General features: G+C 41.9%; 2 protein-coding genes across 10 annotated transcripts; both read left to right on the top strand.

Annotated features, from left to right (window-relative positions):
- Positions 1-8,558: 8,558 nt before the first annotated feature.
- Positions 8,559-12,034, top strand: LOC132840643 (tubulin beta-4B chain-like). Of its 8 annotated transcripts, none has more exons than XM_060862448.1 (5): positions 8,559-8,605; positions 9,568-9,625; positions 10,022-10,130; positions 10,233-10,343; positions 10,974-12,034. In XM_060862448.1, the coding sequence occupies exons 1-5, from the start codon at positions 8,586-8,588 to the stop codon at positions 12,032-12,034; spliced, it is 1,359 nt and encodes a 452-aa protein (XP_060718431.1). In that variant the 5' UTR covers positions 8,559-8,585. The 8 variants fall into 8 exon arrangements, with proteins under 8 accessions (XP_060718431.1, XP_060718433.1, XP_060718432.1 ...); XM_060862450.1 differs by lacking the exon at positions 8,559-8,605 and having other exon boundaries at positions 9,569-9,625; positions 10,974-11,053; positions 11,912-12,034; XM_060862449.1 differs by lacking the exon at positions 8,559-8,605 and having other exon boundaries at positions 9,569-9,625; positions 10,974-11,096; positions 11,823-12,034.
- A 20,870-nt stretch (positions 12,035-32,904) lies between these two features.
- LOC132840640 (tubulin beta-4B chain-like) lies at positions 32,905-35,364 on the top strand. Of its 2 annotated transcripts, XM_060862439.1 has the most exons (5): positions 32,905-32,961; positions 33,297-33,405; positions 33,507-33,617; positions 34,304-34,383; positions 35,242-35,364. In XM_060862439.1, exons 1-5 carry the CDS (start codon positions 32,905-32,907, stop codon positions 35,362-35,364), a joined length of 480 nt encoding a protein of 159 aa, XP_060718422.1. The 2 variants fall into 2 exon arrangements, with proteins under 2 accessions (XP_060718422.1, XP_060718421.1); XM_060862438.1 differs by having other exon boundaries at positions 34,304-35,364.
- Positions 35,365-72,089: the final 36,725 nt, after the last annotated feature.

The raw sequence follows: 72,089 nt of genomic DNA, 5'->3' as shown, positions 1-72,089 counted from the left end.
GAGATCCTCATCTGCTGTGGCCTATCCACTCTCAAGATGTCCGCCGCCCCAGAGCCCACTCACAAGATGGCCGCCGCCCCAGAGCCCGCTTACAAGATGGCCACCGATGCATATTCCGCTCACATAATCACTTTGGATTAAAGTGTGGTTTTCTCTACCTTTTTTACCTGCTTCTGATTTCCACTTATTAAAGGCTGTACAGTTTACCATTACCATGTTTACTTTTCTTCCTGTCATTACCTATGTAGCGATTTTGGCTCAATAAAATCGTAAAACTGGGGTGCTCATTGGTTGATTGAAGAGTAGATGCCGAAGTTTAGGGTGCCTAGGATATGAAATCTAAATGACTTGTACCAGACGCTACATATCCCCCCTTTTGGGTGCCGAAGTTTCTGATAAAGGGAAACTTCGTCATCCAACAGTTATGAAGGTCGGCTGGTAGGTAGATTATGATGGTCAAAGGCAGGTGAAACGTGGTGGTCTGGTAATGTTGACTCTTAGCTTCCCTCAGCCCTGGCCAGTTTTTCCTTGTCTATGGCCTTGTGTCTCTTGATCTGATTGCGATGGACCCATTTGAGGACGGGTTCTTTCTGTCCCCGGCTTATTCTAATTCGGTAAGCGAGAGTTTGACTACAATCTCGTGCGGTCCTGCCCAATGTGGCAGGAATTTCTTTGATCGCCGATTAGAGGCCGTTTGAGGTGGCTGGGTGAAGCAGTAGTACCAGACCTTATCCCCCATGTTCAGTTCCTCGTGCGACGCTTTACGGTCATAATATGCTTTCTGACCTTCGGCACTCTTTTGGAGGTGTTGTTGAGCAAATGAAAAGGTGGATCTCAGGTGCTTGTGCAGTTCCTCGAGGTATTGACAGGTGGTATAAGCTGTGACACGGTTAGAGTCTCCAGGTTGGTATAGCAGGTGCAGTGGTAATGTCATCTGCCTTCCAGTCATTAGTTCGAAAGGGGAGATGCCGGTTGACTCCTGTGGTGTTGCCCTGATGGCCATGAGTACCAGAGGAAGTTTCACATCAGAGTCCTTTTGATTGGCAGACACATATTTCCTTAACATGCTGACCACCGTCCGGTTGGTTCGTTCCACTTGACCTGAGGAGATGGTGAGGGTGGAGGAGAGGGTGGTGACTGATGTGAAGTTTTGCTTGCACCCCCAGTAGCTTCCAAATCTGCTGCATGACCTCTGCCGTGAAGTGGGTGCCTCTGTCAGAATTGACTCTCAGTGGTGGACCAAATCTGGAGAAAATATGATTCATCAGAAGATAGGCGGTGGTGTGGGCAGTGTCGTTGGGTGCTGGGAGGCACTCCACCCACTTGGTGAACTGACACACGACTGTGATGAAGTATTTGTTGCCCCTTGTTGATCTGGGAAGGGGTCCCACCCAGTCAATTTGGAGGTCTGACCACGGAAATGTGACTCCTCTGCGTTGCAATGGGGCTCGGTAGTTTGGGTTTGCTGGTTGAAATTGACAGCACATAAGGCATCCTTTGACATACTCTGTCACATCTTGCTGCATGCCAGGCCAGTATACCACTTGTTTCAGTGTCTCATACGTGGCTTTTGTGCCATGGTGTCTGGCACATGGTGCATCGTGGGCATACATTAACATGTCCCCCCTTTGGCACTGTGGCACCACAAGCTTCGGCGCAGTGTGGTCATCAGGGGCATACCATAAAATGCCGTCTATCACGCGCAGCATGGTCTTGACATCATGTAGCCGTTTTAGGGCTGTGGAAGCAGCCAGATTAACAGCTGTGACAGGGTGATCGGAGGGGCTAGAGAGGTGGTGAAGGATGGTCTGTATAGTGGTATCGGACGCCTGCATGTCAGCGATGTCATTTGTGGAGATTTGTGGAGAAAGCGCGAGTGGCTGTGAGGTGGGAAGTGTGGTTGATTTAGTTCGGTAGTTGTGGGTTATGGCTGTGACAGTGGGTTTGTGTGGTCGGGTTGGTGGCGACCACAAATTGCTGTGTAATGCGCCTGCCTTGGCGAGGGCGTCTGTCTGGTCGTTTAGATCTTTATCTGTGCCTGGTTGCTTCGAGTGGCCTTTCACCTTCTTCCAGTAGATGGTCATATCGTGTTCATTTGTGATGTCCTCACATGCCTGGAACAAGTGTTGGTGTTTAACTTGTTTGTTGTTTGCCGTCTTGAAGCCGTTTTTCTTCCAGCTTGGGAGGTGGCATGTGAAACTGAGTCTGGCATAGTTGGAGTCTGTGCAAATGCGCAGGTCTCTGATGTTGTGGGCCGATGCTATCTGTAGGGCTATGAGTACAGCTGCTATCTCTGCATATTGTGAGGACTAGGGCCCCAGCTTGAAGTGTTGTGGTTGGCATGGTTTGTTGTTCATCCAGAGGACACCTGCACCCGCTTTAAGGTTACCCTCGTGGTTGTAGGAGCATCCATTGACATAGGCTGTGGGCATGCCTTGGCATATGTTGACTTCCAAGTACTTGTGACAGGTGGGTGGCTGCGGTTGGGGCCTTTCCGTATCTGTAGTCACAGTCGGTGTGTCATCCGAGCAGCATTGGCATGCTGCCAGGCCATTGCCCAATGCTAGTATAATGTCTGTCATTGCAGTATCAGCAAGCTGTAGGCCTCCCATGGCCCGCGGACAGTATGAGTCAGAGTCCTTAGTTAGCTGGAAAGCACAGAGCAGTGACCTTGAACTTTGTTCTCGGGTCAAGTTGCCTTCCCGGCTGGTGGTGTGATTGTCCATGACCCCTGTGACCTGGCAGTCTGTCTTGGGTGCTCTCGGTGGCCGAGGTGGTAGAGGTTCTCGCACTTGAGCCCAGAGTTTCAGCTGTTTAAAATCCAACAGTGGTTCGAACCGGTCTAGCAGGTCCTTTCCGAGGAGCAGGGGGTAGGTGTCCATTGGAGAGATGTACACGGGGTGCACTACACTCATAGGGCCGATGGTCAGGTGAATGGGAGCTATCTGTTCAAGATTGACTTCATTTTGGCTGTAAGATTGTATGTTCAATGAGCACTTTTGCGTTTTAAGGGTTCGATTCCGTCGCTTAGCTTCCACCTGCAGTTTGTGGAAGAGTTGGGTCGACATTAAAGTCAGATCTGCACCAGTGTCCATAAGAGCTTCTAGTCTCAGCTCATTCTCTATTGTGATGGCTAGGTACAGCTTTTTGGCCATTTCTCTTTCAAACAGGTTCCCTAGGAGTCTTGGGCTTGGGGCAGGTGTAGTGACTGGCAGGCAATTGGAACTGGATTCCTGTGGCTCATTAGGAAGGCAGACCATCGGGAATCTTGGGGTTCTGGTTGGAGGTTTGGTGTTGGAAGTTGGCAGGCTCTGGTGGTTCGGTTTGTGAGGACATATCGTGGGTGTTCAGATCAGGTTTCCGGCTTAGTCATAATTTATCTGATTTGTCCTCCTCATCCTTTCTGTGGCGTTTGTCTTGGATGATTTCCTTTAAAATCCTCGAGATCTCTGCCGTTTCTGATGTGTTTTATGGGTCCTGTGTTATTGGTGGTCCATGTTTTGGTTTATTTGGTGCATGTTGCGAGGGTTTTTGCTGTTTCCAGTCTAAACCTGATGTTTGTGTTGGCGAGTGCCAGTTTCCTTTGGGCCAGTTAGGTCCTTCCCAGGTGGCTCCGTCTTTTGGGTTGCGTGATGGTCGTGGTCTGTCCCAGGATCTCCCGGGGCGTCCAGCTTGGTATTTGGGACGGGCTCTGCCGTGACCCTGGGGTTCTCTGTTGATTGGAAAGTGTCGTGGCACTTGCTGGACAGGTTTGTCGTGATAGCGTTGCTGGGTGTCCTCTAGTGCCAGTTCTGAACATTGCTCAGAGACAGAATAGATTGCTGCCCCTTTTACGGGTTTTTCGGGCACGTTCCTTTGCTTGGTATAGGCTCTTTGGGCTAAGTCTCGAAGCTGCTGGATGGACATTTCCCGTGGGCAGGCCAGGACCCCCAGGTGGTGACTTACAGCAGGGTGAAGGTTTCTAAGGAACAAAGTTTTGAAGTTGAAATCCTCCTCCATTCCTGGCTCATTTCGTGCTCCAAAGTAGGCCTGTCGGAGCCTGGTGTAATAAGCTCGTGTGGTTTCATGTCTGCTCTGTTTTAGGTCCAGAGCAGTGAACAGTCCTTGCTCTGACTCTGGGTCAGAGAACTCCTTAATCAGGGCCTCTTGAAGCTGCTGGTAATCCTCTTTGACCTTGTCTGGTTGCCGATCCAGGAAGCTCCGTACCTCCCGGCTGGAGGTGATCCTGAGGAGGTAGAGTTGGTCTCGTGTAGTAACGTTAGCTACAGTCTGTAAATGAAAGTCAATGTCTCGCAGGTAGGCATGTATGTCATAGCCTCCTGCAGGGTCTGGCGTGAAAGTAGGAATGTTTCTAGCCAGTTTGTCCAATTCCTTAGGGGTGACACTGTGACTGGAATGCAGGGTTTCTTGAAAAGTCTCCCACCCTGGGGAGGTCTTGAGTCAGGATGTCTCACCCCCCTTTTGAAATGTTGATTCTTGTTTTGGGGGTATGAGTCCACTGGTTAAGGGAAATTCCACATTGGGCATTTCCTTTTCAGGGTCCCTTTGTAATCTATATGTGTGTTTTAATTCCCTGTGAGTTGTGTCAAGTTCTTCTTTTAAGTAAGTTCTTTCTTGACACAGGGCATCGATTTCCTCCCAGGCAATTTGCAGATGCCTTTCGTATGCCTTAGCTTTGGCAACTCTGTCCTTAAGTTCAGTCTCTGCTCTTAACAAAAGGGCCTTGGCTTGTTGGAGTTCCTCCTGAGTGTCCTTTTCCTGCTGTTCTCTGCGTGCTGTGTCCGCGCGGAGATCGGTCAGGGCCTTTTGTAGTCCTTTTACTTTCTCCTGCAGTTCTGTGTCCTCTTCATCTGCCGTTTCTCGTTGGCTCTGAGTCTCTGCCTGGATTCGGTCTAGCTGGTCGTGAGCCTGTGCCAGATTCCTCCAAGCCTCCTCAGCTTGGATCTGGAATGATAACGATTCCTGTTGCAGGCGAGAATTTTTTTCTTTATAATCCGAGGATCTTGGCCAGCTCCTTGTGGCTACAGTCCTGTGCTGGGTTATGAGACATCACCGCACTCAGGTTGTCATCAAGCTGTTCCCGGCTCAGGTGTTGCAGATCAACAGCAGTTTCGGGTAGGAGGGTACCCGTCATGGCGTTCAACCAGGTCTCTAGCTGATCCCAGTGTGCCTCAGGGCTGTATGATCTGAACATGCTGGCTCACTGGCGAAGAGAGACACAGACAAGGGCCAATGCAAGTTCTTACAATATTGGTGGCCTACGCTAATAGGCGAGAACGTGCTGTCCACTCAATTTGCCTAATGGGTAATCTAAAGATTTGGCTACTTTAATTTGCTAAGTTTTTTGTGATGATTTCCCAGTTAGGTCTTTACCTTATGCCTCAACTAAATAGAATGAAAATGGACAGATCAAATTCACAACACAAATGTGATAGAGCAGGACGAGGCCTGGAAGAGGGAGAGTTACAAAGTTGAACCTAAATAGCTGAGATTGAATTTTAAAATTTGCTTCACCCTCTGTTTAAAGTTTAATTTAAAATCAGTGAGGGGAAGTGGGAAGAAAATAAATGAGCAGGGAGAAAAGAGAGAGATGCAAATAATGATAATAATAATAATAATACAAATAAAAGCAGGTAACAAAATGGAAAAATAAAAAAAATTCAGTAAAAAGAAAGGTTACTACTAATAGTAATAAAACAAAACATGACCAAACAAAAATCCGAATTAGTTCACACACACTGAAGTTAGGGGGTTAGAAGTGGGAGCGCTTGTAAAGATACTAGTTACTTAACAACCAGGTGTTTATCTGGCAGTGTGGTGCCCTAAATCACTTCGCTAGTGGGTGTGATTGATAACGTTTGGGGTAGTTTTTCTTGCCCCTACGTGTCATGCGACCTTATTTTGACCGGTTCAAATTAAGGAAGCAGGCTTTATTCGTTACCTCTATAAAATTGTAATACTGAGAGGACGAAACTTAATAATAAAGATACAATAGCAGTAGTATATAGTCAACAGGGTTCCTTCGCTTTTGATATGTAAGATTAGGTCTTAAGAGTTAGCTGATAAGAGTTACACAACTCCAATCACAGTTTAACAACTGAGGGAAGGTTTCTCCTATCCACAAATTCAACAGTTTGTACCACTCAACGGCACACAGTGGGTGGGTCAGGTTTTCTTCGCTGTCCCCCAAATAAATAAATAAACAAAAGAACAGGGTTTCTTCGCTGTTCTTATTCGTTACTTGATCAAGGCTTGGGACTCCTTTTACATACCAATCAACCACTGGTCAGTAGTATGATTGGATCTGCATTAGGCACGCATCAGTTAACTACTCTGATGGTTAAACCTAACGGAGTGCTATCGTCTAGTTGAACGAAATTGGAACACGAAATGACTTCAAACAGCGATACAATTACAAGGCCTTAAAAGATGATAAGAGGAACACGCTCAAATCAATCTTTAATCTAACTATGGGGAGATGTCTTCGTCCCCAGAGCTGATTTTGATAATATTAAAATGTGCAGTAAAGAGATTTCTTCGTCTTTACGAGGGATTTTTAATATTATGACTGCAGTTTAAATTCTTCTCTTTTCTTTTCTTTTTTTTTTGATTAATCGAGACTCAAATAACAAAATGAAACAAAATAAAATCAAATAGTGCTCACTGAAGCGGAGTCTACGTTGCGACCTATCTCACCACAAGCGCACAGTAAATCACCACAAGTAAATTGACGCTGAATTAGCTCACAAAGCAAAGTTTGAACAACATGCTCGCATTCTCCACCATTATATGTAGCGATTTTGGCTCGCAAAGCAAGGTAAATATTTGTAAGTAATTATAACGTGTTATAGTGACTCCTAAATATTTTAACCTAAGCTGAAATTGACGGTAATGGAATTAACGTTACACTTATTTGGTCTGTTCGTCCGGTGAACAGGCCGTGTAACCTTTATTAATTCTATGAGGGCGCTATCTTCCCTTTTACTTTATGCCATAATTTCAATTAAATTAACTTAATAGAGCATGTAGTTCAGACCAGATGTTGCAGGTACCTTACGCTTATGAGCGATACTCAGAGACCATCACTTGTGGAACAAAAATATGGCGTTTAATGAAAGAGACAAACACAACATAAAGCTAACTACACGAACAACAAAAGAAATAGAGAAAACAAAGATGAAAATAAAACACACAAAAGGAATTGAAAGTGGGGAAAGGGAGGAAGAGACTGGAAAGGAAGAAATTAGAAAGGAAGGAAAGGAATGGCAAGCTTAGACTACAAAATTAATCACACCCTGACTGGGAAATAGTCACAGAAAATTAAATTTACCTTACGATTCAATGCGATATTCCTACTTGAAATACGCATCTAAATTGATCGGTAAAGGGAACGGTTACTTGCATTGGCTTGCTGCACAAGAGTCCGGATGCAACAGAGAAATCTCTGAAGAGTCAGTTAGGGTGGGGTCAGATGTTCTTCCAAGTTCTCCAAGATCAGAGCAGTTGTTGTTATTGGAAGTGAAGCTTGCTGGAAGTTCCTTGAAGGAAGATGGAGTCGTCTCCAAGCTGTTCCGAAAGTCTGACCACGGATTGGTGGTGTTTGTGACAATTTAAAGGTCCCGAACTCCACCCATCTTTGGGGAGATGGCCAATACTACGGCCCGGGTTTCGGAGGGAAAAAGATCTCTTTGTTTCAGGTGATACCTAAATAAAATACACCCTTTTCAGGAAAGTAAGGAGCAAGTAATTTTAAGTCAGGCAAGCCTTAACAGAAGAAGCACATTACAACAGGGTTATAAGAATAAGAATCTTAGAGTATCTTATCTACTTGTTTTATTAGTAAAAAGGAATGTCCCATTGTGTTGTGTGTGTGTGTGTGTGTGTATGCATTTGCAGGGGAGTGTGTGTGTATGTGTGTGCGCGTGTGTGTGTGTGTGCGTGTTTGGTTGAGGTCCCTATGAGTTCAATCAGAGAAACAGTGTGGTCTTATCTGGTCTTTGTGTAGGATCCCAGACCTCCTGGAGCCAGGTGTGTGTGACACTGTGGAATGTGGCCCAGAATAAAATCGTAAAACTGGGTTGCTCATTGGTTGATTGAAGAGTAGATGCCGAAGTTTAGGGTGCCTAGGATATGAAATCTAAATTACTTGTACCAGACGCTACACCTATTTCCGTTGTACGTTTTCTGGTGAACTAATTTCAACAATTTTGCAACAATTTACACTCTATCACCACTTATGTCACAGACTCAGGAGCCAATCGTGCGATCAAGCTGAAGTTATCAGCCTCCACGCCACCTGCAGTACGCCTCCTCGGGAGTACCCGTAGCCAAAGCTCAAGTGCGGAATCCTGCCGATAATGACAGCTTGTTGTGGAAGTTTTGAGAAAACAGCACACTGGTAGGCATGGGCAAGAGTAAAAAGGTTCACAATTTATTGTGTGCTACTTCGCAGCAGGACCCAATGCTCCTTGTGTACCATGAAAGAGAAATGGCCCTGACCATTTGTTACATTGAGATTTTATTATTTTATTCAAACACAGCAAACCGAAGAAAGAAATAATCTTCAATCATTAGCTATATGCACAATGTCCAATAGTGTCCTAATCAGGATAATCTTACTCTTAGCAAGGTCTGCCTATAGTTGTTTATAGCCCAACTAGTCTTCAGCTCATTCTGACCATTTAATATTTTATGCAAACAATCTGGGGGTTGGGGGGGGTGGGGGGGAGTATTGGGGCACGGTGGCTTAGTGGTTAGCACGTCTGCCTCACACCTCCAGGGTTGGGGGTTCGATTCCGGCCTCCGTCTTGTGTGTGTGGAGTTTGCATGTTCTCCCCTTGCCTCGGGGGTTTCCTCTGGGTACTCCGGTTTCCTCCCCCAGTCCAAAGACATGCATGGTAGGTTGATTGGCATCTCTGGAAAATTGTCCGTAGTGTGTGATTGCGTGAGTAAATGAGAGTGTGTGTGTGCCCTGCGATGGGTTGGCACGCCGTCCAGGGTGTATCCTGCCTTGATGCCCGATGACGCCTGAGATAGGCACAGGCTCCCCGTGACCCGAGGTAGTTCGGATAAGCGGTAGAAAATGAGTGAGTGAGTGAGAGTGCAAACAATCTCTGGTAATAACAATTCATAGGCAAAATCAACTTCTAGTCATGCACACAGCAGGTCAAAACTTCACAAACAGCTTCTTAGTAAAAACTACATAGTTCAGCTCAGACTGCTGAAAGCATTATTGGTTTTCCCCTGCACACCCAAGAACTGTTTGTATCCAGAATGAGGAAAAGTGCACAGAAAATCACTCTGGATTCAATTTATTTGTCTGCTTGTATTTACATATGTGTATTTTTTTATATTCTCATTTTATTTTTATTGTCTGTGTGTTGTTGTTGTGTCTGTGTACAGGAAGCGTATCACACTAAATTCTGATTCTTTCTGATTCTGATTCTGATTCTGATTTTGACTATTAATGTGTAGTTCGTGAACGAGTCGTGAATTTTATTGTCAATGAGAGACGGTGTGTTTTAGAGAGTTTGCCTTCACGATTTCTTTTGATCAAACGCTTTTCAAAATGAGAGAGATTGTTCATCTTCAGGCTGGTCAGTGTGGGAATCAAATTGGTGCAAAAGTAAGTTTAAAAGATGAACATTACACAATTATTAAAGTCTTGTGTTATTAGTTGTCGGTTAGGTTACCTAGCAACAACTCAATACTCAAAAAAAAAAAAATATATATATATATATATATATATATATATATATATATATATATATATATATATATATATATATATCTGTAAATATATTATTTATCTAAGCTACTTTTCTCAACAATTATTTATTTGTTTGTTTGTTTGTTTATTTAATCGTAGCTCAACAATGCCAATTGTATTAATCATTTGTAGTTGCCTGCTTGCTTTGGGCTATGCATGATTACCAGGAACATTTCTGCTCAGACTAGCTTGAAAATGTCACAAATTTTAGAAATATGTAAGTAAGACTGATATAATTTCATGTTATTTTAGTTTTGGGAGGTGATCAGTGATGAGCATGGAATCGACCCAACTGGCACCTACCACGGTGACAGTGATATACAGCTCGAGCGGATTAACGTGTATTTTAACGAAGCCACTGGTAAATCCAGCTATTCATAACGTCATCATTTGTTATATAAGGTTATGGTTTAATTTTTACCTTAAATGATTGTTGTGTCAAATATATACTGTGGTGCCATAGGTGGAAAGTATGTTCCTCGGGCTGTACTCGTGGACTTAGAGCCAGGGACCATGGACTCTGTAAGATCTGGTCCTTTTGGACAAGTTTTCAGACCAGACAACTTTGTCTTTGGTGGGTGAAATTTTTTAATATTTTATAGATGTATATGAAAGTCTTCTTAAAGATTTAGTTAAAAAGACAAAAATGAAAAGCTAAACCTTTTTTCTTTGTCTAACCCTTTGTCACATTTTGCAAAATTGAACTAATCATGAAATTTCTACTAAAATGGGGTGGTGTTGTCTTCCCCTACCCCTGCAATTTCATTGTTCTGACGTGTAGGTGTGTGTAAGCCTGTTTAATTCTGATAAATAATTTCCATACCAACACTGTATGTTGTATGCTGTTTCACTTGAATTGAGTTCATTCTATTATATATTGAATTTAAATCCTTCATCACAGTAATTTAATATTGTGTCAGCATACATAATGCCCCTTTTGGCAACCTGGGGTCATATGCAGCAATGCAAATATTTGCTTCCAAAAAGAATTAAGAGATTTGGTATTACCCACTGGGTTTTTGAGCAACCAAGATGTAGGACCTCAAGTGAGTAAATCCATAAATGGGCAAAGTTTTTGTTACATTCCAATCCAGAAATTGTCTAAGAATGTTAATCTCTCCTGTTCAACTGTAAAAAAAAAAAATAAATAATAATTGGGGGATATTTAAGCCATATTTTAGAATTATTGTCCTGCTTTTCACAGGTCAGAGTGGGGCTGGTAACAATTGGGCCAAGGGCCATTATACTGAAGGTGCTGAGCTGGTAGACTCTGTGCTGGATGTTGTTCGTAAGGAGGCTGAAAGCTGTGACTGCCTACAGGGCTTTCAGCTCACTCACTCCCTGGGTGGTGGCACCGGATCAGGCATGGGCACGCTGCTCATCAGTAAGATCCGTGAGGAGTATCCTGACCGCATCATGAACACTTTCAGTGTTGTGCCATCTCCTAAAGTCTCTGACACTGTGGTGGAGCCCTACAATGCCACTCTGTCTGTACACCAACTGGTGGAGAACACTGATGAGACATATTGCATTGACAACGAAGCACTTTATGACATTTGTTTCCGTACTTTAAAGCTCACAACTCCTACTTATGGTGATCTCAACCATCTTGTGTCTGCCACCATGAGTGGTGTGACCACCTGCCTCCGTTTCCCTGGACAGCTCAATGCTGACCTGCGAAAACTGGCTGTCAATATGGTGCCCTTCCCTCGTCTGCACTTCTTCATGCCTGGTTTTGCACCACTCACCAGCAGAGGGAGCCAGCAGTACCGTGCACTCACTGTGCCCGAATTAACACAGCAGATGTTTGATGCCAAGAATATGATGGCAGCATGTGACCCACGCCATGGCCGCTATCTGACTGTGGCTGTTCTCTTCCGGGGCCGCATGTCCATGAAAGAGGTCGATGAGCAGTTGCTCAATGTGCAGAACAAAAACAGCAGCTATTTTGTAGAGTGGATTCCAAACAATGTCAAAACTGCTGTATGCGACATCCCACCAAGAGGGCTTAAAATGGCTGCCACTTTCATTGGCAACAGCACGGCCATCCAGGAGCTGTTCAAACGCATGTCTGAGCAGTTCACAGCCATGTTCAGAAGAAAGGCCTTCCTGCATTGGTACACAGGAGAAGGAATGGATGAGATGGAGTTTACAGAGGCAGAAAGCAACATGAATGACCTGGTGTCTGAGTACCAGCAGTACCAGGATGCCACAGCTGAAGAAGAAGGTGAGCTTGAGGAAGAGGCAGAAGAGGAGTTGGCATAAAGATCTGTTAATCTTTTACATGTTCTTCTTTTCACAATTTCCATGTAAAAAGTTAACCATTAACAACTGAGCCTGTGTACTTTCAAAATTTCTAAGAAATGTTTAACTTTGGCATCAGTGCTTTCCCTATGCTCATTTCAATTTTTTAACTAAATCATTCAGCAGTCTAGTTGTCTTTTAAGTTCTCACTATACAATGATTCTCAATTAAAATTTTATAAATAATACATTCTGTTTAATAATTATTCCTAATATATTAATGACTCAGTAATACAGTAATAATATCTTTTTTATGAATTCAATTATAAATGTTCAAACTGTAAAAATAAAAATAAAAACCTATGAATATCTGATCAAACAATGCTGTGCAGCCTTTCTTGGCCTCCCTTTTTACAAGACTGTTTGCATATGAAAGTAAATATTTGAGGACCAACTAGTGTTTAAAAACATGTAACTTGTAGCATGATTAAATTATTATTTCGGAAGCACATTAGGTATTTTTAAGCAGCAGATGGGGATGTTGTTTAAATATAGTTCCTATCCCTCAGTGTTTTCTAAATTATCTAAAATGTTGAATACATTACTTAGAATTTAGTTCAATCACAAATGAATACGGTATACAGTTTAAATAAAAAATATAAGCCAAGAAACAATTCGTTAATTAATAGTGTTCTATTGGTGCCTAAAAAAATAGAAATGCTAGTAATGTGTAACACGATCATTATTTTTTTTTTGTAATTGCCATTCTGTGTTCTCACAAATAAATCATATATTTCTTTGTGAATATTTTTATATTTCATGCAAGAATTAATTAAAGAAAATACCATGATAATGTGAGTGACAAATATTGACATTGTTTTTGTGATGGCCAATGCTGATATTAGGGATAAGAAATCCTTAGAGGCGAACGAAAACCACAAAAATGTGGGATGTCAATGCAGGACTGAGGGTAGAGATTCACTTAACAAGAGCTTTGACCTGGTTTTGTGTGTTCAAAATAAAATTAAATGATAATTAAAATGATGTATTAGCATGTGATAAAGTGAAAACTATCACTGATCTTCTGTTTATCATGCAATTCATTTGACAGACTCTACTGTATTAATGCTTAAATACTCAACAATCAATCTTATCTCCATGGAGGCCAAGCACATTTTTCCAAGTGATGAGACTCTAACCAGAAAAGGAAGAAACTCCCAAAAGGGAGAGACAGAAGCTTACACAGAGACAAGGGCTTCCTGGCACATAAAGCTGTGTTGCTGAAGCTTTGATAAAATAGCACACTGATAGGCATGAGCAAGAGTAAAAAGGTTAACAATTTATTTGTCCTGTGGTACAAAGATAGAAACTGAAGAAAGGAAAACATCCTAAATTACTGGCTTGATGGAAAACGCCTGATCATCTCCTGATCAGGATAATCTTACCCTTATGAAGGTCTGCCTTGAGTTGTTTATGAGCCAACTCATCTCCAGCTCATTCTGACCCTCCAATAATTTATTACCAATAATCTCTGGTAATAACAATTTCTAGTCACAACAGACATCAGCATATCATTCTCCCTTGCAAGGTTTCAATCCCTTGCAGGGTTTTCAAATGCAGCTACACAACTTGTTTTCAACCTGCCTAAGTTCTCGCATACCACCCCGCTGCTCCCTCCACTGGCTTCCGGTAGAAACACTGAAAATCATTACATTTACATTTACATTTACATTTACAGCATTTGGCAGACGCCCTTATCCAGAGCGACGTACATAAGTGCTTAAATCTCTAACATTGAATACATTAATTCTGGCTCACTAAGTTACATACTTAAGATACCATGAGTTTAAAACATTTGTTCAAAGTTACAATGAAAGTGTCAAAGGTGTGTTTTTTTTTTTTTTTAAATGCAAAAGATAATGAAAGAAGTGCTAGTTGAAGTGTTTCCTGAATAAGTAGGTCTTCAACCGCCGCTTGAAAATAGCCAGTGACTCAGCTGTCCGGACCTCTAGGGGAAGTTCGTTCCACCACCTTGGTGCCAGTACAGAGAAGAGTCTTGTAGTATACTTGCCTCTTACCCTGAGAGATGGTGGAACCAGTCGAGCAGTGCTGGTAGATCGGAGGGTGCGGGGTGCAGTGCGAGGAGTTATGAGGGCTTTGAGGTAAGAGGGAGCTGGTCCATTTTTGGCTTTGTAGGCCAGCATCAGTGTTTTGAATCTGATGCGTGCAGCTACCGGAAGCCAGTGGAGGGATCGCAGCAGCGGGGTGGTATGCGAGAACTTTGGCAGGTTGAAAACAAGCCGGGCAGCTGCATTTTGGATCATTTGCAAAGGACGGATTGCGTTCATAGGTAGACCTGCCAGCAGTGCATTGCAGTAATCCAGTCTAGAAATGACAAGAGACTGAACAAGTACCTGAGCAGCCTGTGTGGACAGAAATGGTCGAATCCTTCTAATGTTGTAGAGAAGAAACCGACATGAGCGAGTCACATTAGCAACATGAGAGGAAAAGGACAGTTGATTGTCCATGGTTACCCCAAGGTTGCGAGCTGTGGCTGAAGGGGAGATCAGATCGTTGTGCAAGGATATAGCAAGATCATGAAATCATATTCAAAACACTGATGCTTGACTACAAACCCAAAAATAGACCAGCTCCCTCTTACCTCAAAGCCCTCATCACTCCTCGCACTGCACTTTGCCCCCTCAGAGATACCAGCACTGTTCGACTGGCCCCACCAATTCTCTAGATAAGAGGTAAGTATACTACAAGACTCTTTTCTGTTCTGGCACCAAGGGAGTGGAATGAACTTTCCCTATGGGTCTGGACAGCTGAGTCACGGGCTATTTTCAAACGAAGGTCGAAGACCTACTTATTCATGAAACACTTCAATAAGCACTTTCTTCCCTGTTTGTCGTATATCTTTTAACAAAGATTTAGGCACATGGTATATTAAGTCTTTAGCCTAGTGAACCAGAGTTCATGCATTCAATGACAAAGACTTAAGCACTTTTTATGTCACTCTGGATAAGGGCATCTGCCAAATGCTGTAAATGTAAATGTGATGAACAAAACATAAAAGACATCTTTGGTGGCTAATGCTGTATTGTGGGGATAGGACCCAAACACAAAAATTCCAAATAAAAGCAGAGTCAATTTTATTATGACTTCTTTACAAGTCATATGTGGTCTCTACTGTGTGAGCATACATGTGTTACTCTCCCATGCAGCAATGTGTGAAATGTGTGTGTCTTTGCCCTGCGGGTTCAGATGAAGCTGCTTCTTCTCTCAGTGTCAACAAGCTGTGCTATGGCAGGTGTTTCTTCCAACACGTACACTTTACGTGTCATATAGAATCAGCTGGAGCTCACAAGAGAGTTTACTAGCACCGTGTGCGCTAAGATTCTTTCTTGCTCCTCCTATCAATTTTGGTTTGTTGGTTTATCCCCAGCCTCTTGGACTCGCATATAATGGCTAATGTGAATCCATGTCTCTCTCTTTGCAAACTTCACAGCAGTCTACATGTTCAGAAGTACCTGGAACCGTCCCAGCCCTTCCTCCTGAAATCCTTCACCATCACCCAATTGCATTGATTGAGATTGTGCAGATCTGTTTACATTGCCTTTGGCAATGCCTCCTTTACCTGTTTAAGGATTTGCGAAAGAATAGAGGACAAGGTTGCACAATAACAAACGATCTTTCACGAAATTTTTGGGAGCCCTATGTGTACCAATATGTAGAGATACTGTTGTACATCCTATCTTTTGATGCATGGTCTTGTATAATTTGGTCATGTAACAAATTATAGTAAGGAAACAATTTATTTGACATGCATGGTTTGTCATTAGGGCTGTACCAAATCCCATTTCTTAAGACACATCCTACATTTCTCCATGCTGCTGTTTCTTCTGCTGTGAAAATGTGATGTGTTGTTCTGCGGCTGCCTTTGCTGCTGCATCCGCTTTTGCATTACCCTGTGAAATGGAGTCAGTTGTCCCTGTATGTGCTTCACATTTACATATGGCACTAGATTTTGTTTATAGGACTGCATCCAGGAGATCAGATATCAGGCCATTGTACATGATTTATTTACATAATTAGAAAGAAAACCTTAATTTCCACAATGCGGCAAATATCATGTACTACCCTCAAAGCATATATGTTATCAGTATTAATGGGGAAACCTTTGCTCCATGGTAATTTGCATGTGTGGCACGTGGAAACAAATGAATAACCCAACAGCACGGACCCCTCACTCATATACTTTCCAAAGCATTGGGAATATACTATCTCCTCGCTGCAAGTCCAAGTACACCACCCTGGGGGCCTAGTACCAGGGACTCACCATTGCATTAAGCTCCAAAGACACACTGGTTCAGTTACGGCTGAGTCAGGTATCAGACTTTGTAATTACAAAATTCTTTATTTAAAATTGCACATGAATTCATTCATATGCAAAAACAAACAATCACACTCGGTACCTATCCAGAATTAGATACAGGCCTCGCTATGCCAGAGGACAAACAACAGATATGCACCCCAACACCACAGCACATACAACACCCCTCTTTTAAGCACTGCAACTGCCAGAAGCACCGATCCACAGGAAGGCACACTCTTGCTATAGACAAAAAAAAGGAAAGAGGCAAAACGAATTTTAAAGACAAGACTGACAGTTTGGTGGCTAAACACACTGATATGTGCTGCTCTTGGTTGAACTTTCACATTTACCATTCAACTATTCAAATTGGAGGAACATTAAGCATCAGGTTTGGTCAGTCCATTCTCGCAAATCGCACAGACTCAAAATTTTAAAAGAAAAAAAAAACACTTCGCTGTGCACAACAGCGGATACACTGCTATTAATAATACTAGCCGGACAACCCCACAAGCCGGTGACGCTTGATGCTGGTGATCAGCTAATTACGCACGAAACACTGTCGTGTTCACACAGTCTGATGTCCTATAAAATCTTCTTCACAAGGGGACATAAGTTGTAAACTTCTGAGATGGTCGTACAAAACACAAGACCAGAAAACCTGCTGCAACATTGCTTAGCCACACTCTGTAAGTACAGAAGATAATCAGATAAAAAATTGCTACCATGATAGTTAAAACATGTACATTTTAAGGATGACATACCTGATGGCGAGCAATTTTTACGCTAGTCAAAAAGAGTTCAACGGCAAGCAACATACAGAAATGGCTGTCGCTACAAAGTATCCCACTGGTCTCCTAAGTCCACACTAGAAATAAAGCAGACTTAAAACCTGTGTCACCAAACAGTCAGTCATATAAACCAGCAGACAACTCTAACATCGAGCGCCTGCACACAGAGCACCAGTAATGAGACACTGCTCGAGAGGTGCGCTTCCCTATGATGTTTTTATAGCCTAAGCACAAGAGCCATTTAAATTCCTGCTCCATTATTTCTCTAGAGGGAAAATACTGCTACAGCACACACACACACATACACCCCACCCCATCATAGTCATCCCACCAATGAAACAATACCAAGAAGGGCTTACCAAAACATAATCTCAAACCCAAGGCCTAAACAAAGCCATAACAGCATTGGGATCTAATGTAGAAGAACCAGGAACTCTTGTAGCTCCTCTCACTACAGAATTCGGTAGATGATGCACATCCTGGCCCACCCCTACTCTTCCAGTTCAATGTGTGACCATACCAAGCAAATTAGGCCCTCAGAGGTTGGGCTCAACAACCGATAACCCAGGTAACCCAACTTCAGGTTCTAACTCATCCACCAACGTTTCGGACAATTCAACCTGGCTCTCAGGGATTTCCCCCAAGGCTGCCCTCTCATGGATTCAAGGCTTCAAAGCAGTACAATGTACCTGGAGGACATTAGTTGGGTCACTCACTGGAGCCACTGCATTCACAGGTTCACCATTCCAGGGGCCTTTGACCACCCGGTACACAGTGGGACTCCACAGATCATGGAACTTGACCAACTAGCCCTCCTTAATGACAATTTCCTCACCTGCTAGTCATGTCCAGCCTTACAGTGACTTGCCACAGCCTGCAGTCATTCTCAAGCACCATCTATAGAAACCTATAACCGTGCTCCACCACCCACTGGTGTACTGTACCCACCATAGGTTCTTGAACTCATCCCAGCAAGCAGTCTATGGGCAGCCTTGGCTCCTGTCCAAACATTAAAAAGAAGGAACTCTCATCAGTGACCTGGTGTGTAGTTGTATTATAACAAATCAAGACCTGTGCTAAGCAAGGTCACCAATCCCTCTTTCTTCCAGTGGGCAAGATTCGGAGCAAATTGTGCAATATCCGATTGGACCTTTCACGCTGGCCATTACCGACTGTTGGCTTTACCCACCTGGTAAAGGCTACACAATTGCTGAATCAACTTGTACTCAAATTCTGGCCACGGTCAGAATGAATCCTCCCAGGAACAACAAACTTACTAAAACACTCTTCCACCAAGACACGGGCCACTGTCTCGGCCCTCTGGTCCCAAGTTGGTACTGCCACAGTGAATTTGCTAAATACATCTGCCATTACGAAGAAGTGCCATACAAAACGTTGTCTTGCTCTGAAAGGGATGGTTCCAACACCATAAAATAAATGACCACTATCTCATTCAACTAACTGCACCATATTACTATGGGTAACTGGTGCAACATCTTTGGATTGCTCACACTGTTTACAACCCTGAACCCAGCAGGCAACATCAGCAGACATAGGTGGCCAGTAGCACCACTCACATACCAACCCAATTGTTCATTCTGTACCTAGATGTCCGTGATGTTGATGTATCTGGGTTAATACCTCGGCCTGTAACAGCTCCGGAAGCACTAACTGAAGCTCTCCTTCATCACCATCAGAATGAAAAACCCTACAATAAACACGCCCTCTTGTTCCAACAAAGGTTACCACTGCCTGAGAAGCGTAGCCGCTGACTTCGATAAAGATCGTCGGTCTTATGGCTCTGGACTTTGTTCAAGCTGTCAAAACTTTAAGGCTTCCCCAATAACTGGGTCCCTCTCCTGCAATACAATAAGTTCAGGCACTGAACGACTTGGCCACACCTTCATGGCACTTACTGTCGATGCCTAAACTGGTATTATGGCTTCAGCTTGCCTAAACAACTCCAGAACAACCACTCCCTTAGGCACTACTCTCCTCATCAGAACGTAACCTTGACAGTGCATTGGCATTTTGGTTGGTTCTACTGGGCAAAAACTGAATCACAATCTCAAAAAAAGCCAACTCGGTTGAATACCTCTAACGGATTATTATCCATGCGCACAATACACCTATGTCCTAACAAATACAGAATTTTTCGGCCATGGCCCACTAAAGGGCCAAAACTCTAGGCACATAGAGCTATATGTAGCTATATGTGGCTGTTTTACAGGCCGAAGACTAAGGCTAGCATACGCCTAACCTTGCTGTCAACCTCTTGTGAAAGAACTGCTCCAAGCCCTGCATAGCTGGCATCAACTTGCAATATGAATGTTTGTGTGAAGTCTGCGTATTCTAGGACAGGTGCGGTCACAAGCTTCTGTTTCAAAGACTGAAATGCTTCTTCACATTTTCCCGACCATGTGGTTTCCAACTCCTGATTACGTCTACCAGATTTGCTCCTGATTAATTCAGCTACCACTTGGTGCAACAGGTCTGCTAAATTAGAAAACCCTTTCACAAAAGCTGATAGTAGCTAACAAAACCCCAAAAGGTTAGCAATTCAGCCACAGGCCAAAGGTTTAAAAAATCTGAAAGCAAAGTTCATCCGAAAGCAACTCTCTGTAATAGTGGACAACATTGAAACAATATCAATCAAACAGTATATTGGAACACCCCGATGTTAAAAACCAAATGTGGACATGAGGAAACCAAATGTGCTACCGACTCATTACCATTAAAAACACGAGAACCATGAGAACCCCCTACCACCTGTGGCTCTGCAGCCCGGTGGGAATTAGTTTTCTGACGGTTTAAAACAATGTGCTGGCCCAAGGATGCTAATGATGATGCAAGAGGACTTGACTGAGGGCAAGGGGGATGTTGTTCAACACACTCACAAGCAAAATGACCTGGATGTTGGCACAGTTTACAAATCACTGTACTGGAATGAGATATACGACCACGAGCAGAAGTGGTGGGAATACGGGCCAAGGCTTGGGTGAGCTGATCTATCTGATATTGCTGACAGAACAGCTGCTGCAGCTTACTTAACAAACAATTGACCACTGACAACCGAGACTAACCCAAGACCCCCTGAACTTCACATTGTATCACAGGTTAACACGGGTACCGGCTGACTCCAACTTCTCATCCCACCTGGCATTCCCTCTCACTCCCTGCAAATTGCTTCCCCACAGACCTGTTGATCCAGTTGATCCAGAGGAAGGTGTTCAGTCCCAGCAGGCTCAGTTTCTCAATCAGGTGCTGAGGGATGATTGTGTTGAATTCTGATCTAAAGTCTATGAACAGCATTAGTATGCATCTGGGATGGAGGCATTGATATCACAGGCAGGTGAAGCTGTCCTGTAGTTCGAGATCGCCTGTATGCCCAGCCACTTGCGCCAGGTTTCTCTGCTGTCCTATAAGTGGCTCTGGATTGTCTGAGCATGTATGCACTTTGCTTCTCTGATGGCTTGGGACAGTTTGGCCCTTGCTGTTCTTAGGGCTGCCCTGTTCTTTGTTTTGAAGGCTAGGTCTCTCATCTTTAACAGCACATGCACTTTATCAGTCATCCACAGCTTCTGGTTGGAGTGTGTGGTGATGGTCTTGGAGACGCCGATGTAGCTGATGCCGTGTACTCCTCCATGTTGACAAAGTCATGGTTGGTTGAAGCCTCACTGAAGATGTTCTAGGCCGTGCACTCAACGCAGACCTGAAGAGTGGAGGAGGCTCCTGCAAATAAAATGGCCTGCATCTAAGAGTCATAAACTCCACTGACGATAAACAGTAGCTAGTTACAAGCACAGAGTTCTTGAACCATTCCTTATTGATGCAAACACACACACCACCATCGCAAGCCTTACCACACACAGCTGCATTTCTGTTGGCACAAAACAAGATGAGACTATCTAGCTGAATGGCTGCGTCCGGAACTCTGTTGCTGAGTTGCTGAGCCACGTCTCTGTGAAAACAAAGACGCATCAGTTTCCAAATTCTCACCCTGTAGTGTGATCGAGTCAGATGTAGTCCAGTTTTTTGTCTGGAGTACAAACTTTGTAGAGTTTGTACAGTAGAATGGTCCAGACAGCCTGCTTAGGTTTGTTTTTAGCCTAGCATGCTACTGCCACACCACCATCTTGGATAATTAAACACTATGTTGAACACACTCTCAACCAGAACTCCACTGCCCTGTCACCAATGTTGTGCAAAACACTAACAAGGAAAGAAACACACAACAGACATACTTTTGTGGAAGTTCCGAGGTTAGAGATATTTAAAGAATAAAGTATAACACCAGTAGACACCAAGACACCAAGGGCCAAGATCATTGATTACATCAAGGTTTTATAGACAGAACTGAAGAAAACCGAAGATATGTAAAAGCAAAACATCATCAATCATTGGCTCAAAATTACCTCATGCATCTCCTGACCAAGCTAATCTGACCAGGCCAAGGTCTTCTAGAGGACTTATTGGACATGGTTTATGGACAACTCATCCCCAGTCCCTACTGCCCTTGTCATAATCTTAACAAAACCCACTGATGACAATGTCAGGCTCTGGTCATGACGCACACAGGGTACAAGCATAGAGGGACAAAGCCTTATGAACATCTTAAGATTAGAAATTTACACCACAATTCCCCCATTTTGTCCCTGGGACAATACACAAAATTTCAATAATCATTAATCTGTAACCAAATCTAGACTCTAAATAATATATGCTATTACTAATAATCAACTACTTGATCCACAGTATTGTTAATCATTTGCTTAATCAGTATCACTTAATCAGTTATGAATATATTCTCATATGGCTTAGGCTAAGTTTAATCATGTATAATCTCACATCAGCATATCATTTCACTTGTAAGGTTTTCATGAACACATCATAAAATACATGAACTTCAGTGGACAATACGCTGTTTTTGTGGGGACAGAACCCAAACAGAAATGCAGTTAAAGGCAAAGCATTAAACATCAATCTCCTTGTAACTTTTCTACAAGTCAAAATTCTCTACTGTCCGTATTCATGTTTGTCTGTTTCCGGATCAGTCTGGCCAAATTCAGTGAAATAGTCATCGTCGAATGGAGGAATCCATTCTGTATCATTGTCAACATCATCTAGTTTCACAAGTTGTTTGGTCGTTAGGTTGGACATTATGATGTGATGGACGCATTTATATGCGCAAGGGCCAAACAAACATAATAAGATCACTACCACACGCTCTGGGATTATCATTGATAGATAGGGAGTCCACAGTCCAATGGAAAACAGTGTAAACAGTGTATACCAAAGTCCCCAACTATGAACTATGAATTTATCACCAGACTTAAATGGGTACCATTCGGCACTCCATACGCATCTTGCTTAAACATGCAGTAAGAACTTTTACAATATTGGGCTATGGCCTTCAGTTCACTACCATTGCTTTTCATGGGAATCACTGTGTGTTTGCTTGCAGATGTGGGGACCATCATGCACACATAAAAGGACTCATTTTGTGATCGTTTTGGCAGCGTAGTTGGCGATTTGCCAGTAAGTGTTTTCATACACATCTCTGCGACTTCTAATAGAAGTGGGATTTTCTGGAGTTTTTTCTGAATTCTCTTTTACTAACAGACAGATCATGAAGATGCCAATGGTCCCTAGGATTCTAGGGTGATAGTTAACAAGGCTCCTCATCTTCACAGGAGCTTCCACCTTGCCTATTTGAATCGTCCTTTGAAGTCAGACCTTTGTGTGTGTGTATGTCAGTCTTGGGCCGTAGTCAGTATGTAATACTGTATAGCGGTCTACTATCGTCTACTATCGAAAGTGTCAAATTTACCCCTCTCACTTAGTTTATTAATTTCATTAACATTTGTGTTCACATTTGTGTTTATGTGTCGATGTAACTCTTTTCAGATGACGCTGCTTCTTCTCAGTGTTGGAGAGTAGGTGTTATACCGGTGTTTCTTCTGTTTTCTTCTGACTCAGACACTTTACGTGTCGTAGAGAGTCAGTTGGAGCTCACAGGAGAGGTTACTAGCACGTCACCGTGTGCCCTGATGCTCCCTTTTGTTCTTCTTAACAGTTGGCGGATGCTGGTTTCCCCTCTGGCTCAGGGACCTGCTTACAGTGGCTAACGTGAATCCACGTCGCTCTCTCTGCAACCTTCACAGCAGTCTGCGTGGTCAGAAGTACCTGAAATGGTCCCAGCCCCCGCCTGGCTCTCCAGCTTTTCCTCCTGAAATCCTTCACCACCACCCAGTCACCTGGTTTGAGATTGTGTAGATCTGTTTGCATCACCTTGGTCAGTGCTTCCTTCACCTGCTTATGGATTTGAGACAAAATAGAGGACAAGTTTGCACAATAACACAGCATTTCATCTTCACACTGGCTTGTGGTTAATCTGGGTGTGTGTCTAGGCTCAATTCCTGTATTTGGGGGTCTGCCAAACAGTATCTCAAACGGGCTTAAATTCACTCTCCCCCTGGTTCTTGTTCTCATGTATAATAACACGATTGGGAGGGCCTTTACCCATGATAGGCCTGTTTCATCACAGCATTTGGCCAATTTGTTTTTCAGTGTTCCATTTTCTCGCTCTACTGCTCCTCCGCTGGCAGGGTGGTATGCACAGTGTTGTCTGAGATCTATACTCAAGTACTCTCCCACCTGTCGAAGTGCTTGGTTTACAAAGGGAGTTCCATTGTCACTACTGATTTTGTCAGGGATTCCCAACGAGGGATAATTTCAGACAGGAGTGCTTTAGCTACCGCACTTGCATCCTGTTTGGAAGTGGGGAAAGCTTCCACCCACTTAGAGAACATATCCACTATCACCAGACAGTATTTTTTCCCTTCGCTGGGTGTCAGTTCAATGAAATCCATCTATAGGTGTTCAAATGGTCACTGTGGCGGAGGATGGGTGCTTTGGGAGACTTTAAAGCCTCGGCCAGTATTGTTTGTTGCACACACTATACACTTTTCACAAAATTTCTGGGAATAGTTAGCAAAACTCTTAGTGTGCCAGTATCTAGAGACACTGTTATACTTCCCTCCTTTTGATGCATGGTCTTGCCCATTTTCCAATTTAGCATAGAATGGAAACTATGGCAGTTTCTTTGGCAGGGATGGTTTGTCATCTGGGCCGTACCAAACCCCATCTCTTACCACACCTCCTGTTTTCCTCCAAGTGGCTCTCTCTTCCTCTGTAGATTGTGACTGAAGATCTTTGAGATCAGCTGTGGGAGTACATATTTTCAACTTACACAAAGTTTCAGCATTCACAGAAATTTTCTGTGCAGCTGATTTTGCTGCTGCATCCGCCTGGGCATTACCCTGTGAAATAGGATCAGTTCTCCCAGTAGGTGCTTCACACTTACATACAGCAATGGATTTTGGAAGTAGGATTGCATCCAGGAGCTCAGAAATCAGGCCATTGTGCGTGATCGCTTTACCTGATGAAGTCAGGAAACCTCTATGTTTCCACAAAGTACCAAAATCATGAACTACTCCAAATGCATACCTACTGTCAGTATAAATAGTGACAGTCTTGTCTTTTGCCAACTTGCAAGCTGCTGTTAAAGCAACCAACTCGGCTGCCTGTGCAGAGAGATGCTCTGGTAATGATTCTGCTTTAATTGTTCTGTGTTGTGTAACTACTGCATACCCCACACAGTTGTGGCCTGTTTTCTGATCTCTGAAGGCTGATCCATCCACAAAAAGCTCAAGATCTGGATTCTGCAACGGCGTCTCCTGCAAATCAGACCTAGGACTGCAAATGTCATTTACAACTGCAACACAATTGTCCATCTGCTTCTGTGGGGAGAAGAGTCGCAGGGTTTAATACAGTACAGAGTTTTACTTTCACATTTGGCATGTCAAGCAAAATAGTGTGATATCTCAGCCACCGTGCTGCAGCCATATGTGCTGTTTTCTGTTCCAGGAGAAGAAGTGACACTGCATGTGGTACTAAAAGAGTTAGATCACTGTATCCCACAATATCCCTAGAAGCATTGACTGCTTTTTCAGCTGCTGCTATTGCTCTTAAACACATTGGCAGGCCTGCTGCTTCTGGATCCAATTTAGCTGAGAAATAGGCTACTTAATTTCCCCCCATGATTTTGTAGTAGCACTGATGTCATACATACATTTTTCTCATCCACTGTTTGCACAAATGGCTTATCTGGGTCTGGAATCCCTAATGTTGGGGTAGTTTGTAGAGCCATTTTTAAATCTACAAAGGCTTTTTCTGCCTCTGGTGTCCAAATCAGTGCACTGTGGGCCTGTAGGCATTTCCCATGAACAATTGCGCTCAAGGGCACCTCGAGGACTGCATAGTTGGGTATGAAGGTCCTGCAATAAGAACACATGCCTAAAAATGACATCAATTGTTTCTTTGTGTTATGCTTTGGGATGTTTTGGATTGCTGCAACTCTGTTCTGCTCAATAGCTTTGCCTTGTTCTGATATCAGATGTCCCAAGAATTTTACTTGTTGTACAAACTGCAGCTTTGATAAGCTCGCCTTGTGACCTTCCTTTGCTAGATGACAAAGCAACGCAACAGTGTCTTTTTCACATTGGTCTTTGAATGGCGCTGCAATCATGCAGTCGTCCATATATTGAAGAATTGCTGACCCTGGGGTCAGAGTGAGAGATTCTAGACTGTTCTTAAGGACTTCATTGTAGATAGTAGGAGATTCATAATACCCCTGACACAATCTGGTAAAAGTGTACGGTTTTCCATTGAAGGAAAATGCAAACCAAAACTGGCTGTCTGGATGAACTGGTACACTGAAAAAAGCATTAGCTATGTCTACTACAGAAAACCACTTGCTGTCTGGTGGAATCTGAGAGAAGATTGTATAAGGGTTTGGCACATTTGGAGCTCTTAAAATTACTGCATCATTCACTACTTGCAAATCTTGGACAAAGCACCACTCCTCTGGTTCTCCCAGAGGCCTAATTTTTTTCACAGGTAAGATATTTGTTCTTACTGGAGAGGTTTCACATGGCACGATCACACCAGCCTTACGCAGTGAATTAAATACCAGTGTGATACCCTTAATGGCCTCTGGCTTTAAGGGGTACTGTGTTTTGCAAGGGCTGTAATCTGATTTAGGTGTTATCTGCACCGGTGCACAATTTTTGATTAGACCTACATCATATTTCCCTGTTGCCCAAAGTTCTCTGGGAACTGCTTGTAATCGGGGGTCTTCCCCAGAAATGTGTGTCATCTGCCACATTGTTTTCAGTACATCTGTGTCTGCCTGTGGCATTATCTCAACTGTTCTGTCAACAAAAGCTACCCAATTCAAGGACATGCAATAGGCTTTAGTTTTCTCACTGTACAACACTGTGGGATCTGAACTGGGCTTCCAATCACCAGCTTCAACACACTTTAATGTCCATTTTCCTAAATCTTCCCACTTCTCTGTCCCACTTTTAGCTAGGGTGGGTGGGAATTCTCTATAGTGAACGGATGGGCCTTCCCTGGCTTTACATGTATTTTAGACAGACTCACTTCTGCAATACATCTGTGTTTTTCAAACAACTCTTGTTCATAAACTACATCTGGCCCTATGTGTGTGTGCTGTGCAGTGCAGATCATGTGTGTCCATGTATTGTGTGCGAGTAGGGTTAGTAATATCACGGGCCTTATCTGTGAGTGCTTGATTCACTGATCTCACAGCAGAGGTGCTGAGTTCCCACTCATACACATACAACAGAGGTCTGGGGTCCCACTTAACACCCTGAAATTCACCTGTTTGACTTGTACACACTTTCAATCCATTTGGGGTGCTAAGTAGGTTTATTCCCAATTTGCAAATCAAATCCCATCAGATTAATAGGGCAGCATTCAGATAGCAGAAAAGAAAATGTGAATGGCTGTTGGTTAACCCCAACACACCTTAAGGGTGCTGTAAATTTTTCTTTCACGATAATCCCAGATGCTCCAACTGAATTCAGCAATCTACCACTCATTTTTGGTCTCTCACTCAACTCATGTACTTTGATCACAGAGTTTGCATATGTGCCTTGTGGAGTATGTTTCTTCTCAAGAAAATCAATTGCATTCAAAACTTTAGCATTTAAGTCAGAATCAGAGGTTAGCTGAAGCGTTTCTTCATTGCAAAGCATCAAAGATTTTGACTCACCCATCCCTTCAGGACTGACCTCCTCGACCCTGACCTGAGATGCTGATTGTCATGCAGTTTCTTTGTCGTGTTTCTTAGGACATTCCCTTGCCCAGTGATCTTGTCCTCTGCAAATTAAACATCCACTGTCTCCCGTTCTCTCTCTTTGGCCTCTGCCCCTGCCTCTTCCTCGATATCTCCCTCTTCCTCGATGTGTTCAGCTATTTCTGGAATCAGTCCATTCATGAAGCTGTTTCAAGTGCGCCTCGTATGCTGTCACTGCCCCCTCACTCATATCAGGTGGGGGAGTGAGGCCGCTGTGCGCGTTGTGTATGTCAGTGAGGCGATGGAGATATTACGCAACGTTTTCGCCGTCCTCTTGTTTGCAAAGCGCAATCTTTGTCATATCTATCTTCGCTGGGAAAGCCTCCCTACACACTTCACGTAATTCCATTATGAAATTAGAATACGCCGCATTCCTCGAGTTCGCATGATCTGGATGCCTCATGCACAGATTCTCATCCGGCCATACATAATTGATTTGCCTTATGTCAGCTGCTAGTTTTCTTCCCAGGAGGTGCCTCCGTTCAAGTGAGGTGGGATGAAATTCCTTGCAAAATGTTCCAACTCCACACCGAACATTTTTTTCTTTCCCCAACTTCTCTTGGGTCAGGGAGGTGCTCATGGGCATGTTCAATGTCCTTTAGTGTCCAGGGACGGTGTACTAGCATGGGGTCTCCATCTGGTCCAGCTACTTCCACCATGGGCATTGTAATCACACTCTGAAGTTGCTCTTTGACCTCTGAAGTTGAAGCCTTTTCTTCAATATGTAGAGGATCAGCATTCCCCTTCTGCTTTTCCCTCTGATGTGTGCGATCCGCGATCGGCGGGGAGGGTGGAGGGAGTGGGCACTTCTTCACCATTTCCGTGGGTGGACTCTTTGTTTCGGGTTCCCTGTTTGCTGGCTCCAGTTGGGGGTGTGTTCCTGAATCCGTGAACACCTGTGTTGACACAGCCGCTGCCAGACGGTGTCGAGGAGGTGGTCCATCCAGGTCAGGATCATCTGAAAAAGACTTAAGACACTGGAGACTTTGTGAGCTCCTTAATGTACTTTGTGTATTTTGTGTATTTTGTAAATACTGTGTAGATAATCTCCTTGGGGCAGATATTGATTTTCTCAACCTTTTCTCTACCTCTAATCTCCACATCTGAAAAGCTGTCCAATTTACTTCTACCCTCTTTCTCTTCTTTTTTCTGGCATTATCTCTTTCAATTTGGATCAGGTTACCTCTCAGCAAGTCTAACTGTTTCAGGCTAAAACTGCCGCCATCTGGGAAGCTACATTCCGTCACCCACCATTTAACCATTTTACATAAGCCACCGATTAACTGGAAGCATCGAAGGAAAATAAGCCACCAAAAGGGGCAAAAAGCAAGCTAAGATGGCACAAATGGATGAGGGAATGTTACACACAAGAATCAATTTGCAAAACTGCTAATTGCAATCTGCACATACCTGCAGCTACTGCCATCCAAAGGAAAAACCTGGATGTGATGTTTTCCGGCTATTACCAATCTGTGTTTAAATAGGAAGTGCGCCCTGCTAATTGGTGAACGAAACTGTCAATCATTCATACACTTATTTACGTTGCACAATTTGTAAGCTTATGCTTGTGCTTTCTCACATGCTCCTTAAATGCTGTCACTTTCCCCTCACTTATGTCATCTGGATGAGTAAATCTGCTGTGTATTTCCATGAGGCGGTAAAGGAAAACTTTTCACTGTGTTGCTTGCACATCGCAATTTTAATCATGTTCATTTTTGTCTTCAGTGCTTTGACATCCCTGCTAAAAAAACCAGCATTGCTGGTCCAGCATAAGGTATGTTTAGCATGCTGGGACCAGCTTGGGATGGTGGTATGCTGGTCCAGCATTAGGTGCTGGTTGCTGGTGTGCTGGCCGACCAGCTTGGGATGGTGGTATGCTGGTCCTGCATTAGGTGCTGTTTGCTGGTGTGCTGGCCAACCAGCTTGGGATGGTGGTATACTTTAATTCTCTCAAACCTCAAAACATCCACGACACCACCTACTCACCCCATCGCTTTTGGCTGGATTGCTTCATCTCTTAGGCTGAAGGTCTACCCCTGGATGTTATAAGTAGACTCCAGCCTCTTTGAATTGTCACTATTGCTAAAAGAACACTTAAGTTCACATTGGTGGTTTTCTGTTACTCATATTCCCCGACTGTGTGCTATTTTCTGTGTTTCGCTTCCAAAGATCTTACGCTGGTGGAGAATGTGGCCATTCTCAGACCTGCCTCAACAACTACCGCCCTGTAGCTCTCCAAGTGTAGGTTGTGTTCTGAGCCCCCTGCTGTACTCACTGTACACGTATGACTGTGTGGCCACTTCCAACTCCACCACCATCATCAAGTTTGCTGACGACACTGTTGTGTTGTGTTATGTCGAGACAGCCTACCTACAGGAGACTAAAATCCTGGAGAGATGGTGCCAGGAGAACAATCTTCTCCTAAACGTCAGCAAGACTAAGGAGTTGATAGTGGAGTTCAGCACAAAGCAGGAGCAGTCACCAACATCAAACAGGACCCCAGTGGAGAGAGTGGACAGTTTCCGGTACCTAGGTGTTCACATCACACAGGACCTGTCTTGGTCCTGTCACATCAACACCCTGGTGAAGAAGGCCCGGCAGCGTCTGTACCACCCGAGACGCTTAAGGGACTTCAAACTACTTTCTCAGGTGCTAAAGACTTTCTACTCCTGCACCATTGAGAGCGTCCTGCTGGGTAGCATCACTTCCTGGTTCAGGAACAGCACCATGCAGGACAGCCGAGCCCTCCAGAGGGTGTTACGATCAGCTGAACATACCATCCACACTGAGCTCCCTGACCTGCAGGACATCTACAGCACATCTAGAGCCAGGAAGATTGTAAAGGATATCAGCCATCCCAACAATGGACTCTTTTCTTTGTTGTCTTCAGGGAAACGCTTTTGCTCCTTGAAAGCAAACACAGAGAGAATAAGGAGAAGCTTCTTCCCGCAGGCCATTCGGAGTCTAAATCAGGAAACACCTACAATCTAGTACTGGACCTCTCTCCATCTTCACTGTTTTTATGCACACCTATTTTGCACTGACACTTTAGCTCTGGACTGTCACTGTCACTTTAACTCTGGACTTGCACAGCACAATGCCACTTTATACACTATATACACCATTTACACACCATACTGCACCTGGACACTTTAAGGACAATCTTTAAAAAACACACACATTTATGTATATCGTCGCTGTCGGGCGGAAACCTCGTATGTCCAAATTTTGTCAATTTCATATTTTTTCACATATCGATGCTATTGGTCAGTCCCCACGTGGGTCTGTTATTTTTACAAGTTATTAACCAATCTAAAGTCTTGAAAATAGCTTGAGCGCAAATCTCTTAACTCCATTGGCACTTCAACTGTCGGAGAAATCTCGTAACTCCACCTCTTCTTCACTCCGTGGGAGAGCTTCTCGGCATATTTCTTTGATGGAGAGAGTGAAGAGAGAGAGGAAGCAACAGTGGAGGAGGATACAGTGGTGCAGGATATAGTGCATAATATAATATTTGATTTAAATTGAATGTTTTGGATACCACTATTACATTATTGTTTTTATTATTATTTTACTGACTTTAAGTCAGCCTACTTACGTATAGACAATGCCTCTCTTGGCACTGTGCATGTAAAACACTGTTTTTTGGACACTAACGAGTGAAAATAGTTAGGCTAGATACATTTGAGTAGGCCTGTTTTGTTAAAAATCGATAGCTGTAATGCTTCTGTGCAGAAAGAATCCCGTCAGCCACGAATTTTGCGAGCAGATTAGACTAATTTCCACCTATTACACAGCCTAATCAGCTTATCATGTTTTGTATTGCATCACTTATAGATCTTAAACCTTTAAAATTGAGTTTAGGAACATGTATGTAACTATACTCATTAGCTTTGGTTAACTATTGAAGCCTTGTCTCTTGTCAAAAGGCTTAACGTGACCACAGACTTTATTGAACATTGCTGGCAGCAGCGACGTCTGTGTCCGTACCATTCTTATCAATGACAGCATAATCTCGTATCTCCCTGCTCCCAAGTCATAAAGCTTGTATCTCCGATAAAACGTGACTTTGGGAAAATGTTGTGTTAATGTTGGTACACAACAGTATATGATAGCAATATAAGGTATAATAACAACTTTAACGATACAATGTTTAATAACTCAAAAAATATGCCGTTTTTTTAATTTCCTGAAAAATCTCCTTTTGTTTTTTTTTTGTTTTTTTTTTTATACTAAATTGCATTCTTTTTTTATGCTTATATACCGGACAGATGCAAAAAGCATTTCACTGCATGTCATAGCCTGTATTTATGTTGATTTAATTTGATGGAAGCTGAGCCTGCCTCAAGTACGGAGCAAATTCTTCAGCATTTGCTGCAATCCAGTTTACAACAGCATGGGGTGACCCAGGAGCTGGTGAAGAGCCACCAAAGCATCACCCAGGAGTTACTGGATTTACAGAAAAGCACACAGGCAGCAAGGACCCCTCTCCCAGAGCCCGACCACAACACTCAGGACCACCTCTCCAAGTTAACGGCAAACAACAATGTCGAGACCATCTTGGACACCTTCAAGCACACTGCAGTTCGGTAGAGCAGGTCCAAGCGGGATTGGGCCGATGCACCAGCGCCACTGCTTAGCGGGAAAGCCCAGCTAGCCCTGAAAGGAGGATGTGGATTACAATCACATGAAGCAGGAGATCCTCATCCGCTGCAGCCTATCCACTCTCCATTAGATGTCTGCCATCCCAGAGCTCACTCACAAGATGGCCGCCACCTCAGAGCCCGCTCACAAGATGGCCGCCGCCCCAGAGCCCGTTTACAAGATGGCCGCCGATGCATAGCCTGCTCACATAATCACTTTGGATTAGATTGTGGTTTTCTCTAGCTTTTTTTACCTGCTTCTGATTTCCACTTATTAAAGGTTGTACAGTATGCCATTCTTTACATCCTGTCATTACCTTTTTAGAGCCCTAAATACCAGCAGAACCAGGAACAAGAATAGTTTTTTCTCCAGGCAAACTAGCAAACAGTTCAATGTTCCCCATCACACAATTACAATTACCATTATCTTACATTTATTTGTTGCCACCTCCATCCTAATACATCCCTGCATCTCATTCTATTCTATTCTATTCTATTCTATTCTATTCCATCCATTCCTTCTATTCTATCATTCTATCTGTACATACATTACTGATTTTTCAATTTATTTTTCAATTTATTTTTTAAATTATTTTTCTGTCTATTTGTATTTACATATGTGTATTTTTTTTATATTCTCATTTTATTTTTATTGTCTGTGTGTTGTTGTTGTGTCTGTGTACTGGAAGCGTATCACACTAAAACAAATTCCTGGTTGTCCAAGTAAAGCTCTTTCTGATTCTGATTCTGACTATTAATCCGTAGTTCGTGAACAAGTCGTGAATTTTATTGTTGACAAGAGACAGTGTGTTTTAGAGAGTTTGCCTTCACGATTTCTTTGATCAAACGCTTTTCAAAATGAGAGAGATTGTTCATCTTCAGGCTGGTCAGTGTGGGAATCAAATTGGTGCAAAAGTAAGTTTAAAAGATGAACATTACACAATTATTAAAGTCTTGTGTTATTAGTTGTCGGTTAGGTTACCTAGCAACAACACAGTACTCAAAAAATATATATATACCTGTAAATATATTATTTATCTAAGCTACTGTTCTCAACAATTATTTATTTATTTGTTTGTTTGTTTATTTAATCGTAGCTCAACATTGCCAATTGTATTAATCATTTGTAGTTGCCTGCCTGGTTTGAGCTATGCATGATTACCAGGAAAATTTCTGCTCAGACTAGCTTGAAAATGTTACAAAGTTTAGAAATTTGTAAGTAAGACTGATCTAAATTCATGTTATTTTAGTTTTGGGAAGTGATCAGTGATGAGCATGGAATCGACCCAACTGGCACCTACCATGGTGACAGTGATATGCAGCTCGAGCGGATTAACGTGTATTTTAACGAAGCCACTGGTAAATCCGGCTATTCATAACGTCACCATTTGTTATATAAGGTTATGGTTTCATTTTTACCTTAAATGATTGTTGTGTAAATTTATACTCTGGTGCCATAGGTGGAAAGTATGTTCCTCGGGCTGTACTCGTGGACTTGGAGCCAGGGACCATGGACTCTGTAAGATCTGGTCCTTTTGGACAAGTTTTCAGACCAGACAACTTTGTCTTTGGTGGGTGAAATTTTTAAATATTTTAGAGATGTATATGAAAGTCGTCTTAAAGATTTAGTTAAACAGACAAAAATGAAAAGCTAAACCTTTGTCACATTTTGCAAAATTGAACTAATCATGAAATTTCTACTAAAATGGGGTGGTGTTGTCTTCCCCTACCCCTGCAATTTCATTGTTCTGGCGTGCAGGTGTGTGTAAGCCTGTCTAATTCTGATAAATAATTTCCATACCAACATTTGTATGCTGTTTCACTTGAATTGAGTTCATTCTATTATATATTGAATTTAAATCCTTCATCACAGTAATTTAATATTATGGCAGCATACATAATGCCCCTTTTGGCAACCTGGGGTCATATGCAGCAATGCAAATATTTGCTTCCAAAAAGAATTAAGAGATTTGGTATTACCCACTGGGTTTTTGAGCAACCAAGATGTAGGACCTCAAGTGAGTAAATCCATAAATGGGCAAAGTTTTTGTTACATTCCAATCCAGAAATTGTCTAAGAATGTTAATCTCTCCTGTTCAACTGTAAAAAATAATAATAAATGAATAAATAAATAAATAAATAAATAAATAATATATAATAATGATAATAATAATAATAATAATAATAAGAAGAAGAAGAAATAATAATTGGGGAACATTTAAACCATATTTTAGCCTTATTGTCCTGCTTTTCACAGGTCAGAGTGGGGCTGGAAACAATTGGGCCAAGGGCCATTATACTGAAGGTGCTGAGCTGGTAGACTCCGTGCTGGATGTTGTTCGTAAGGAGGCTGAAAGCTGTGACTGCCTACAGGGCTTTCAGCTCACTCACTCCCTGGGTGGTGGCACCGGATCAGGCATGGGCACGCTGCTCATCAGTAAGATCCGTGAGGAGTATCCTGACCGCATCATGAACACTTTCAGTGTTGTGCCATCTCCTAAAGTCTCAGACACTGTGGTGGAGCCCTACAATGCCACTCTGTCTGTACACCAACTGGTGGAGAACACTGATGAGACATATTGCATTGACAATGAAGCACTTTATGACATTTGTTTCCGTACTTTAAAGCTCACAACTCCTACTTATGGTGATCTCAACCATCTTGTGTCTGCCACCATGAGTGGTGTGACCACCTGCCTCCGTTTCCCTGGACAGCTCAATGCTGACCTGCGAAAACTGGCTGTCAATATGGTGCCCTTCCCTCGTCTGCACTTCTTCATGCCTGGTTTTGCCCCACTCACCAGCAGAGGGAGCCAGCAGTACCGTGCACTCACTGTGCCCGAATTAACACAGCAGATGTTTGATGCCAAGAATATGATGGCAGCATGTGACCCACGACATGGCCGCTACTTGACTGTGGCTGTTCTCTTCCGAGGCCGCATGTCCATGAAAGAGGTTGATGAGCAGTTGCTCAATGTGCAGAACAAAAACAGCAGCTATTTTGTAGAGTGGATCCCAAACAATGTCAAAACTGCTGTATGCGACATCCCACCAAGAGGGCTTAAAATGGCTGCCACTTTCATTGGCAACAGCACAGCCATCCAGGAGCTGTTCAAACGTATGTCTGAGCAGTTCACAGCCATGTTCAGAAGAAAGGCCTTCCTGCATTGGTACACAGGAGAAGGAATGGATGAGATGGAGTTCACAGAGGCAGAAAGTAACATGAATGACCTGGTGTCTGAGTACCAGCAGTACCAGGATGCCACAGCTGAAGAAGAGGGTGAGTTTGAGGAAGAGGCAGAAGAGGAGTTGGCATAAATATCTGTTAAACTTTTACATGTTCTTCTTTTCACAATTTCGATGTAAACAGTTAAGTACTTGCCTGTGTACTTTCAAAATTTCTAATAAATCTTTAACTTTGGCAACTGTGTTCTCCCTGTTCATTTTAATTTTCACCTAAATCATTCAGCAGTCTAGTTGTCCTTTAAGTTCTTACATAGCTACACAATGATTCTCAATTAATATGTTAAAATAATTGTTATACCCTGCTAAAAAAAAAAAAAACAGCATTGCTGGTATAGCATAAGGTATGTTTTGCATGCTGGGACCAGCTTGGGATTGTAGTATGCTAGTCCAGCATTAGGTACTGGTTGCTGGTGTGCAGGCCGACCAGCCTGGGATGCTGGTGTATGGGCCGACCAGCCTGGGATGCTGGTGTGCTGGTCAACATACAGTATGTTGTCTTTTGGATGCTAGTATAATACCAGCAAGACCACAACAAAACCCATTTGTTACACATCATATTTCTTAGTGCATATTCATAGTTATGTGACCAATAGCATGTGAACCATAAGGTATAAATTCCTAATTATGATAATTAAACTAAGAATGACTACGCCACCCCCACTTTAGCAACTTAGTGGGAGAAAATAAGACACCCACTCAAGCAATTCAAATGAATGAATTGGAAGCCAGAGTACAAAGGAGTTTACAATTTATTCAACAGCGATGGTAAAATACAAGCTCCACATATACAAAGACTGTCAACAGCTTGCCTACTGGTTGAGATTTAAACACCCACTGGGCATAAAGGAATGAGTTCTAGCTTTAATAAAAAAAAAATAAACACTAAAAATTACATCAAAATTAAACCTGTATGAAAATATTTCAATCGCACCTCAAATCCAAAGAATAAACAAGAAAACACCCAATACACAAGAACTCAATTCCTACACAAACCCAGAGATTTTTTGCCCAAATCAAACTTAGTAAAACAGAAGCGTATAATTCCCCGTTGTATTTTTTCGGGTATAATAGTGTAAAGAAATACAAAAAAATGGAAAAGAAAATAAATGAAAAATACAAAAGGAAAGAAACAGTGGTTGCCTAGTCAACAGCCAAAAGTACTCCTATAAATAAAAACACCTTTAATACATTTCAATTAAAACAAAGCATCAGATATACAAGGTATAAGACATGGGCATTTCACAAATCCAAATTACATACCTCCTTTTAAAACAGCCAGATTAACCTGGCTGCCTCATTTGAAGAGAAGCTTTTCCCCTTTGTCCAATATGAATAAAACTACAATAAACAGTCACATTTTAACATTACCATCTCTCCATATTACACAATAAAACCCCACACTTCAATGGGAGTCAAAACAGCATTGTTACCTGACTGATGATATCAGGTGCTATTGAGCAATTGATTTATTTGTTACACATCCTGTTCTGGAAAGCTGTGTGTCTACATTTATGAACTGCGGCAACACACAACTATTAATTTAAGCAATATCCCACAATTATACATTTCAACTCTTAAAACAACACTGCACCCCATAAAAAGAAATAATCACCAAAACTATGCCATTCGTTTGTGCTACGTTTGTGCTGATTTGTGCCGCAAAAACGAACGTTTGTGCTGGTTTGGTGTTTGAGATATTAAACATTATTTTTTTGACCGTGTGACATCACTTTCCGCCCCACATCGCCCAAATCGCTCAAAACCGGCTTAATTCGTTTGTGCTTGATTTGTGCCCATTTGTGCCATTAAAACAAACACTGTATCTGTTTTCCTTCCTGAGATATAACCAAAATATTTTCAGGAACTGTGACGTCACTTTCCACCCCAGTTCGTCTAAATCACACAAAACTGGTGTCATTCATTTGTGCTCGATTGGTGCCGGTTTGTGCCGTTGAAATGAACGTCAAGTATATTTCCCCTTCTTAGAAATAACAAAAACAATTTGGAGATGTGACATCACTCTCCACCCCAGTTCGTCCAAATCTCTCGAAACCGGTGGCGTTCGTTTGTGCTCGATTTGTGCCCGTTTGTGCCGTTAAAACTAATCTGGTATCTCTGAGCCCTTTTTAAATATAATGGGAAAAATACTTGTTTGGGACTGTTACGGAACTCTCCACCCACTATCGTCTAAATCGCTCCAAAAAGGTGCCATTCGTTTGTGCTCGATTTTGTGCCGGTTTGCGCCGCTAAAATAAACATTGAATCTTATTCCCTACAATACAAATACAATACGGGACAGTGACGTCACTCTCCACCCCACTTCGTCCAATTCGGACAAAACCGGTGGTGTTCGTTTGTGCTCGATTTGTGCCTCTAAAATAAACATTGTATCTAATTTGCTTCCTTAAAAATAGCAAACAGAATAAAATAGCGGGTCTAAGGTGAGTAGATATCAGTAGCGTACACCAGAGACATCCATTTATGTGTCAGAATACACGGGACTGCAACGTCTTTACCTGATAAATGACACTACTTAAGAATGCCCAACAGTCACTAAATCCACCAAATTGAAGAGGCAGAATATCCACAGCAACCTTTAGGGCACACGCATACCAGAGGAAACGAAAATAAAACGATAGTTTTTAACAAAATCGTGTAACGGACTAGTCGCAGCAGTCCTTCCAACGCACACGCATACCAGGGGGAACGAGATCAAACGATAGTTTCTAAGAGTTGCGAGACTTTAAACACCTGTGTAATTATCCTACCCACCCTCTTGAAGTGAAAGTAGTCTCATTCCGGTCACAGTTAAATAAAGATATAAAGATTATATATATAATGTAAAAAGTTTGTTTAAAATATTTCTTGGACAAAGACATTTTCCATCACACTGTAATATACACACGTGCACAAGTAACGTTACACAGTATAACCTTTACAACACACATTTTTGGTCTTAGCTTCTGCTCGGCGATGACCATGTTTTTTTAAGAGGTGTTACCCGTCGTTTGCCTTTAGACAACTCCTGCTCTATGTCTTCTTTATTCTCTGAAAAATTATAGAAACAAAATAAGAAACAAAACTATAGATCACTCATTTGTTTATATTGTGCAGTGAACGAGTTACGATAAAACAGCTACTGCTTAAGTTACATACCTTTAAGCATTAGTATTTGTGCTCTGAAGAAGTCTTGCTTCCATCGTACCCAATAAACCTGAGTTTGATCAAACATGTCGTAGTTAAAGTCCTTGATTTCGCTAGTTGAAACAACTGCCGTGCAGCCGTCATCCAGCTACCTCACATATGCAAACATTCCGATTCCCAGTGATCAGCAGATTCGTCGGGTAGCTTTTTATTTACCCCAAAACAAAATCCTAATTACGCTGGCAAAAACATGATCTGGAACACGTGCACTTATACTAATTTCAATAAACACTGTAAGGTATATAATGTAGTCGAAAACATTGCAAGATTTATTTTTGGAAAGTGCAGGAACTACATTTACCTTCGTGAACATAGTTGCTTTGAAGGTTGCTTCATTCTGGAAGCACGGTGGCTTAGTGGTTAGCACGTTCGCCTCACACCTCCAGGATCGGGGTTCGATTCCTCTGGGTACTCCGGTTTCCTCCCCCGGTCCAAAGACATGCATGGTAGGTTGATTGGCATCTCTGGAAAATTGTCCCTAGTGTGTGATTGCGTGAGTGAATGAGTGTGTGTGCCACCCATCTATACCAGCACTATACCAGCATGAACCAGTAAAAACCAGCCTGGACTAGCATGGAATTCGTGCTGGTTTTTGCTGGATTTTTCAGGAGGGTAAATATTGATCCAAGATGGCGCTGTGGATGGCTGCCTTCTCACAACTCTCTCTAGGACTTAATTTATTTTTGTTTACTTTCTGTGTGTTTGGTCACCCTACTGTAATAACTTACACCAGAGAAGAACTGCTTAACATCAGGCAGTTCACTCCAGACAATTTTTCACCAGTTTTTTCAAACCCGGAATGTTTTTGGATCTTTTACTTGGCGGAGCAGCTGCGTTTTATGGCACATGGAGGAGACACCAGCGAGGGAAGCACGCCGGTGCGCTAGTGAAGCTGTGATTTAGAACTGCGCTTCTATCGATTCACCTGGCAAACCTCGGCACTTTGCAGAACAAAATGGACGAACTGATCCTCCTCAACAGAACAAAGACTTTGCATGCTCCACTGCTCTCTGTTTTACCGAAACTTGGCTCAGTCACTCAATCCCGGACAGGGGACTTTACTTTGCTCTGGCTTCCACTTACACTGAACTGATTGTGTAACAGGTAAAATGAAAGGCAGTGGAATCTGCATCTACATTTACGAATGTTGGTGCACAGATGTCACAGTGCTGAATAAATACTGCAGCCCAAATTTGGAATCACTGTTTATAAACTGTAAACCCTTTTATTCACTGCAGGAATTCTCCTTATTCATTCTCTGAGTTTATATCCCACCACAGGCCAACGTGAGTGATGCACTGCAAAACCTGGCAAACCAAATATCTGGCTTGGAGCAAAATAATCTGGATTCTCTTTATTATCCTTGGTGACTTTAACAGAGCAAAACTAACACTTGAACGCCCAAAATTAAGACAGCATATTAATTGTCCTACAAGGGAGAAAAATACACTGGACCATTGCCACACAATTCTTAAGGATGCATATCGCTCTGTACCATGGGCAGCCTTGTCGAATTCTAATCACTGCTTGGTTCATCTTATTCCAACATAGAGGCAGACACTAAAATCTACTAAGCCTGTAGTAAAAACAGTATAGAGACCAGTGAGGCAAAGCAGGAACTACAAGACTGTTTTGACTGCACTGATTGTGTCAGGATCCTTTGTCCATGTGCAGTTGTTTATGTTCTGTGTCACATGTCTGCCCCGCCCTTGTCTCTTCCTCCCCGCCTCTGCACACCTGTTCCTCATGTGTTAATTGTCTTGTGTATTTAACCTGCGGAATCCTCATCCTTGGTCTTGTCTCGTGTCCAGTCTTGTCATGTCTTTGACCGTGTCTTTGTCCCTTTTCTTTTTTTGGTTAATAAATCCAGTTTATTTTACACTATCCTGCATTTGGGTCTGTTTTTACCCCGCATCGCTGACAGAAGGATTCTGCCATTTCAAGACCCAGCAGGATAGCGTCAGCCTGGACTTGTTCTGTGGGAGTATTTTTTTTCTGGACTGGTTTTCCTGCCCTGTTTTTTCTTGGACATTTGTTTTTTGGGTGACATCGGTCCGCATTTGCTCCGTTGAGGGACTCTGCTCTGCTTCCGGTTTCCTGCAGGGGACGCTGCCTCACTTCTTGCTGGCGGACAATATCACCATCCCTTTTTTTTCTTTCTCAGTGTCCTGTGACATGCCCTGCATGTCTTTGGTCGTGTCTTTTTCCCTGTTCTGTGTTTTTTAGTTAATAAATCCAGATTATTTTACGCTATCCTGCATTTGGGTCTGTTTTTATCCTGCATCGCTGACACATTATAAACAGGAGTGGTTTGAGAAATGCAAACAAAGCAAATGTGTAATTGTTGAAGAATTTGTATTGGGATAATTACAATTAAGATAAGATAATTAAGATAATTAAGGCCGAAAAGAACTCAAATTACACTTTCAGTTTTGATCGTACAGACAAGAGCAATACATCAATCAAATCTGTAAAGGGTCTAATTTTATTTGTATACACATAATAACAAGAAAACACTGTGCTTTTGTAGAATAAAGAAAATAAACAGAGTGTGTTCTCTGCCATCTCTGTCTTGCCTCAAAGACAAGATAAATATATGCATAGAAAGCTTGAAATGTCTACTTTTAAATAAACAAATTCAAGTCAAAAACAAATAATCTATTTTTATGTAATCCGTAAGAAAGTAAGGAGTGGTCCAGTTTCTCCTGTTTCGCCTAATTATATCTAATGTGTTCCCGCCTCCGTCTGATTCATATGGAAATGAACTGAGGTGATTCAGGTAATCAAGTACATGCCTCCGAGACACAGGAATGACTCAGTACATGAAATCCGGACCTGTGTGGTAAGCATGGTAAGAGGCTGGACACTCCTTGGAAATGCCAGGCATGTGATGTTCACTTGTGTGTTCAGCTGAAAAGGAACTGTTTCCTAGAGTGGCACAAAGATGTATAACTGTTCAATTCTGGATACTATGTGACAGAGTAGGTTAGTGGGCTTCTACAGTACAAACCTTACACCCTTTTTTATCTTGCACTCTTCCTGTTGACACTTTTTTTGTTGCACAGTTTTGCCCTGATTGTGGCTTCTGTGTTATTACTAACTTCTAAAATGATTTTGTGTGTTTGGGTCTGTTTTTATCCTGCATCGCTGACACATTATAAACAGGAGTGGTTTGAGAAATGCAAACAAAGCAAATGTGTAATTGTTGAAGAATTTGTATTGGGATAATTACAGATGTACTGTAGAAGTGATTCTTTGTTGAATACATGTTAGGCCAGAGAAGACATACCCATTTATTATGGAGACTTCATACCCACATGTGTTGCTATCAAAAGATGAAAAAGAGAAGTGTTAAGACTTATGAGGGTGGACATTGAAATGTAAGAAAAGGCTTGAAATGTGAGATAGGCTTGAGCTGGATTTCCTTGGCTGACCGAAAATTTAAAGAACACCACAAGCACAGATGTGCTGAAAGCAATGTGGCATTTACCACATATTTCTATAGATGATCCCCATTTAAACACAGTTCTTAAGGAACTCTGAGCAAACATGATATTTGTATAATTAAGAATACCGGTGCAAATATCCCCCAAATGTGATTACAGGCCTTGTGAACTGCAGTATTCTTAATTTTGGTTTGCTTTTTATACTAATGGAAAAACAGATTGTGAATATACCACCATTTATAATGAAGCTTGGAAAATGCAAATTGTAAAATATAAGGTGAAATTCTTGGAACAACTGATATCAGAACAAGGTAAAAGCCTAGAAAAAAACAGCCATATTGTTGCGGCCATAAAGTACATTCCAAAGCCTAAAACAAAGAAACAACTAATGTCATTTTTAGGCATGTTTGCAGAACCTTTATACATTATTATGCAAAGCTGGAGGCTCCCTTCAGTACAATGGCTCATGGGAAGGGTCTACAGGCCCACATTGCACTTAGTAGAACATCTGAAGCAGAAAAACCTTGTAAGATTTGAAACTATCCTTTACAATCCACACTCAGATTAGATCAGGTCCAAACAAATCATTCACACAGATAGTAGATAAAAAACGGGGTGGATGACGTCAGTATTATGGCAAGATCATTAAGGAAAACAAAGACAAGTAGATTATTTTTTAACTAAACAGGAACCAGTGGCAGTGGGACTGCCTATGCATTTAAGATCTGTAGGAACAGCTAAAAAAGCATTCAATGCTTTGGGTGACATTGTAAAATACAGTGAAAATAGTTCCAGATGCAGTACCCTTTCTTCAACTTGAACAGAAAACAGCACATATGTCAGCAACCAGCACGATGGTTGAGAGATGTCTTGGGGAATGCTATATGGTACTAAACCCTGCAACTTTTCTTTTTAAAGAAGTTGGTGAAAAACAGCACAATTGTGTAGTAGTTGTAAATTAAATTTTCAGGTCTAATTTGCAAAAGATGGCATCATAGAATCCAGACCTTCAACTGTTTAAGAAAGCCTACAGAAGACAGAACACAGTTATGTAAGAAATGTAGTAGTCACACAATATGGTGTGACTGAATTGGTGAAAGCTGAAAAACTAGCAACTAGTTAATTGCTCTAACAGACGCATGCAAATTAGCACAAGGCAAAAGTGTCACCATGTACACTGATAGCAGATATGCTTTCAGAGTAGTACATGATTTTTGACACATTGTGAAAATAAAGGTTTCCTTACTTCTTAGGTAAATGTACAATGGCCTGATTTCTGATCTCCTGAATGCAATCCTGTGAACAAAATCTAGTGAGATATGTAAACCTGAAGCACATACTGTACAGGGAAAGCTGAGTCCATTTCACAGGGTAATGTCACAGCGGATGCAGCAGCAAAGGCAGCCACACAAAAATCCTCTATGTATAAAGAAACATTGTACTCCTACAGCTGCTCTTGAAGACCTTCAGGCACTTTGCACAGCAGAAGAAAGAGCAGCATGGAAAAAAACAGGATGTGTGGTAAGAAATGGGGTTTGGTACAGCCACAATGAAAAACCATGTTTGCCATTTAATCTGTTTCCTTACTATATAAGTTGACGCATGAGTAAGGCTATGCATCAAAACGAAGGATGTACAACAGTACCTCTAGATATTGGTACACCTAGGGCCCCCAAACATTTGTGAAAGATGCTTTGTTATTGTGCAACTTTGTCCTCTATTCTTTCACAAATCCATAAGCAGGTAATCCTGCATCTGGAAAATGGTATTGAAGCATTCTTGCTCTCACAACCAGACTGTGTAACAGTTTCTTTCCACAAGCCATCAGACTCCTCAATAATTAATGGGAGATCAGGGATCGGCATTGTAGAGTGGGTTGTAGAAGCTAAAACATGTATGCGTATACATAATGTAGCGCCAGCCAAGCAGGCCTTCTTTTTGTTTGACCATTTTGTGGAAAAAGCCAGAGATGAGATTATATACCGGTTGAGTGGCAAAAAGATAGATCCAGATGAAGTTATTTCGGCATTGTGTGAGTTATATGGGTGTTCAGAGTCATATTTTGCATTACAAGAGGCCTTTTACTCGCGTCGATAACATCATGTGGGAAACATTACTAGAGTTCTCCTTGGTGTTACCAAGTCTTATTGAGAAACCCCATCTTATTTTAACCCTCTGGAGTCGATGAACGCGTATACGCGTTTTGTGTCATAATCTCCTGTTAAGGCCGAAAAGAACTCAAATTACACTTTCAGTTTTGATCGTACAGACAAGAGCAATACATCAATCAAATCTGTAAAGGGTCTAATTTTATTTGTATACACATAATAACAAGAAAACACTGTGCTTTTGTAGAATAAAGAAAATAAACAGAGTGTGTTCTCTGCCATCTCTGTCTTGCCTCAAAGACAAGATAAATATATGCATAGAAAGCTTGAAATGTCTACTTTTAAATAAACAAATTCAAGTCAAAAACAAATAATCTATTTTTATGTAATCCGTAAGAAAGTAAGGAGTGGTCCAGTTTCTCCTGTTTCGCCTAATTATATCTAATGTGTTCCCGCCTCCGTCTGATTCATATGGAAATGAACTGAGGTGATTCAGGTAATCAAGTACATGCCTCCGAGACACAGGAATGACTCAGTACATGAAATCCGGACCTGTGTGGTAAGCATGGTAAGAGGCTGGACACTCCTTGGAAATGCCAGGCATGTGATGTTCACTTGTGTGTTCAGCTGAAAAGGAACTGTTTCCTAGAGTGGCACAAAGATGTATAACTGTTCAATTCTGGATACTATGTGACAGAGTAGGTTAGTGGGCTTCTACAGTACAAACCTTACACCCTTTTTTATCTTGCACTCTTCCTGTTGACACTTTTTTTGTTGCACAGTTTTGCCCTGATTGTGGCTTCTGTGTTATTACTAACTTCTAAAATGATTTTGTGTGATAGTTAAATATTCTAAATAAACTACAAACAAAAGATATACACATTTATTTTGTCCTCACTTTCTTTCTTGTAACTCCTCTCTCAGTCACACACTTACCTGAAAGGCTGATTATGCAGCTCATTATGCGGGCCTTTGTCTTCTCAGGTGTGAATCACATTAATATGCATGATAGTTGACGCCTACTCGCATATGCCCTTTACAAATAAAGAGTGTCTTAGACAGAGGTGGGTAGTAACGAGTTACATTTACTCCGTTGCATTTACTTGAGTAAGTTTTTGAAAAAAGTATACTTCTAGGAGTAGTTTTAAATCACTATACTTTTTACTTTTACTTGAGTAGATTTGTGAAGAAGAAACTGTACTCTTACTCCGCTACATTAGGCTACAATGAGCTCGTTACTTTTATTTTTACCTCTTTGGTATTCTACGCATCAATTTTAATGTTTTATTTTGACAGAGAGAGAAACGTCTGCTAAGGCTCTACCACGTGACTATGTTTTACCAATCAAACGTAGTTTTGTGGTCTCGCCACGTTACCATACTCAATCTCAGCGGCGGGACGGGTTAGCAACACAAACATGTCAGAATCAACCATCGGCAATGCAGACGGTGAAGTTTAATAGTGACATCACTGAGTGATTTTTTGGTGAAATAGTTTGTTTCTGCATGTTTTCACACACGCATACGGTGTGCAGTTTTCTGTTCAGCATGCCTGGTATGAAATGTGTGTGTGTTTCCTTCTGTTGTTCTGTCACTGGAGACACACACAGTTTATGAAAATTTATCCCTCTGAGGTCTGATGGTGTTTTTAGGGCCTGGAGAAGTCTTGTCATACCCTGACATTTGTGCTTTTTTCAGTTGCTTATAAAGACATAAATGCTAAAGTCTAAAATCTAAAGACTAAAGTCTAATATCACTGTAATCAGCACAAACTGGACTACATTAATATGTGACCAGAATGTATTTACATGATTGTGTTTTTGAGAAAACAATGTTTATGCGTGGTTAGTGAAAAATGAAAGATTTTAAATCTCTTGAATAAGGCCATAAAACACATACAGAACACTGGTTCACAGGACGTTTGAGAACTGGATCTTGTAGCCTAGAGTTTTTGCTTCAAAATTATGTGAAAATCATCTTGTTTACTCGCTCACAGAAAACAATATATTGATTTAAATTTTCTAAGACCAGAGGTGGGTAGAGTAGCCAAAAAATGTACTCAAGTAAAAGTACTGTTACTTCAGAATAATATGACTCAAGTAAAAGTAAAAAGTACACATCCAAATAATTACTTGAATAAGAGTAAAAAAGTACTTGGTGAAAAAACTACTCAAGTACTGAGTAACTGTTGAGTCTGATTTATTTTTTAACACAAGACAACAATCGGACAGACAAAAATACAAAATAATCTTTAGGCAAATTATGGCTCATCCAATCAATAAAATAAATTAAAATGAATTAATTACAAAATAGCTTAAATTAAAATAATTCAGGTAAATTCAAGTACTTAATAAATAAAATAAATAAAATAATAATAAATAAAAAATAAATACGCACAAGTAACACAAATTTCCAAACCTTTATACTTTTTTACCAGGCAGAACTAGAACGAGGCAGCCCATAAATACTGTAATTGTATGGGACCAGCTTGACGAATACGAGTTTGATAATGCTCTTTGATAATGCTCGAGAGTTGAATCAATTGATAAGCCATCAGCCTGCTGCAACGTTGTTAGAGGTCTGTGGGGAAGCAATTCGCTAGGAGCGAGAGGGAATGCCAGGTGGGATGAGGGTAGGTGGAGTCAGTTGGTACCTGTGTTAAGCGGGATGCAATGTGAGGTTCAGTAAGGTCTTGGGTTAGTTTCGGTTGACAGTGGTCAATTGTCTGAGTTAAGTAAGCTGCACAAGCTGTTGCATCAGCAACAGAGGATAGATCAGCTCACCCAAGCCTTGGCCTGTATTTACACCACTTCTGACCATGGTCATATATCTCGTTCCACTACAGTGATTTGTGGTCCCTGGGCCAGCACGTTGTTTTAAACTGTCAGAAAACAAATTGTTTCAGTGTTGTCCACTATTACAGAGAGTTGCTTTCGGCTGAGGTATGAACCTTTGGCCATGATCGATTGCGGTCCTGACGCTGGTAGTAGCTTGAAATCCCCTATGTTGGTTATATTCAGCTGGATATCGAATTGCGCAGCAGCATAGTAGTGGTATATTGGTAGTCCGTGATCCCCCAGGAGGTAGTACAGGTTAGGGAGTATGAAAATGTGTTTGCAAGTCAGGAAGGAGCTCAGGGTTGTACCACCCTTTCCCATGATATCCCCTTACTTGATGCAAGTTTGACAACAGTATCGACGTATTCCACCATCTGTATATGAGCTGGTATAAACTGACATTAGCCAGCTCCTTGATACACAGATTATTGGGGAGAGTAGTAGTCCATATGCCTCCTGGTTTTGCTGTTAAGGAAAAAGGACGGGCGCATTCATTTATGTGTAGACTATCGGCAGCTTAATTGTAAAATGCATAAATATGCTTTTTTCTGTTACCTCATATTAAGAAAACTTTAGATTCATTCATCACTTTATTTCTGACCAGTGGTTATAATCAGGTCCTTCTTTCTGAACCTGACTGCCCCAACGCTGCTTTTTGTACACCCTTTGCACCTTCCAACTTTTAATGGAGCACCATTTTGGTGACCAGCAACACCAATCTGTTTTGATATATCTGGAGGATATCATTGTGTTTTCTACAGCAGCTGAAGATGGTGCTGGGTCGTCTGGAAAATGTCATCCTCAAGAAAGTGTATTTTTGGGAGGAGGTAAGGTATTTGGCTCACATAATTTTATCCCAGGGTTAGCTGAGACATTCAGTGCCTGAATTTATTGTATTGCAGGAGAGGGACTCAGTTATTGCGGAAGCCTTAAAGTTCTGGCAGCTTGGACAATGTCCAGAGCCATGAGACTGATGAACTTTATGGAATTCAGCAGTTACACTTCTCAGGCAGTGGTACCCTTTGTTGTTCATTCTGTTGGTGGTGAAGGAGTGCTTCAGTTAGTGCTTACGGTGGTGTTACGGCCCGAGATATTAACCCAGTTACATCAGCATCATGGACATCAAGGTACAGAACGAACACTCGAGTTGGTATGTCAGCGGTGTTACTGGCCACGTATGCCTGCTGATGTTGCCTGCTGGGTTCAAGGGTGTAAACAGTGTCAGCAAGCCAAATATGTTGCACCAGTTACCCGTAGTTATATAGTGCAGTTAGTTGAATGAGATAGTGGTCATTTATTTTACGGTGTTGGAACCGTCCCTTTCAGAGCAAGACAACGTGTTGGTAATGGCAGATGTATTTAGCAAATTGAGCTTGGGACCAGAGGGCCGAGACAGTGGCCCGTGTCTTGGTGGAAGAGTGGTTCTTTAAGTTTGTTGTTCCTGGGAGGATTCATTCTGACCATGGCCAGAATTTGAGTCCAAGCTGATTCAACAGTTGTGTAGCCTCTACCAGGTGGGTAAGTTTTGTAGCACTCCATATCATCCGACTGGTAATGGCCAGCATGAACGGTTCAATCGGACTTTGCACAATTTGCTCCGAACCTTGCCCACTGGAGGAAAGAGGGATTGGGCATCTTGCCAGGTTGTGTTTTGTTACAATAGTACTCCACACTAGGTCACTGATGAGTCTCCCTTCTTTTTAATGTTTAGACAGAAACCAAGGCTGCCCATAGACTGGTTGCTGGGATGAGTTCAAGAACCAGTGGGTGGTGGAGCATCAGCACAGTTACAGGTTATAGATGGTCTGAAGGCAGGGAAATCAGGGTTCAAAGTAATTGTGGCTTGCATAGTCAGACTTTTGGGGACACGGAGATGCTTTCTGGCATCCTCCCAAGCCAAAAGAGTGTTGAATAACAAAAGGTTTTCAACTACTGGGGGGACCTCTCTAAAGTTATCAATAAATGGGAGCGATGTTAGCATTCTTGGAGCACAGGCAAAGGATTCCATACTGACCCACAAGGAGTGGGTATTGTCCAGAAACAATCTAAGCATTTGTTTATTCTGAGCAGCCCAATAATAGAGCTGCATGTTGGGCACTGAGCCACCCCCACACTCCCTTGGCATGAGAATGGAAGTGAGTTTAATGCAAGGTTTTTTATTATTCCATATAAACATACCGATAGCAGTATTCAAATCCTTAAAAAAGTTCTGATTCAAATAACAGGGTATACATTGAAATAAATAAAGTAAACGGGGAAGCACATTCATTTTAATTGTGTTAATTCTTCCAAAGAAAGATATTGGTAAAGAGGTCCACCTATTCATGTCTTGCTTAAGTCCTTCCATTAGGGGTGAGTAGTTCTTAGAAAATAAATCCTTTAAATCAGAGGTTATATGTATGCCCAAATAGAGAAATCCAGATTCAGTAATGTGAAAGGGACATTGTGATTTAACAGTTTTTGGGGTATTTAGAAACATGGCTTGGGATTTCCCTAAATTAACTTAATATCCAGTAAACTGACTAAATTGATTGATTGTCTCCAACAAATTGGGTATGGATAATTGTGGTTGCTTTAAGTAAAGAAGGACATCAATCCGCATACAAAGATAGGCGGTGTTCCATCCCACTTGCCATCACCCCCCCCGGATGTCACTATGCATGCGAATACTTATGCGAATACTTTCTGCCAAGGGTTCGATGTACAAAGCAAACAAGAGTAGTGACATGGGACAGCCTTGTCTGCAGCCTCTTTGGATCGAAAATCCACTTGATAGTAACCTGTTGGAGTTAACCACAGCTGATGGGCTATTGTAAAGGAGTCTCACTAATCTGCCCAAATTGAATTTATCCAACACTTGATATAGAAAATTACGCTCAACCCTGTCAAAAGCTTTTTCTGCATCTAGAGATATTATAGTGTCTGTGTCACAATTTATAGTCAATTGGTGTATTATATTAAACAGGTGACATATATTGTCGGAGCCATAGCGGGATTTAATAAATCAAGTTTGGTCTGATTTAATGACCGTAGGCAGGAGTCTCTCTAGGTGATGAGCTAAGGCTTTGGCCACAATTTGAAAGTCTACATTAAGTGAACTTATTGGGCGATATGAGGCACAGTCTAATGGGTTCTTTCCTTTTTTTGAGGATCAAGCTAATAGAGGCAGTCCTCCAGGAACCTGGAGTAAGACTGCCTTCTAAAAGATTGTCAACTACTGGCATGAAGATAGGAGACCGCACATCTCAAATTTTTTTGTAAAATTCCAGAGGGAAGCCATCCAAGCCTGGTGCCCTACCACTAGGTATAGATTTTATAGCCACAAAGATCTCCTCTTTTGTTAGAGGAGTACTGAGAAAGGCCTGGTCCTTGTCTGAGATTGAGGGTAAAGGTATCTTATCCAAAAATGTATCAGGGTCTTGGGGTGCACAGGAGGAGGTGCACAGATTCTCATAGAAGTCTTTAAAACTGGAGTTTATTTTAGCTGGATCATATGAAATTACTCCCTCTGTAGTTTTGATGGCCTAAATGGACCGTTCAGCTTGTTCACAATTAAGTTGGTATGCCAAGAGGTGGTTAGGTTTGTTCCCATATTGATAAAACCTTTGCCTGCTAAACATTATTAATTTTTGTACATGTTCTGAATAATTCAAGTTTAATTTAGATCTGGTGCTGGTCAACAGATTCCAGTTGTCTTGTGTGGGTGAAGTTTTATGAATCTTCCAATCTTTTGACATCTTCTAACTTTTTCCTGTTCTCTGCCTTTTGTTTTTTATGCCAAGTAGTAAAAGAGATAATGTGACCTCTTAAGGTGGCTTTAGCTGCATCCCATTTGGTGGCGTTGTTTACTGGACAGAGTTCATTGTTTTGCCAGTACTGGGATATTTTTTCTTTAAGAAACTGGCAGAAAGTGTTGTCATTAAGGAGAGAACTGTTAAATTTCCAGTAAGATGACTTTGGGGATGCGAATTCTGTTAACTCTAAGTACACCGGGCTATGGTCCGAAAGAACCATTGGACCGATTTCACAGGACCTTACACAGTTAACATATCTAGAAGGCATGAATAGGTAGTCTAATCTGGAATAAGAATTATGGGGAGAAGAGTAGAACGTATAATCCCTGACACCTGGGTGTAGTTCTCTCAATATGTCCATTAAACCTGAATCATGACATATATTTTTCAAAGTTTGTGAGGAACGAGTAGATGACTTTGTGAAAGATGATCTGTCTAACCTACCATCCATGACACAGTTAAAATCCCCAACCATAATCCCCAGTCCATTGCACTTATGATTAAACAATAGGACCATCTTTGATATAAATTCAGGGCTGTTCACATTCGGGGCATACACATTTAAAACAGTTAGAGGTTTTCCCAAGATGTGACCGGTAATAACAACAAACCTGCCTTCAGGATCCTGTTCAACCTGTTCTAAAATAAAAGGAAAGTTCTTAAAAGTGAAAAGTCGACACTGAGTCCAGTCCAGTTCTTGAAAAGTCCAGTTCTTGAAAGTCCACACCGTTTTTATTTAATGAGAACGAACTAAAATATACCTGACCAATCCAGTCTCGTTTGAGCTTTAAATGTTCTGTATCTGGCAAATGTGTCTAATGTAAGAGTGCAATCGTTACCTTTTCGTTACCGTAAAATTTTCTTTCTTTTAACTACTGTACATTACCCAAGCCCTTCAGGTTCCACGTGACTACCCTAGTCTGATCAGACATATATCAGTGCTGTTTAAACTAATTGAATGCTGTGGGCTGACAGAAGTAAGATTGAGACAACATAGCTCTGTAATACGATTGGCTCTCCTAAACATAAACAAAAACCCCCACCAACCTTCCCCCTCTGCCCCATCCCCAAACGATGAGGCTCAAACAACAACACGTCACAAACACCACTCACCAACACCTCCATTGACCACCCAGGAACATGACAGACAGAGAAACCCCACAAAGTCCTTCTAGAAATAAGTAAAGTCTGTTCTAGCAACATTAATGAGGATAAATATTAATTAGTTACAATCTAAAAAAAGGAAGAGAAGAGGGTAAAAAATAAAAGAAAACAAAAATAAAAGAAAACAAAAATAAAAGAAAAAAATATATATAAATTTGTGGATGTAGAATTGAATGGCCATTGAATAAGAAGAAAAAAACAACAACTTTAGTGCAGGTCTGGCATAACAGTCTTAAATATAGAACTAAATAAATATAGAACTGAAGTTCGATCTTACAGAGTTGTGCCAAGTGGCTCTGCATCGACTTGAAAAAGCCATACGTGTGTTTGAGTTCAGTAAGAAGAAACATGAAACGCCCTCGAAGTTGGAAAAAACGGGAATCTTATGAAGCACAGAAAAACAGGACGGAAAAGATCACTCAGCTGCGTCCAGAAAGTTAATAGCTGCTTCCACATTATCGAATAAAATGATCTTTCCATTGTGTAAACAGCGAAGTCTAGCTGGGTACGTGAAGCCTCGGAACACCCCCCGATCCACCATTCTTTTACACACCCCTCCAAAAGCTTGCCGCTTCCGCACAACCTCCGCCGATAAATCCGGGAAAAAGCGTAATGTGACACCACTATGCTTTACCTGCATTTTCCTAGCAGCTCTCAAAACTGCCTCTCTTTCTGGGAAGTGTAAAAACCGCACAATAACACCCCTCGGGGGTGCATTTGGTGTAGACAGAGATGGAAGTGGGGTTCTATGCACTCTCCCGATCTCGATGACAGGGGAATCTGCAGGAAGCTGAAGCCAAACCGGCAACATAGCCTGTAAAAATGTAGCCAGAGGTTCACTGCCTTCCGCTTTCTCAGGAAGCCCAACAATCCTCATGTTTTTACAGCGGCCCCGGTTTTCCAGGTTGTCCACTTTAGCTTGCAGTTGTTCTACGGTGGCACGCAGATTAGCCATCTGATTGCTATGTGTACTCTCCGTGTCTTCCAGCGCGGAGATCCGTTGCTCAGCTGTATTTACCCATGTCTTGGTAAATAGAAGAAGCAATATTTCCCAACTGACCCTCAATACCGTCTAACCGAGTACCAACAGCTCTAATTTCACTCAAAATAAATGAAGTGTCCGACTGTAGGCTAGCACTGGCCTCTTCCCCTTCTCCATCACGTGCGGAGGGGTTTTTCTTTTTCTCCTTATTTTTCTGTGATCTTGTCGACAAAAGATAGGAAAATCCTTATTCCCAGCACTCTCCATTTCTCTTCACGTTATGAAATAAACACAAAGTATGCGAAGAAACAGGGCTAGATGAGAAAATTTGGAGTTTCAAAGCAGGGTAAAACTCTTAAGCTGCCATCTTGCATATGGTCACGTGACCACCTCCGGTAGCAATTTTTTATCTGATTGTCTTTTGTACTTACCCAGTTAGAGTGTGGCTAAGCAATGTTGCAGCAGGTTTTCTGGTTTGTGTTTTGCACAACCATCTCGGAAGTTTACAACTTATGTCCTCTAGGGATAAAGAATTTATAGGACATCAGACTGTGTCAACACGTGCTTCATTAGCTGATCACCAGCATCAAGCAACACCGGCTTGTGGGGTTGTCCGGCTAGTATTATTAAAAGCAGTGTATCCACTGTTGTGCACAGTGCAGTGTTTTTCTTTTAAACTTTTCAGTCTGTGCGATTTGCGAGACTGTACTGACCAATCCTGATGCTTGGTGCTTAATGTTCCTTCAATTTGAATAGTTGAATGGTAATTGTGAAAGTTCAGCCAGGAGCGGTGCATATCAGTGTGTTTAGCCACCAAACTGTCACAGTCTTGTCTTTAAAATTTGTTTTGTCATATTCCTTTCTTTTTTTGTATTTATGTGGTTCAATTGCTTTTCTTTTCTTTTCTTTTCTTTCAATACTGGTGTTTTCATTTTTTATATTTTATAATGAGGTGCTGTGCTAAGTAATGTGATGTTTTTGTTTTTATAAGCATGCATGGTGTGTTTATGTGCTCCTAACTGTATTTAACTGTTTCATTTCCCTTCAGAGGGGGGCACGGTGGCTTAGTGGTTAGCACGTTCGCCTCACACCTCCAGGGTCGGGGTTCGATTCCCGCCTCCACCTTGTGTGTGTGGTTTGCATGTTCTCCCCGTGCCTCGGGGGTTTCCTCTGGGTACTCCGGTTTCCTCCCCCGGTCCAAAGACATGCATGATTGGCATCTCTGGAAAATTGTCCGTAGTGAGTGAATGAGAGTGTGTGTGCCCTGCGATGGGTTGGCACTCCGTCCAGGGTGTATCCTGCCTTGATGCCCGATGATGCCTGAGATAGGCACAGGCTCTTCGTGACCCGAGGTAGTTCGGATAAGCGGTAGAAAATGAATGAATGAATGAATTTCCCTTCAGAATTGGTGTGGCCAGCTATGAGATATGCACCCCAAAACCACAGCACATCCAACACCCCTCTTTTAAGCACTGCAACTGGCAGATGCACCACCACCAACCCACAGGGAGGTACACTCTTGGGGTGTTGGATGTGCTGTGGTGTTGGGGTGCATATCTGTTGTTTGTCCTCTGGCATAGCGAGGCCTGTATCCAATTCTGGAGAGGTACCAAGTGTGATTGTTTTTGCATATGAATGAATTTATGTGCAATTTGAAATAAAGAATTTTGTAATTACAATCCGGTCTGATACCTGACTCAATGGACTCAACTGAACCTTTGTGACTTTGGAGCTTAATGCAATAGTGAGTCCCTGGTAGAAGTCAAAAGACAGTGCAGGACTAAAGACAGTGCAGGACCAGACAGTGCAGGACAAGACAGTGCAGGACAATGACAGTGCAGACACAAGTTACAAGACAATACAAAAAGTACAAAAAATGCAGTACACAAAAGACAATAAATAGTAAACAGTCACAGAAACAGTCACAGAAACAGCGCCGACCGACCAGTGTTAATACTGTATGTGTTAATATAGTATGTGCGAAATGGCTGAGATATTGTACAGTATGTGCAAAAACGGCTGAAATGTTGGGACAGTTTGTGCAAAAAACAGCAGACAAGGTGTGCAAAACAGCATGTAAACAGTTTGCTGGATTATAAGCAGCATGTAAACAGTATGTTGTGTCAGTGTGTGTGTTTTGTGAGGGTCTATGCAGTCCATACAGATGATGTGTGTGTATGTTGTGCTCAGTACAGTACATTTCAGTTGTTGAGAAGTCTGATGGCTTGTGGGAAGAAACTGTTACACAGTCTGGTCGTGAGGGCCCGAATGCTTCGGTACCTTTTTCCAGATGGCAGGAGGGTGAAGAGTGTGTGTGAGGGGTGTGTGGGGTCATCCACAATGCTGTTGGCTTTGCGGATGCAGCGTGTGGTGTAAGTGTCTGTGATAGAGGGAAGAGAGACCCCAATGATCTTCTCCGCTGTCCTCACAATCCGCTGCAGGGTCTTGCGTTCTGAGATGGTGCAGTTCCCGAACCAGACAGTGATGCAGCTGCTCAGGATGCTCTCAATGGTCCCTCTGTAGAACATGGTCAGGATGGGGGGAGGGAGATGTGCCTTCCTCAGCCTTCGTAGGAAGTAGAGACGCTGCTGGGCTTTCCTGGTGATGGCGCTGGTGTGGAGTGACCAGGTGAGGTTCTCCGCTAGATGAACACCAAGAAATTTGGTGCTCTTGACGATCTCCACAGATGATCCGTCGATGTTCAGCGGAGAGTAGTCACTCCGTGCTCTCCTGAAGTCCACAACCATCTCTTTAGTTTTATCCACATTCAGAGAAAGGTTGTTGGCTCTACACCAGGCAGTTAGTTGTTGCACCTCCTCCCTGTATGCTGACTCGTCGTTCTTGTTGATGAGACCCACCACGGTCGTGTCATCGGCGAACTTGATAATATGATTCGATCTGTGCGTTGCTGCACAGTCGTGAGTCAGCAGAGTGAACAGCAGCGGACTGAGCACGCAGCCTTGAGGAGCTCCAGTGTTCAGTGTGGTGGTGCTGGAGATGCTGTTCCCGATCCGGACTGACTGAGGTCTCCCAGTCAGGAAGTCCAGGATCCAGTTGCAGAGGGAGGTGTTTAGTCCCAGCAGGCTCAGCTTCCCAATCAGGTGCTGAGGGATGATTGTATTGAATGCTGAACTAAAGTCTATGAACAGCATTCGTACATAAGTGTCTTTATTGTCCAGGTGGGTGAGGGCTAAGTGGAGAGCTGTGGCAATGGCATCGTCTGTGGAGCGGTTTGGACGATACGCGAACTGTAGGGGGTCCAGTGAGGGTGGTAGCTGCGTCTTGATGTGCCTCATGACGAGCTTCTCGAAGCACTTCATAACTATGGGTGTGAGTGCAACGGGACGATAGTCATTGAGGCAGGACACTGTAGACTTCTTTGGGACAGGAACGATGGTGGTAGTTTTGAGGCACGTAGGAACAACGGCGCTGCTCAGGGAAATGTTGAAGATGTCCGTAAAGACATCCGCTAGCTGTTCTGCACATTCTCTGAGCACCCTGCCAGGAATGTTGTCTGGTCCAGCAGCCTTCCGTGGGTTAACTCTGCATAGAGATCTCCTCACGTCGGCCGTGGATAGACAGAGTACCTGGTCGTCGGGGGGAGGGATGGACTTCCTCTGCGTTACGTTGTTCTGTACCTCGAACCGAGCGTAGAAATCGTTCAACGCATCTGGGAGGGAGGCGTCGCTATCACAAGCAGGTGAAGCTGTCTTGTAGTTTGTGATCGCCTGTATGCCCTGCCACATGCGCCGGGTGTCTCCGCGTCGTGTTACACATTACTAGCATTTATATTTTTTTAGGCACCAATAGAATGCTATTAATAAATGAAATGTTTCTTTTATCTCAATTCTAAGTAATGGATTCAATATTTTAGATTATTTTGAAAACACTTAGGGATAAGAACTAAATTTAAACAACATCCCCATCTGGTGGTTAAAAATATTTAATGTGCTTCCTAAATAATAATGAACTCATGCTACAAATTACATGTTTTTAAAAACTAGTTGGTCCCCAAGTATTTACTTTCATGTGCAAACAGTCTAGTAATAAGAGAGGCCAAGAAAGGCTGCACAGCATTGTTTGATCAGATATTCATAGATTTTTTTTTTATTCTTGTTTTTACAGTTTGAACATTTATAATTGAATTCATAAAATACTATTACTGTATTACTGAGTCATGAATCTATTAGGAATTATTATTATTTATTTTATTTTTTTTTATTTTAATTTATTAATTATTACCAGGGGGGGCACGGTGGCTTAGTGGTTAGCACGTTCGCCTCACACCTTGTGTGTGTGGAATTTGCATGTTCTCCCCGTGCCTCGGGGGTTTCCTCCGGGTACTCCGGTTTCCTCCCCCAGTCCAAAGACATGCATGGTAGGTTGATTGGCATCTCTGGAAAATTGTCCTTAGTGTGTGATTGCGTGAGTGAATGAGAGTGTGTGTGTGTGCCCTGCGATGGGTTGGCACTCCGTCCAGGGTGTATCCTGCCTTGATGCCCGATGACGCCTGAGATAGGCACATGCTCCCCGTGACCCGAGGTAGTTCGGATAAGTGGTAGAAGATGAATGAATGAATGAATGAATGAATGAATGAATTATTACCAAGCATGTATTATCAGAATCAGAATCAGGTTTATTGGCCAAGTGTGTTGACACACACAAGGAATTTGGTTCCAGCTGTTTGTGACTCTCAAAAGTACAGACATAAATAATACTATACTATACAAGACAAGATAATACAGACTGGACCAGCACCAGCCGCTTCACCTCCTGCCGGTATGCAGACTCATCGCCATCTTGGATGAGACCGATGAGCGTAGTATCATCTGCAAATTTCAGATTAACAGTTTGGTCACTTGAAGTGCAGTCATTGGTATAGAGGGAGAATAGGAGTGGGGAGAGGACACATCCCAGAGGAACGCAAGTGCTGATCGTCCAAATACTGGGGGTAACACCTCCCAGTCTCACCTGCTGTTTCCTGCCTGTCAGGAAGCTGGTGATCCACTGACAGATGGAAGGGGGCAGAGTGAGCCTTAGGAGTTTGGAGTGGAGAATTTCCGGAATTATTGTATTAAAAGCCGAAACTGAAGTCGACAAAGAGAATCCGGGCATATGTCCCTGGGCAGTCCAGGTGTTGCAGAATGTAGTGCAGTCCAATGTAGACTGTGTCGTCCACTGATCTGTTTGCTCGGTAGGGGATCCAGCATCCGTTCTGTTACAGTCTTTAGGTGGGCCAATACTAGCTGTTCAAAGGTCTTAATGACAACAGATGTCAGAGCGACAGGCCTGTAGTCATTCAGTCCAGTGATGGAGGGTTCTCAGTAGGTTCCTGGCCTGCTTATTCAGAGTTTTGGCCTACAGAGTGAAGCTTCTTGTTACTGAATTTGAGGAAGGGTTTGGATGGTATACACACATCTTGACAAAAACTGGTGTAAGATGTCACACTGTCAGTCAGTTCATCCAGGCTGTCAGTTCCAGCCTAAAAATTACCCCAATCTGTCAAGGTGGGCCGGAAGGGAGGACTCAAATGCAGGACGCCGATGTAAATAATAAAAGTCTTTAATGAGCTTGACAAAATTATCAGGCAAGGCAGACAAACACTCAGTGTAAAGACCAGTCTGTAATTCAGTACAGAGGCAGGCAAAGATTACAGGGCAGGCAAAAACACAGAGTGAAAAACAGTCCAATAATCCGGTACACAGGCAGGCAGGGTAATACAGGGCAGGCAGAAACACAGAAACCAGAAACAAACAGAGTCAAACCAGGCAGGGCAGAACAGGAACCAGGCTGGATGAATCACAGTGTACAGGCCAAGCTGAGAAGACCATCTGACAAGGAGCCATGTGAAAGCAACGTCCTTATATGGGATGGACTTATTTCCAGGGATTTCAGAACAGCATAACAGATATTGCATCATCAGGCAGGTGTGGCCTATTTGATAATCTAACCCTAACTCTAACCGTAGTTTTTGGTTGTTTATTTGTTTTTGAAAATAGCTTAACTGTAAGATATTAAAGCATAATAGATATAAAATATAAAATCTACCTGTATGACTGTTTTGTCCTTCATTATTCATCGTAGGTATGCTCTTTTTTCCAAGACCTCCAGAAACACGCCCACTTTACGTCGTGGTAAGGAAACCCCTGGAATTTAGTGAATGTCGAGTGCATCAGGTCCCTTATGTGTATGTGAGCTGTGCAGTGCAGATCATGTTTGTCCATGTATTGTTTGCATGTAGAGTTAGTAACAGCGTTGGCCTTATCTATGAAAGCATGATTTACTGAATTCACTGGAGATGTGCTTTACTCATACACTTACAGAAGAGGTCTGGTGTCCCACTTAAGGAATTGAAATTCAACTTGCTGATTTTTATACACTTTCAATCCATTTGGAGTGCTAATTAGGCTTATTCCCAATTTACAAATTAAATATATGCCCATCAGATTAATCAGACAACATTCAGACAGCAGAAAGGAAAATTTTAATGATCATTGATCATTTTAACCCACCTTAAGGGTGCCGTGAATTTTTTCCTCACGATGATGATTCTCTAGGAATTCAAACCAAACCAACTCTCTTCTTCCCTTGGACTACTGCTAGCGTCATTGTGAGTTGAAATTCGTGAACTTGTGCTCGTGCCTGTGCTTTCTCACATGTGCCTTATATGCTGTCACTTTCCCCTCACTCATGTCATCTGGATAAGTAAGTTTGCTGGACATTTCTGTGAGGCTGTAAAGGGCTGTGTTGCTTGCACATAGCGATTTTAATCATGTCCATTTTTGCCGTGCTTTGACATGCATCTCGCAGTTGAGTTATGAGATTACTGTAAGGGGTATTTCTTCCATTGACATGTTTTGAGTGTCTTGCACACTCATTTTCATCAGGCCAGTCGCATTTAATTTGTGCGATATCAACCCCTAATTTCTTCCGAGTAGTCACCTTAGTTCAGTGAGGTGGTGTGAAACTCATTGCAGAATCTCTTTAACTCCGCACCAAACTTTTCCCTCCGACCCCTCTCGGGTCAGGGAGGTGATCATAAGCATGTTCAGTCTCCTTCATTGTTCACAAACAGTGTACTAACCCGCTACTTCCACCATGTGCATTGTGATCTTGTCCTTTACTATCAAATACAGTGATACCTCGAGATACGAGTGCTTTGACATACGAATTTTTTGAGATACGAGCTGTGATTCGACCATATTTTTGCCTTGAGATACGAGCAAATTTTTGGATACGAGCATCCGAGCCGCCGAAACAAAGATCCCCAACAACCACGTGTGCTCTGTTTCCCCTGCCTCAGCTTCCCGCGTCTCACTCGGTTAAAGCCGCCTTTCCACTGCACAGGACAAATGATGGCCAATAAACAGGAAGTCATTCATTTCCTATGGAGAGTCGCAAAGGCGCTGCGTGAGGTGCCGACCATCTGCGGATCCGTATTAAGCGTTGGATCCGTTAAAAAATTTGAACTTTGTACACCGCATCTGATATGCTGACAGGACAGGTTTTTATTAAAATGACCAGCAGATGTTAGTGAGGAAAGAGTGACAAAAAAGGCAAAAACAAGTGAAGAGAAAAGCGATGAAGAAAATTAAGCAAAATTAATGTAAAGAAAACAGAAATTGTATCAATTAAGTTCACTTAAGTTAAGAGAAATCAAGCATCGCGTTAGTTCTGGCAGGCCACGTCGTAAAGCATGCATCAGCTGTTAATCAGCTGTCCACGACGTGCACCAATCCGTTTACGACATCCATATTACTTACATACATATTACTTACATACATAAAATACATATTTAAATGCCCATTCATTGAGCCGCTTTCTAGCGCTTCGCTGCTGCTGCGATTTAAACTCCCTCCTCCAACCCCGACTCCACCATGCCGGAACCTGTGTTCATTGTACCAGTTTACGTCATAAATCTCCACATATTTTTCTCTCTCTCCCTCTCTCTCTAATTATTTAATTATTTATTTACCCACTTATTATTTTTCTTTCTAATTTTTAACTCTATGCATGATTAATGGTTCTGTTATACGGGGGTCTATTCTATTTTCTAGTTGCTGCTCTCCCTGCTCTAAATGAAGTTTAGTTAAGTTCCATTTAAGTGTAAAGTAGCATTAAGAGTGTACAGCAGCGAGTAAGTGAACGAAAGTGAACTCCTCCTAACTCCTCTGCCTGTTTACTCCTCCCTCAATCTCTGTGCGCATCTTCCATAAAGTAAAACCAGTTTATTTTTTTAACATTCTCTTTTATTACTGTATGTTTTTATACAATATTTGTCATTTATAAATACAGGTACTGTACATTTTTCATATTCAAAACACAAACAAAACAACTGGAGTGGAATTTTGCGAGCTGGAACGGATTAATGGAATTTCAATTAATCTAAATGGGGAAAAATTCCTCATTGTCATTGACACTGACAGGTGAATCCAACCTCAGCCTCTGTTGTTCTTCGTGGTGCGTGCATGCTGTGACTGGTGGTGTTGAGAAAAATCTGGAAGGTTCAGTGCTGTAAAGATAATGTAGGAAGTAAGAGAGCTCCACAGCCTTTGTTGATAGCTGGAAGCACCTATAATGGCGAAGGCACCAAGAATGTTGGGAGGATTGGGCAGACATTTAATCTAGGCCAAGAAAAAAGTGGAAAAGAGGCACTAAGCTATGCATGGCATTGAACAAGTCTGATATGCAGTAGATTTGATACGAAACAAACTAGGGAGTGAGACAAGTAGGAAACTGGAAAACCAGAAAACCGGAAAACCAGAAAAGGAATAAGGAAGTAAGTGGTACCAGCTGGAAATCTGGTAATAATGGGAATTGTAAAATATATAGGAGGAAACTAAATCTTAAACTTGAAAAATGAATTGAGCATTGATTGAGCATGCAAATTTAGTAAAGCAGGTGACCAGAGGTGCCTGAGCATAGATAGATAAAGCCTGATTGAGACTTCTGAGCACTTGCCTGGCACACACCTGGAGGTTTGGATTGTTTTGCAGAATTTATCTGTTGAGGATTTTTTTCTGAATTTTTTTCTGTTTGACTACAATAAAGCTGGGGCTTTGCTGATCTCATCCAGGATTGTAAAGTCTATTTTCTTTGATTATTTTTATTTAGTCTGTTTGACTAAAGGACTATTGATAATTGACTGAAACCCCAATTAACCCGCTGATGTGTCGCCTCAGAGAAGGCTTCTGAGTTCCGACAAGGGACCTTACTGTGTAGGCAGATCACGGTAGAGCCGAGGTCTCGCTGTTGATTCAAGACCTAGTGCTAGTTGGTCATACACTGGTGTTAATTGGTTGTGGCTGTGGTGTACTTTCAAACTTTTTAATAAATGTTAAACTCTAGTGACTATGCTCTCCATGTGCTCATTTTAATTTTCAAATAAATCTTTCAGCAGTCTTTAAGGTCTCACATAGCTCCACAATTATTCTCAATTAAAATTTTATAAAGAATACATTCTGTAATAATTATTCCTAATAGATTCATGACTCAGTAATACAGTAGTAGTATCTTTTTTTTTTTTTTAATTGTAAAAGCAAGAATAAAAAAACTGTGAATATGTGATCAAACAATGCTGTCCAGCATTTCTTGGCCTCCCTTATTACAAGTCTGTTTGCACATGAAAGTAAAAACTTGGGGACTAACTAGTGTTTAAAAATATCTAACTTGTAGCATGATTTCAGCACATTAGGTATTTTTATCCAGCAGATGGGGCTGTTGCTTTAATTTAGTTCTAATCCCTGAGTGCTTTCAAAATTATCTAACATATTGAATCCATTAATAAGAATTAAGTTTAATTACAAATAAAAATGGTATACAATTTTAATGAAATATAAGCCAAGAAACATTTCATTAACTGAAAGTGTTCTTTTGGTGCCTAAAAATTAGAAATTCTAGTAATGTGTAACATAGGGGGCACCGTGGCTCGGTGATTAGCACGTTCGCCTCACACCTCCAGGGTTGGGGGTTCGATTCCCCCTCCGCCTTTTGTGTGTGGAGCTTGCATGTTCTCCCCGTGCCCCAGGGATTTCCTCCGGGTACTCCTGTTTCCTCCCCCGGTCCAAAGACATGCATGGTAGGTTGATTGGCATCTCTGGAAAATTGTCCGTAGTGTGTGATTGCGTGAGTGTGATAGTGTGTGTGAGATGTGTGTGTGTGCCCTGCGATGGGTTGGCACTCCGTCCAGGGTGTATCCTGCCTTGATGCCCGATGACGCCTGGGATAGGCACATGCTCCCCGTGACCCGAGGTAGTTCGGATAAGCGGTAGAAAATGAGTGAGTGAGAGAGTGAGTGAGTAATGTGTAACATGATTATTAGTGCCTTTTATTGTAATTGACATTAAATTAGTGTTTTCACAAATAAATCATATTTATATTCCATGCAAGAATTAAATAGATATACTCTAAAATACCATGATAATGACATTTTTTGTTTTTCTGATGGCCATTATTGGTAGAAGGGATATGTAAACCACAAAAATGAAACACAATTTATAACATATTAGAAGAACAATAAAATGGAATTAGATTATCTTACTAGAAAAGGTTGATACAGTAAATTCAGGACTGAGGTTACCGATTCACTTAACAAGAGCTTTCACCTGCTTCTGTTTGTTGAAAATTACATATGGGTAATATGATCATTAAAATGATGTATTTTCAGCATGTGATAACAGAAAAACTATAACTGATCTGTTTATCATGTAATTCATTTGACAGACTCTATTAATGCTTAAATGTACAACAATCCCTCGTGTCTTCAGGTTCTCCATGGAGGCCATCCTCAGCAATTGTAACTGTCATGTGATGAGACTCTAACCAGAAAAGAAAAAAACTTCAAAAAGGAGAGACAGAGGCTTACACAGACACAAGGGCTCCCTGACACATAATGTTGTGTTGTGGAAGTTTTGTGAGAATGTTACACTAATAGGCATGGGAAAGGATAAAAAGGTTCACAATTTATCTGTGCTGTTGCGGAAATTGATCCAACACTCCTGTCAGGGAGCACCCTGCTTCTTCTCCCGTGGGCGCCCCACCCGCTCAGAGCTCATCGCCATCATACTGATCTTGCACACCTGTCCCTCATTACACACGACTATATAAACACCACACTCGCTCCACTCCAGCATCCATTATTGTTTTCTGTGCACAGTGTGTTTGCTCTGCCTACCTGTTTCATTAAACTCTGTTTTGCTGGTGCTTCGGCTTCCGCCTCCATCACTATCGCCTAACAACTCCGTGTGTAGCATGAGAGAGGAATGGCCCCGAGCATTCCTTATATTTAAGCGCATGATTCAAACACAGAACCTGAAGAAAGGACAACATCCTCAATTACTGGCTAGATGGACAATGCCTGTTCATCTCCTGATCAGGATATTACTCTTACCAAGGTCTGCCTAGAGCTCATTCTGACCCTTTAAAAATTTCTAGTCACAATCAATTTCTAGTCCTCAATATTTTTACAAATTATTATTACCAAACATTTAAGGAATTGGAGAATGAAAATGCTAGATAACAGTACACGTAATCAATCAAGAACATTCATAAAGATAAGCTTGATCACATACAAACTCACATCAGCATATCATTTTCCCTTGCAGGGTTTCAATGAACACTACATAAAATACATGATCTTCAGTGGCTAATATGATGTTTTGGGGGGATAGGACCCGAACACATAAAATGCAAATAAAAGCAAAGTGTCAGTCTGATTTGACTTCTTTACTTCTTTACGACTTATGACTTCTTTATGACTTCTTTACAATGCACAGGCGGTCTCTACTGTCTTTACCTCTGTCTTGTTCTAAGTCGGTCTGAGTGGGCCAATCAGAGAAAACATCTCCAAATGGAGGAGTCCTAGTCACTGTTGTCTAGTTTCACAAGTTGTTTGGTTTTTAGATTTGACAATGTTTTGCATGCATTTGAATATGCAAGGGCAAAACAAAAACAGTAGGATTAATACAGCACTCACTGGAATTATCGTTGATATTGTGACAGCGGAGCATGCACCGACCACTCCTCACCCCTGAAAAGCTAAAAAAAGACCCAGAAGGAAAACGTGGTGGTTCAGCACCATGGACAGTGCCACTGACAAAGCGCTAAAAAGGACTCAGCACGAAAGTCAGCGCCGCTGGATCAGCGTGCAAGTCAAGGCGGCAGAATTCCTGCCAAAAAAGAGGAGAGCCAATCAGGAGAGCCGCTGTGGCACTCACCCTCTGGCTGTGCAACACAGTGGAGAGCCAGGCTCAGCGGCTAGGGAGAGGTAAGGGGGGAAGAAATTGGATTACTAATGTGCTGTTGCGCTCTCTCCTGGACAGATTTGCTTTCACAGGACACGCTTCCTGCCTGCTTAACCTCACTACTGCCGTCCATCCTCATGCTGCCTAGGCTGGGACCCTGGATCCCTGCACAAGAGCCCCGATCACCCTGGAAAAGGAGGAACAAGTTTTTTTTCACCTTATCAGGGGTTTTGGCTACACTGAAATTGCACCTGTACCTTAAAAGTAAAATAAAGCCACCTCACTGTTTGCTTTACTCCAGGCTCTGTGCTTTTTCTTCCATGTCCTTTTGTGCAGAGTGAGCTACAGTAAGAAATGCGTGTGTCTTCACCGTGTGGCTTCAGATGAAGCTGCTTAAGCATCGACAAGCTGTGCGATGGAAGGTTTTTCTCCCAACACTTTACGCCTTAGATTATCAGTTGAAGCTCACGGGAGAGGTTACTAACGCATCACTGTGTGCCCTGATGTTCTTTCTTGCTCCTCATAGCAACTTTGATTTGTTGTTTTTTTCCAAGGCTCAGGGACTTGCTTACAATGGGACTTGCTTATAATGTAAATCACCTGGCTTGAGATCATGCACATATTTTTACATTGCCTTGGGCAGTGCCTCTTTCACCTGCTTATGGATTTGTGAAAGAATAGAGGACAAGGCTGCACAATAACACAGCATCTTTCACAAATTTTTTGGAGTCCTTGATGTACCAATATCTAGAGACACTGTGGTACATCCCTCCTTTTGATGCTTTTTCTTACTCATGGATCAACTTATTAGAGTAAGGAAGCAATTTATTTGACATGCATGGTTTGTCATTGGGGCTGTACCAAATGCAATTTCTTACCACACATCATGCTTTTCTCCATGCTGCTCTTTCTTCTGCCATGCAATTTGATCTTCAAGGTCAGCTGTGAGAGTACATATTTTTAATTATTGTGCATCAGCTTTGGCATTACCCTGTGAAATGGAGTCAGTTTACCCTGTATGTGCTTCACATTTACATATAGCACTAGTTCAGAGATTTTGTTCATTGGATTTCATCCAGGAGATCAGAAATCAGGCCACTGTACATGATTGTGGGGCTCCAGTGCTCAGTGTCATGGTGCTGGAGATGATGTTCCCAATCCGGACTGACTGAGGTCTCCCAGTCAGGAAGTCCAGGATCCAGTTGCAGAGGGAGGTGTTAAGTACCAGCAGACTCAGTTTCTCTATGAGGTGCTGAGGGATCTTTGTGTTGAATGCTGAACTAAAGTCTATGAACAGCATTTATACGTAAGTGTCTTTAGTGTCCAGGTGGGTGGGGGCTAAATGAAGGGCCGTGGTAGTGGCATCATCCACAGAGCAGTTTGGATGATACGCGAACTGTAGGTGGTCCAGTGAGGGTGGTAACTTGGTCTTGGTGTGCCTCATGACGAGCTTCTCGAAGCACTTCATAACGATGGGTGTGAGTGCGACGGGATGATAATTATTGAGGCAGGACTCTGTAGACTTCTTTGGGATGGGGACAATGTTTTTGTCTTGAGGCACGTAGGAACAACAGAGCTGCTCAGGGAAATGTTGAAGATAATGAAAACATCCAGCTGTCCTGTGCATTCACTGAGCACCCTGCCAGCAATGTTGTCTAGTCCAGCAGCCTTCCGTGGGTTAGGCCATGGATAGACAGAGTACCTGATCGTTGGGGGGAGGGATGGTCTTCCTTGCTGCTACGTTATTCTGCACCTCAAACCGAGCATAGAAGTCATGCAGCGCATCTGGGAGGGAGGCATCACTATCACAGGCAGGTGAAGCTGTCTTGTAGTACATGATCCCCTGTTTGCTCTGTCACATGCGCCGGGTGCCTACGCTGTCCTTGAAGTGGCTGTGGATTGTCTGGGCATATGCACACTTTGCTTCTCTGATGGCTTGAGGCAGTTTGGCCCTTGCTGCTTTTAGGACCGCCATGTTCCCGTTCTGAAGGCTAGGTCTCTAGTCTTCAGCAGCGCACACACTTTAGAAGTCATCCATGGCTTCTGGTTGGAGCATGTGGTGATGGACTTGGAGATGGCCATGTCATTAATGCGCTAGCCAATGTAGCTGCCGTAACGGAGTCGCCATCAGTTGCAGCCTCCCTGAAGATGTTCCAGTCAGTGCATTCAAAACAGTCCTGAAGAGCAGAGGTGGTTTCTGCTGGCCAGGTTTTCACCTGCTTCAGAACCACTTTGGAGTGTATGACAAGTGGTCTGTAATTAGCATAACAGAGATGTGGTCAGAGTAGCCAAGGTGAGGGCATGATACGAGCCGGAAATGTTTGTGTAATCAAGATCCAGAGTGTTTTCAACTCTCGTTGCAAAGTCCACATACTTTTGGAATTTAAGGAGCGCTGATTTGAGATTTGCATGATCGAAATCTCTGGCAATGAGTCCGTCAGGGTGAATATTTTGCAGCTCGCTAATAGCCCCATAGAGTTCACATAGCATCTCTTAGGCATTAGTGCTGAGGGAATGTACACTACAAAAATGAAAACTGTGGTGAATTCCCGTGGTAAAATAAAATGGCCTGCATCTAACAATCACAAACTCCACTAGCAATGAGCAGTAACTAGAAACAAGCACAGAGTTCTTGCACCATTCCATGTTGATGTAAACACACACATCACCACTGCGAGCGTTACCACACAGAGCACCAAGCCGAGGTTGCGAAGCCTTTCCAACACATCATCGTGCAGGTTGGTTTTTGCACGATTTCTGTATTGTATTAATTTCTGGCGGTTGTATACTGGAACACCACTGTCCCTGTTGTCCATGTACTAGCAATAGTTAAACTAGCTAAAAAACGTAAATAGCACCATATTATATCCGGAATGGCCACTGTGTGCTACTGCCGTGCCGCCATCTTGGAGATCTGGCTAATAGTAGAATTGGCTAATAGAGCACAGAGTAGGTCATGCTGAAGTGATCTGAGTGAGTTTTATCAACTAACAATTTTAAATTTCCATTTTATAATGGATAAATATAGTTCCTCCTGGCACAATTACATTACAAGATATGATGATTTGAATAGGAATTATTTAAAAAAATTCCACAGTGAAATTGGCTAATCTTTTTGGTGAGCATAGAGTAAGTCATTATGAAATGATCTGAGTTGGTTTTATTGACCAACATTTTTAAATTTACATTTCATAATTGATTAAACTTGTATTATGTTGGCAGATATTGTGACTTTCAAGAGGGATTATTAAAAAATTCTACAGTAAAATTGGTTGAACTTTTTCTCTATACATTAGTTCATGCTCAAATGATCTGTAACAATTAGGACTGTATATTTTATAATGGATTTTAAATATCCATCCTCTTTCTTTATGTACCCATTTTTAATATGTAATGATTATTAAAACATTAAGCCTTTATTCTCATAAATAACTGAATTGTGTCGTGCTTTTATTACAAATATATCCTTTTGTTTAAATAGGAATGGCATTTAATCTATTAGTGACAAAAAAAAAAAAACAGACTGAAGAGTTGTCTACCTGAGAGAATTTGCCCATGGAAGAAAAAAACAAAACAGAAAACAAGTCTGTAATGCATTCTCAAACAAAAAAATAAGTCAGAATGTGATAAAAAAAAAAAAAAAACATGGAAAAGAATATTTCCTCAACTTTTGGCAACTCCTTGCAGTGATGCCTAAGCTTTTATGCTTTTATGCTTTTAACAGCTTTTATGTGAAATAAAAAAGATATCTACTTAAAGTTAAAAATTTTCTGAAATAAGTTAATCACCAATTCAGAACTACTCTCTCACTAATGCACATTCTTCTGTGCACTTACACACACCTGGTTTACAAGCTATCCCCACATACACTGCTTGCGTTGCTACCCTACCCTCTTAAAGGGGCAGTACCAATTTAAAGAAACACTCATAAAAATGTCAGGGGTTACACTCTCCCCCTGTAAACAGCATGAGTCCCTGCATGTATATTAAGAGAAGATTGGCAGCCAAAAAGTTTCCCAGGAAATCAAAAAGTGATGTGAGGGAAAGTAATATGGGCTTCCCTAATTCCTCATATTCCAGCATATTTGGCGGGTGTCTTTCCTGACCTGAAAGTCTGAGTGGCACAGATTGTACCACCTCTTCTGGAATTTCAATGGCTATACACCCGGTAACAATCTCAATCTCAACAGATTTTGAGGCAGGAGGGACAGGTGCACCCCCAGTAACAACTTCACGTGCTTCTCTTGTAAATTCAACCAGGTCAAAATTCAAAAGGTCCCTGTGCAGGGTACAATGTGAACTATCATTATTGTTGGGCTTCACCACATACACAGGACTATTTGAAATTCTTTTGACCACAGTGTGGAACGTTTTCCCTTACACTCAAAATCCTCACCAGGACCCTGTCACCAAGCATCAGTTCAGCAGCTCATATTTGATTTTTTGATCAAAATTTTTTGATTTCTTTTTACTCAATTTCCATGAATTATTAATAGATACTTCATAGCTCTCCTGAAGGCTTTCTCTTTTTATTTTTACATGCTCAGTGTGTTTTGTGTCCTTCACTTGCATTGATCCCAAAAACAAGGGCAGTTGGTATTTTAGCCTGGCAAACATCAGTTCCAAACATCTACTTATGAGGTGTGTAAGCTGTGGTGTCATTCCATGGACAATTATACGCATGCACAAGTGGTTTCACCAAGTCTCTTCAGTAATATTGATCTTTTTCTTTAAGGGTTCCAAGCATACTGAGCCAAGTTCTATTGAACTTCTCAACAGGGTTTCCACATAGGTTATAAGGTGTTGTTCTCACTTTGTCAGCTACGATGAGTTGTAGGAAAAACTCGTCTACAACCTACAGTGGCCCAGGCTAACTCCTGTAATCTGTCTATAAGTTTAAACAATACTTCTAAGTTAAAGTTCAAAAAAGAAATGAGCCAAACTCACATAGACTGGATTCAGTTGAGGAAGGTTTATTGGCAGTCACAACTGCAAACAAACCAGCGGGTACCAGGGATACAAGTTTGTACAGAAGATGCTACTTGCACCAAAATACCGCTGGCTACTGTGGCCTTATATATATTTCAGACATTCCCCCTCCTTCCACCCTGCCCTCTCTGTTTACCAATCATTATTTTCGGTCCAGAAGCTTCCAGAAATTTTCCACTGTCTCCAAATTGTCGCTATTTTCCTAATATACATTGTTATATGGTTGATGTATATTAATAAAATAGCGGCAATTTTCCATTGTTGCCGAATTGTCTCTATTTTCCTAATACACATTGTTGCCTGAATTTTCCATTTTCTTTAAACTTGTTGGCCCATTCCCACATCAGGCCTGTAGGCTCATTCCTACGTCATCAGGCAATAGTGTTTATAAGTTGTTTTCTGTGCTTTAATCTTCATTGTCTCTCTGAGAATTTTTCCCAACACAACATTCATTTAGTGCTGTTGTTACCAGTTGCTTATTAACTGAATGTTCTAAATTTACAGGGCCTGTTCATGTTAGCACGATTTGCACTGAAACTGTGTTTTTCCAGCTGCCGTTTTTCTGTGGGATGAGCGATTTCTGGATAAAATCAGCACTCCTATTCTTCTATCTGTTGCTGGCCCTTTCGCTGAAATCGTTATTCTTTACACTAAAGATTTGGAGAGTCATGGTTTACTTATTGTTTCTTCTGCTGCTGAAACGGTTGATATCTCTACACAGGCTACTCAAACTCTTACTATTTCATATGTTTTTACCAGAAAGTTTGCTACACAACTAAACAACTCATAAAACTAGACAACAGTGACTGGACTTGTCCATTCAGAGATGTTTTCTCTGATTGGCCTACTCAGTCTGACTTATAACAAGACAGTAGAAATCGCATGTGACTGGTAAAGAAGTCATAATCAGATTGACTCTTTGCTTTTATTTGTATTTTATGTATTCGGGTCCCCACAAAACAGCATATTAGCCACTGAAGATCATGTATTTCATTTAGTGTTCATTTAAACCCTGCAATGGAGAATGATATGCTGATTGTATGTGATCAATCCTAGCTTTATTAATGTACTCATGTTTTAAATTGATTGTGTACTGTGTTATCTATCATTTTGAGTCTCCAAACTCAAATGTTTGGTAATGATTAATAACTAGTTAAGATTTTGTGGATTGTTCCATGGCCAAAAGGAGGGAACTGAGGGAAAGCTGTTTGTGAAGTTCTGGCCTTCTTATTGGTTGTGACTGTTATTACTAGAGGTTGTTTGTATAAAATTCTTAGAGGGTCAGAATGAACTGGAGACAACTTATAAACAACTCTAGGCAGACCTTGGTAAGGGTATGATTATCATGATTAGGAGATGACCAGGCGTTGTCCAGCTAGCCAATGGTAGATGATGTTTTGCTTTCTTCAGTTCTTGCATTGGAATCAAGCTTATAAAATATCAATGTAACAAATGCTCAGGGCCCATTCTCTCTTATGCTACATGAGGAGCTTTCGGTCCTGTTTTACGCTTGCCCATGCCTACCACTGTGCCTTATGTGCCAGGAAGCCCTTGTGTCTGTGTAACATTCTGTCTCTCCCTTTTGGGAGTTTCTTTCTTTTCTGGTTAGAGTCTCATCACTTGGAAGTTGCTTACTGCTGCTGAGGATGGCCTCCATGGATAACATGGAGATACGATCGATTGTTGTGAATTTAAGCATTAATCGAGTCTGCCAAATGAATTATATGATTAACAGAAGATCAGTGATATTTTTTCCTTATGACATACTGACAATACATCATTTTAATTATCATATTACCCATACTGTATGTTATTTTCAACAAACATAATCAGGTGAAAGCTCTTGTTAAGTGAATCTGTACCCTCAGTCCTGCATTTTCATCAACCTTTTCTTTTCAGATAAATTAATTCCATTTTGTTGTTCTTCTAATATGTTATAAATTTTGTTTCATTTTTGTGGTTTTCATTTCCCTTTAAGGAATTCATATCCGTACTACCAATAGTGGCCATAAGAAAAACAAAAAATGTTTGT

The sequence above is a fragment of the Tachysurus vachellii genome, chromosome 26, assembly GCF_030014155.1.
Source record: "Tachysurus vachellii isolate PV-2020 chromosome 26, HZAU_Pvac_v1, whole genome shotgun sequence".
Taxonomy (NCBI): Eukaryota; Metazoa; Chordata; class Actinopteri; order Siluriformes; family Bagridae; genus Tachysurus; species Tachysurus vachellii.
This window is presented reverse-complemented; position numbering and strand designations above follow the sequence as displayed.

Coding starts and splice junctions, on each gene's coding strand:
- LOC132840643 (XM_060862448.1), top strand. CDS start 8,586: ATGTCCAATAGTGTCCTAAT. Junction 9,626..10,021: donor GGAATCAAATTGGTGCAAAA/GTAAGTTTAAAA, acceptor ATGTTATTTTAG/TTTTGGGAGGTGATCAGTGA. Junction 10,131..10,232: donor GTATTTTAACGAAGCCACTG/GTAAATCCAGCT, acceptor GTGGTGCCATAG/GTGGAAAGTATGTTCCTCGG.
- LOC132840640 (XM_060862438.1), top strand. CDS start 32,905: ATGAGAGAGATTGTTCATCTTCAGGCTGGTCAGTGTGGGAATCAAATT. Junction 33,406..33,506: donor GTATTTTAACGAAGCCACTG/GTAAATCCGGCT, acceptor CTGGTGCCATAG/GTGGAAAGTATGTTCCTCGG. Junction 33,618..34,303: donor ACCAGACAACTTTGTCTTTG/GTGGGTGAAATT, acceptor TGCTTTTCACAG/GTCAGAGTGGGGCTGGAAAC.